The 72,089-nt window shown below is 36.0% G+C and overlaps 2 protein-coding genes and 1 long non-coding RNA gene across 7 annotated transcripts; 2 read left to right on the forward strand and 1 right to left on the reverse strand.

Annotated features, from left to right (window-relative positions):
- The first annotated feature begins 6,170 nt into the window (after positions 1-6,170).
- LOC141666868 (putative protein phosphatase 2C 10) lies at positions 6,171-11,625 on the forward strand. 2 transcript variants are annotated; one of them, XM_074473094.1, is made up of 6 exons: positions 6,171-6,325; positions 6,630-6,733; positions 8,872-9,111; positions 9,573-9,849; positions 10,974-11,128; positions 11,249-11,625. In XM_074473094.1, the coding sequence occupies exons 2-6, from the start codon at positions 6,704-6,706 to the stop codon at positions 11,387-11,389; spliced, it is 843 nt and encodes a 280-aa protein (XP_074329195.1). In that variant the 5' UTR covers positions 6,171-6,325; positions 6,630-6,703; the 3' UTR covers positions 11,390-11,625. The 2 variants fall into 2 exon arrangements, with proteins under 2 accessions (XP_074329195.1, XP_074329206.1); XM_074473105.1 differs by lacking the exon at positions 6,171-6,325 and adding an exon at positions 6,402-6,465.
- Positions 11,626-12,294: 669 nt separating this feature from the next.
- Positions 12,295-15,084, forward strand: LOC141666873 (uncharacterized). Of its 4 annotated transcripts, none has more exons than XR_012552389.1 (4): positions 12,295-12,783; positions 12,941-13,172; positions 14,257-14,380; positions 14,683-15,084. It is a non-coding gene; the product is annotated as an uncharacterized LOC141666873 (long non-coding RNA). The 4 variants fall into 4 exon arrangements; XR_012552392.1 differs by having other exon boundaries at positions 12,941-12,958; positions 13,125-13,172; positions 14,257-15,084; XR_012552384.1 differs by having other exon boundaries at positions 14,257-15,084.
- Positions 15,085-15,590: 506 nt separating this feature from the next.
- Positions 15,591-18,348, reverse strand: LOC141666858 (uncharacterized). The gene is made up of 3 exons (XM_074473080.1): positions 16,465-18,348; positions 16,142-16,296; positions 15,591-15,792 (listed from the first exon to the last, which is right to left on the reverse strand). The coding sequence occupies exons 1-2, from the start codon at positions 18,256-18,258 to the stop codon at positions 16,171-16,173; spliced, it is 1,920 nt and encodes a 639-aa protein (XP_074329181.1). The 5' UTR covers positions 18,259-18,348; the 3' UTR covers positions 15,591-15,792; positions 16,142-16,170.
- Between the last annotated feature and the right edge of the window lie 53,741 nt (positions 18,349-72,089).

Consider the following 72,089-nt stretch of genomic DNA (forward strand, 5'->3'; position numbering starts at 1 on the left):
GATTCTCTGGGATACCACAATCCCATATCAGCTGTTCCCTTAAGATACTTAAAAATTCTTTTCACATCTGTTAAGTGAGGTTCTCTTGGATCTGCTTGAAATCTTGCACAAAGACAGGTAACATACATGATATCAGGTCTACTAGCAGTTAGATAGAGTAGAAAGCCAATCATACCTCTTAATCAGTAATATCTACTGATTTACCAGTATCCTTATCCAGTTTTGTTACAATGACCATGGGAGTGGATGCATTTGAACAATCTTGCATTCCAAATTTCTTCAGCAAATTTCTGGTGTACTTGATTTGACAAATAAAAGTGCCTTCTTCATTTTGCTTGACTTGAAGGCACGGAAAATAGCTAAGTTCCCCCATCATACTCATTTGATATCTTGACTGCATCAGTTTGGCAAACTTCTTACAAAGTATGTCATTTGTAGAACCAAAGATGATATCATCAACATATATCTGAACCAAAAGTAAGTCATTTCCATGGTTGAGGTAGAACAGTGTTTTATCTATAGTTCCTCTGTTGAATCCACTTTCCAGAAGAAACTGAGCTAAAGTCTCATACCATGCTCTTGGAGCTTGCTTAAGGCCATAAAGTGCTTTATCAAGCCTGTAGACATGATTTGGGTATTTGGGATCTACAAAGCCTGGAGGTTGTTCAACATATACTTCCTCTTCCAATTCTCCATTGAGAAAAACACTTTTCACATCCATTTGAAAGACAGTAAACTTTTTGTGAGCAGTATAAGCCAAAAATATCCTTATGGCTTCCAATCTAGCAACTGGTGCAAATGTTTCATCATAATCAATTCCCTCATATTGAGAATATCCTTTTGCAACCAACCTTGCTTTATTCCTTATAATTATGCCATCACTATCAGTTTTATTTCTGAACACCCACTTTGTACCAACAACAGATCTGTTCTTTGGTCTTGGCACAAGGGTCCAGACCTTGTTTCTTTCAAATTCATTTAACTCTTCCTCCATTGCTTGCACCCAATCAGCATCTTGAAGAGCTTCTTCCACTTTCTTTGGTTCAGTCTGAGAAAAAAAAGAATTATAAAGACATTCACTTGAAGTAGTTGTTCTAGTTCTGACACCTGTATCAGAATTTCCAATTATTAAGTCAGGTGTATGTGATTTAGTCCACTTCCTTGCAGATGGAAGGTTTTCTCTAGAACTGGATGATCCCCCATGATCCATGCTATCTTCATCAACATTTTCTTATGCTCCCCCTGAAACTATGCTCTCTAAGTTGGATTCTTCAGAATTTAAGTTTTCAGAACTATCAGAACTTGGCTTATCAGAGCTTGATGAATCAGAACTTGAAGGGCCAGTTGTATGTTCTGATGCTTCTTGAGATGTGGTTGTATCTTCAGTATGCTCCCCCTGCACAGGTGCATCCTCCTTTGACGTAGTCACCATAGTTTCAATGACATCAGAGTTTAATCCTTCAGAGTTTACAGTATCAGGACTTAGACTGTCAGGGTTTGCAGTATCAGAATTTAATTCTTCATTTTCGAATCTCAGCTGATCATGATCATTAAAATCTTCAAGTCCAGTAATCGTCTTATCATCAAAGGAGACATTGATAGATTCCATGACAACCCTTGTTCTTAAATTGTAGAATCTGAAGGCTTTTGTGGAAACTGGATATCCAACAAAAATTCCTTCATCAGCTTTTAAGTCAAATTTGGATAGCTGTTCAGGGTGAGTCTTAAGAACAAAACACTTGCATCCAAATACATGAAAATACTTCAGATTTGGCTTCATTTTCTTCACCATCTCATATGGTGTCTTTCCTTGTTTGTTAATGAGTGTTGCATTCTGAGTAAAACAAGCAGTCTGCACAGCTTCAGCCCAAAAATAGGTTGGAAGCTTTCCTTCATCAAGCATAGTCCGTGCAGCTTCAATAAGAGTTCTATTCTTTCTCTCAACAACTCCATTTTGTTGTGGAGTTCCAGGAGCAGAAAATTCCTACTTGATTCCCTGATCTTTGCAGAACTCTTCCATTGTCAAATTCTTGAACTCAATGCCATTATCACTCCTTATTATCTTCACAGAATCTTTGACCAATTTATCCAGTTGCTTGACATGATCAATCAAGATAGATGCAGTTTCACTTTTTGTGTGCAAGAAATACACCCATGTGTATTTGGTGAACTCATCTACTATGACCATGGCATATTTCTTCTTTGCAATAGACATGACATTTACTGGACCAAATAGATCAACATGTAGTAGGTGTTAAGGCTCAAGAATTGATGATTCAGTCTTGCTTTTGAATGAAGATTTTCTTTGTTTAGCCTTCTGACAAGAATCACAAAGGCCATCAGGAGCAAATACTGACTTTGGCAGTCCTCTCACAAGATCTTTCTTGACTAGTTCATTTATATTGTTGAAATTTAAATGAGAGAGTTTCTTGTGCCAGTTCCAGCTTTCTTCAATTGATGCTCCACTCATCAGACAGATTGCAGAACCATCAGTACTTGTTGAAAGCTTGGCTTCATAAATGTTACCATGCCTGTATACTTTCAGAACAACTTTGCCTGTAGATTTGCTTACAACTTCATAGTGTTCTTCAAAGAAATCCACATAATAACCTCTGTCACAGATTTGACTAACACTCAGCAGATTGTGTTTAAGTCCTGAGACCAGAGCTACTTCTTTAATGATGACATTCCCAAGATTGATATTGCCATATCCTAATGTTTTACCAATGTTGCCATCTCCATAAGAAACACTTGGGCCAGCTTTCTCCACAAAGTCTGATAGCAGGGCTTTATTTCCAATCATATGTCCTGAACATCCACTGTCCAGAACTAAAATGTTTTTCCTGTTGCCCTGCAATCACAAAGACCACTAATGATTAGTTTTAAGGACCCAGACTTGCTTGGATCCTATGGTCTTATTAAGTTTGTTAACATTTGCAGCGGATTTAGCATCAGAGTTTATGTTAACATTTTTCTTATCAGCATTTACACTATCAGACTTTGTATCAGAACTTACACTAGAAGGAACAATGCTAACTTTCTTTAAAGAAGGTTTTATTTGATAATAATTATAGTACAAACTATGATATTCCTTACAAGTATAAATGGAATTCCATAAACTACCACAATGAAAACAAGGATTTTGTGGCCTATATCTAACAGACTGACTCTTAACTCCTGACTTTGAAGGTAAGGAGTTTATGTTCTTATTCTTCCTGCAAAAAGAAGCCAGGTGGTTAGAACTTCCACAGTTATGACATGTTTTTCTAGGAGCATTAGGAACAGGCTTATAATCATTTCTTTTATTCACACCTTCCTTTCCATTCCTATTTTTCCTAGGTGACTTTACCTTGTTTATATTCTTTACATCTTTCAGCTTATGCTTAAGCTGCTTCTTTGTCATTAAGCCTACGTTAACTTCAGTTGTCTTTTCCTGTTTTAGTTTGTCAGAAGTTAATTCCTCTTTAACTTCTGATTTCTCAGTATCAGACTTTACAGCAACAAACTTAACAGGTTTTAACTTTTGCTTTTGTTTAATAACTATAGGCTTAATTTCTACAGTTCCTTTATCATTCCTATCATCTCCATAACCTAAGCCCTCTTTCCAGTTTTCACTACTTAACAAATTTTGAGTTGTTCTGCCAGAGTTAGTCCAAGTCCTGATAATCTCTCTTTCCTTTTCTAACTCAGTTTTTAGAGATTCATTCATTTTAAGTACTTCATCCCTAACATAGAAAGCATCATCTCTATCTTTCTGAGTTTGATGGAACATGACTAACTCTTTTTCTAAATAATCATTCCTCTTTTTACAAGCAAGATTTTCAGAAGTTAATCTTTCACATGTTAAAGTTTGATCTCTATAACTAATGAACATGGTTTTAAGATATCTTCTCAACTCATTAATATCATCAGTATGAAAGGCATAAGTAGTTTGAGGTACCTTTAACTCAGCAGCTTCAGGACTGCTATCAGCATTTGCCATATCAACATTTGCCATCAAGGCATAGTTCTCCTCACTTTCAGAATCTGAAGTGTCTGTCCAGTTTTTCTTCTTTGTGACAAGAGCCTTGCCTTTGTCACTCTTCATTTTCTTGCAATCAGGAGATATGTGGCCTTTCTCACCACAATTGTAGTATTTGACATTTGTGTAATCTCCTCTGTCAGACTTCCCTCCTTTGCCTTCAGATTTTCTGAAATTCTTCTTATCAAAGCTTGCACCTTTCCCGGAAAACCTCTTTCCCTTCCTGTATGCAATCCTTGTGATTTCTTTCACCATAAGAGCACACAGCTTCATCACCTCTTCATCAGCATTCATCTCAGGCAAGCTTTCAGTTTCTGAGTCATCGTCACTATCAGAACTTGATGACTCAGTATCAGACTTTGTGATAAGCGCTTTTCCCTTGCCTTTCCTTGAGATAGCTGCCTTGAGGGATTCTTCTTCAGCTTTGAGAGCAATTGTCCTTGACTTTCCTCCTTTCCTCTTGTTTCTTTGTTCCATCTCAAGTTCATGAGTCTTGAGCATCCCATAAATTTCATCAAGAGTTGTTTCCTCAAGATTATAGTTGTCTCTTATAATAGTTGCCTTCAAATCCCAACTTTCAGGAAGAGCTAACAAGAATTTAAGGTTTGAATCTTCAATATCATACTCCTTATCAACTAGTGACAAATTATTCAAGAATTTGACAAATCTGTCATATAAATCAGTCAATGACTCATTAGGCTTTGAGTCAAAGTGTTCATACTCTTGAGTGAGTATTGTCTTCCTGTTCTTCTTAATCGAATCAGTTCCCTGACACATTGTCTCCAAGGCATCCCATATCTCCTTTGCAGTCTTGCAGTTTATTACCCTATTTGACATTACATTATCAATGGCACTATGCAGCAAGTGTCGTACCTTAGCATCCTTAGCAATTGATGCAATATCTTTAGCAGTGTAATCACTCTTCTCCTTTGGTACGGACTTTGCTGATTCACCTGCAACTGCAACAGCGAGTTTGGTTGGTTTGTGAGGTCCTTCATGGATTCTGCCAAGATATTCTGGATCAGTAGCTTCCAGAAACATAGTCATCCTCACCTTCCATATGGGATATTCAGATGGCTTCAGTATTGGAACTCTAATAGTCTCATATCGACTGTGGATTTGAGTCTTTGGAGGTTCTTCAGTTTTGGTGGGCTTGGTTAGAGTTTCTGCTTCAGACATGATTGTTTTTGGATCTTAACTGTTTGTGTGTTAACAGATCTGCTCTGATACCACTTGTTAGGTCACACACACTGTAGAAGGGGGGTTGAATACAGTGTATAGCACAATCAAATCGAATTCAAATAACACAAGTAACAGAAAATAGACTTTATTCAATGCAATAAACTCTGTTACAATATGGAACTGTCCTCTCTCAGTGATGAACAAATATCACGAGAGCTGCTAGGGTTACAATGAATAATATTCTCGATAATGATAACACTTATAGTGTAAACCCTATGTCTGTGTTTATATACTATACAGTTACAAGATAATCGCTAATTGATATGGAATATAATTATGCTTCCTAAAATATATCAATCAGATATCTTTTCTTCCAAGTATTTCATTCGTCATAGAATTCCTTCTTCATGCATATCTCTTCTTACATTTGTCTCGATCTTCTTTCCTTTCAATCAGCCACCTTCCTTATCTGGAAGTTTCCTTTAAGTTCTGATATTATCTCCTGGTAAATATCTCCTGAACCTTAAGTACTGATCACTTAAGTTCTGACTTCAGTATAAGTGCTGATTTCAGTTAAGTACTGATTTGTCCTGTTTAAGTAAAATCTGAAAACTAAACATAAATCATATTAGACATGATATTATCAAATATATCTAACAGGTTGTAAAGTTAGTATTTATTAATAATTTATATAAAAACTCTATCAGTTAAAATAAGTTAAATTTATGAGATTCCTTATTTAACATCGGCGTACTAGAAAAATGGTTTAATAAAACTCGGATAATTTATTTATCTGAGAAAAGAAACTAAGACAAAAAGTCCAAAAACCCATAAAATGGATAATTAGGTCATCAAATGAGTAATTTGTTGAAAAAAAAAGGTAAGAAGAGCTGACCAACAAGAATAATGAAACAGCCGTCACATGGTCTCTTGACTGGCTGCAGACAATACATACATACATTAAACTCACACAACTCAACTCATTTGCCATTACTAATAAAGAAAAAAAAGAAGACACCAATAAAGACAGACCAATAAAGACAGCAAAGTCAACAACTGAAGCCCAAAGCTTCTGCCCTCTTTTTGCACCCATTTTCTCAGTTAATCCTACAGCTTTACACGGTAACCCTTTTTTTCTTTCTTTTTATATACACACACTGTTTATATCTTTGTCATTTTTATTAAAAGACTAGATTTTTTTAATTGTTCGTAAATTATAAATTTTTGTGGCTTTTCTTGGGGATTAAAGGGGTTGTAGATCGGTATGTGAATAGTTTGAAATACCCATCTGTTGATATGATTTGATAGACTTGAATTTTCTTGATTAAAATTGATTCTTTAGTGAAAAAAGTGTTATTTTTGTAATTTTTGTTTTGGGCGTGTTTGAATTGTTGAAGATTATAAATTTTGCCTTTTTGATGAACAGGTTCTATGATTTTAAAAGTTTGTAGAAAGTGGATGTTGGGTATGGAGTAAGCTGGTGAGCTGAAGCTGAATTTGATGGATAATTTATGTTGCTTTAGTTCTCAGGTGAGATTATTAACTAGGAGCTTTCTTTATGTTTATTTGTTTTAAATTTGAGCTTTTTCCATTAAGTGTTTTGTCTGTTTGTGTTACATTTCTTTTAGGAGGTTCCTTGATGAACTGATAATTTGATATTACTTGCTAGTATGCTGTTGTTGATGATACAAATAATTTTTCGATGAAAAGTATTGTTTTTGAAAACTTTAATGAAGTGTTTATCTATTAGATTGTAAGGATTTGAACCACTCTTATTGGTGCCATGTATAATTCCGACAAATTTGTTTATTAAGTGTGGGATTTGGTGTTTTTGGCTGGATTTCGGCAATTGCCCTTCCTGACAATTTTTTCTTGTGTAAGATTTTGTGTTTTTCTGGCGCGATTCGGCGATTGCGTGCCTTGTTTTATATAGTGGACAAAGATCCGTGATTATTGGATGGGTTTGGGGGATTTTGTTATCAAGTTATAAATGATCCGACAGAAATTAAATGCCTTTCTAAATAATGTAAAATAAAATTTGGTTGCCAAATTAGCAGAATTTACTTCTCTTATCCCTAGAAATAGAATGTTGTGTGGCTTGCGATTGTAATTATAAATTTACTTTAATATTCGTTTTGGCTTCTTAACAATCTCTATTGTATGATCTGGTACTTGATTAACTGTGTTTTGGCTAAAGTTGGTCTAAACATTTACATCTAAGAGCATCTCTTATGAGGGTGCCAAAAAGAGTGCCAAAGTGGCATGATGTGGCATGACACTCTCGTTGGCTACCCGTTGGAGGCTTAGGGATGCCAACCAAAGTAGCCAACTTTTGGCACCCTTTGGCACCCTCTCAAATTGGACAATGTTATATATCCTAGTAAAGACATGTACCTTAATATCTATTTTTAATTATACTTGTATACTTGTATACTTGTATATGAATAGTTTGACAACTTTGAGTGCTAATTGTTGGAGTAAATTTTGGTAAGAAGGGTGCCAAAAGTTCAATTTAAGCAAGAGACAATAGTATATTAGTATTATTGATGAGCTGGAAATATTGGCAACTTTGGTTTGGCACCCCAATTGGAGATGCTCTAGGTTAATGCTTTCTTGAGCTTCAGTACAATAATCGACCTTTTAACCCCCACGAAGTTGACCTAGTTGTTGTCAACTGTATAATAGACAGTTGAAGGTTAGAGCTGAAGGGTTCGAATCCCGTGATTGCCGAAAAAGCTTCTTGGGGCCACCCTTTAGTATGCAACTACTCGATGCTCTCTTCAGTTTCACTTCAAAAATTGACCTTTTAGCCCCCAAGAAGTTTTCCTGGTCATTGTCATGTGTATACTAGAATGTTGTTGAGTTTGAGCTCAAGGGTCCGATTTCTGTTATTGGAAGTAACTCTGTAGGGTTACCCTTCAGTGCACAACCACCACTCAGTTTTCCTTGTGCCTGATCTACTAGAGTGGTTCACTTGTGAAAGTTCCTCATAAAAAAAACAAAAAGTTGACCTTCTGTCACTCACTTGTTGGTAAGGTAATAATGTTTCTTGGTAGTGAACTCTTCTTTTTATAACTCTTATAATAACTGCTATATTATTGAGAAAATGTTAATTAGGTTACCAAAATTATCCGATAGTAAAGTTCAAAAATATTTCTCTCCTGTATAAGGATGGTTGAATATTATTGTTTTACACACCACATATCCCACTAAGTATTTACCTTTTCTAGTATATACTCTCTTCAGGCTCTATGTTCAGAGAACCTATTTTGTGAGATAGTCTGTAGAATAGAGCAGTATATGTTTGGTTTATAAGAGGCAGGTTTTCAGGTGATTAAAGTCACCTTGTTTTGTTGTATTCCGGGATACGAAAGCCACAGTTTGTTCACGCATTGAAGGCAAACTAGGGAAACCCATTTTTAGCGTAATTTTGAAGGGATGTTTTATCTGATTTTAATGTTATATGTTTGGTTTATAAGAGGCAGGTTTTCAGGTGATTAAAGTCACCTTGTTTTGTTGTATTCCGGGATACGAAAGCCACAGTTTGTTCACGCATTGAAGGCAAACTAGGGAAACCCATTTTTAGCGTAATTTTGAAGGGATGTTTTATCTGATTTTAATGTTTACATTTATCTTACTTGAGAATAAAATGTCTTCTTTCACTGAAGGCTTCAGGAGGCAATTCTACACATGGAGCCGGCAAGGGAAGAGGCAGTCAGGGGCCTATTAAGTTCGGGTACCACCTAGTGAAGGGGAAAGCAAGTCATCCTATGGAGGATTACCATGTAGCTAAATTTGTTCAGCACCATGGGCGTGAGCTTGGACTTTTTGCTATTTATGATGGGCATCTCGGACACAGTGTTCCTGCATATCTACAAAAGCATCTGTTTCACAATATTCTGAAGGAGGTGAGTATTTAATTGAATTAAAAATACTTTATATATGGATTTTACAGTACCCTTTTCTTGTGTGTCCATGGGACAAGCCCATTCTACTATCTTTAGGCAGTTAAGGCAAGGGTATCTGGTTTTGTTACACAGTCCATATAGCTAAGTAAGTTGTATATTTTAATGACTGAGTAGATTTTTATACATTACAAAACACGGTAGGTGTGTCACTCATATAGCATAGTTTTAAGATATTTATCAAATCAAATTCATAAACAAATAAATATTTTAAAACTTGTTGGCTTCTGAAATAAACTTTTTAAATGTCTTTTGAGGACCTTTTTGTAGCATGTGCAAAATTGCAATTCTTTTATTTAATCGAGTGACATGATTAATTTGAACTTTACAACATAGTGTACGCCATGGTATGATCTAGCCAGAAGAAATTCTCTCGCTGATCTATGTCTTATTGAATACTTCAGGAAGAGTTTTGGACTGATCCAGGCAGGTCGATTTCTAAGGCTTATGAAAGAACAGATCAGGCTATTCTCACCCACAATCCAGACTTAGGAAGAGGTGGGTCAACTGCGGTGACTGCAATTCTTATAAATGGTCAAGCGCTTTGGGTAGCCAATGTTGGAGATTCACGAGCAGTTCTTTCCAGGAGAGGGCAAGCGATACAGATGAGTGTCGATCATGAGCCTAATACAGAGCGGGGAAGCATTGAAAACAAAGGTGGCTTTGTCTCAAACATGCCAGGTGCTTTGAAAAGAACCATTTGATCCCTTCCCTGTTAATAATGCTTGAAGAGTTAAATAATATATATGATTTATGCAACTTTAGATACTAGCTTTTCACTAGTCATATCTTATGATTAATAATCCCAGTGAGTATTTAGAGTTCTGCAATAGATCGGGTGAGTGTTTTTTGCAGCATATTATCGGGATGTAGACTTCTGATCCTGGTCAACCAGTATTTAGTTTCACCCTTCAGGAGTTGACATAGCCTTTCTATTCTGCTGTTAAATTATGAAGTGCAGTACTTTTGGATGTATAGATACTGTCATATATGACTTGGCAAAAAAATAATTAATGTCATATATGTAGTTCAGACTATGAAACACCTGCAAATTGGAAATAATTAATTTTGCTTGGATTCTGAAAAGATTTTCTGGAGTCTTGAACTGATGATTTTAATTATAGAAGTGCTGGGTTATTTAAATACAAGCCCATGGGCGTGGACCAGGTTTATATCTTAATCAGTTATTTAGTTTTTTGGAATTGTCAGTTACAGACCTTCAAAGTATAGAATATGACTAGCAGTGTCAGTTAATAATTTTTTATCATATCCTGAAAATCCCCCTGTACTTGGAAGAGAAATTACTGATGAAGAGCAGACCTCCTTATTGTTAACATTGAACAAAGATTTGGAGTTGCAGTGACTCGTAGGATACAATGTTCTTGGCAGTGTAAAGTTTATCATTTCTGCATTTCTTTTGCTTTCATGTTATATATCTTCTGTCCATGGAGTAGACTAGTCTTAGAGACAGGGCCATGTCTTTCAAAAATAAAGAGAATATAACTTAGCTGAGATTATATATCATGGATTCCAGGATGAAGATTGTTGAGGAAGAAGATTTATGTCCTTGCAATAATTAAGGGACTGCTTGTGCATTGTTATCCAGCCTACTTGATTATGGGAATGTACCTTTACTTTGGCACTGAGATGAAGCTTTTAAAGTTTGTCGGTTGCCTGAGTTTAACTTGTTCACATCACATTAATGTGGCATATTATATCAACTACACATGCTGGTTGTTAATACTGGGTACTGGTTGGGCTTAATATTTTTTTTGTAACAACTTATGTCATTTGGCAATTAACAGGGGATGTTGCAAGAGTGAATGGCCAATTGGCCGTTTCTCGTGCTTTTGGAGACAAGAATTTAAAAAACCACCTGCGGTCTGATCCAGATGTAACCAATGCTAATATTGATGGAGATACAGACCTTCTAGTCCTCGCAAGTGACGGTGTGTGGAAGGTACCTATACCCTGATTTTACTGAGCTTTTGTTCGGAAAGGATTATAAATATTCGTTTTATCCATTACAAGTTTCCTCTTATTGCAAATCAAACCATCCATTCTTATACTTAAATTGTAGGTCATGTCTAATCAAGAGGCGGTTGACATTGCTATAAAGATTAAGAACCCACAGAAAGCAGCAAAACAGCTATCAATTGAAGCATTGTATAGAGAAAGTAAAGATGATATATCTTGCGTTGTTGTTCGGTTCAAGGGTTGAAACATGAATGTTTCATGTATATGCATTACATGTACATTAGAGGGGGTTTCCGTTGCACGGTGTGCAATGTGTTAGACTATACAAAGTCTTGGAATCACATAAAAATCTGGTGTTCATATCCAAATTATTGTTGAAAGAGTTTGTATAATTCGTTTTTTCTGTCCTCGCTCTGTAATATATATTAGGAGTTATGATGTTCGTTTATTTGTTTGATTTATAGAATCGTACTTCATATCTGTATTTGCATCGGTGACATTCAAGTTGGCTTGTTGAAAATTTTGTTTCTTGTGTAACAACAATGATCTGGGTGCTATTTCCCCTTTCTTTGTGTGGGGGTCAAGTAAAATTTATATATTGGGCGTCTAATAGTCTAATATAACTCGAGGTGCCTTTAAAATAAGCAAGAGGACATTCAGAAACTTGCATTTAATTTCAAATGAGAGATTTCAAATGTCGTTATTTTAAATTCTCATATTTATATTAATATTTGAATGGCCTGGATTTCAAATGAAATCCAAATCCAGATTTACAAACAGCTTATTTGATCAAATCCAGAATTTCAAATGAAATTCAGTTTTTCAAACGGGCCATAATGTTGTTTGAGATAGCATGGCAAAAAATATAACTTGTCATTAATATACAAACATTTAACATTTTGTGATAGAATATAGAATATTGTTGTATAAAATCGGGGACTTCTGTGGCAAAGAACAAACTACAGCTTGTTTGTTTCTAGGCAAAGGCCCCTGAATTAGAATGAACCCCTATCACGCTAATAAGGAGTAGCGTAACACTGTTATGGAAGAAAGTACATTATAATGCTACTAATGGAAGATTTATAATTCAGAGGATGAAAATTCTGCTATGTTACAGTTTCTAGAGGATAGTACGAAGAAGGTAAAAAATATACAAAATACAAGATGTCTTCAGAACTCAGAAGGTGTGGCTAGTTGATAAGTAGCTTGTCTCGTATATGGCTAGTTGATAGGTAGTTTGTCTCGAGTGGTATATCTTGGCGAGACCTAGAATCATCATGTTCTTCCGCATCTTGGTTTATTTAAGCAAGGACAGTAGGTTCCCTGTATATTTTTTTCCTAATTTTTGTTTCATTTTCCTCAACAAGAACTTTAAATGAAAAATGCTGACGACATCTCAGCATCTGAAGAAGAAAAGAATACTTATCTATGGAGTTATATGAAAACAACCCATGTTCACAACTATTTCAGATAATAATGAACACTACGTGTGTTCTGAAGATAGCAGAGGAACATCATGCTAAAAACATGGATCTGAATTTAAATTTCCCAGAGACACCATACTCTTGCTTAAAAATTGGATTGGATTTCCCCTGCTCTTCATATTTTCATATCTGATCTTACAAAAAATTAAGCAAGGTATCAAATGTCATCTCTCTTTTACTCTCCGTGTTTAATTGTTCTTGTTGGGCATTTTAAAACTAGTTATGATGGTAATTATTTCTGCAATGATTGTAGATGCTTACTAAGACAACTAATTTTTAATTATGATCCTCTTCAATTTAAATTTCCACAGTGTTTGTGCTCGATGAAGGTACTACAACTTGAAGAAATTTGTGACTGAAAAAACCTCGTCTATCAGAATTTTTTTACATTGTAGTTGTTAAGATTCACATGTTATAGCTTTAATTCTCTCCTGCATAGAGGGAGTGTTTTATGCGAGAGTAGTTATGTGAATTTATTATCTCCTTTGATAATAGGCTATATCTTCAACTCTCTCTCCCGCTACTTCAACTTTTGCTGCAGAGGTACAATTTCATTCTATTTGTTTCTCTTAAAATCTTCTGTTGTGTGTGTGTATAAAAGGGTTTTAGTTCTTAGAAATTTGGGAATTCTTTTACCAATTTGTCAATTCTTCAAGATCTTGTACTTTTAGTTGGAATTGTTGAATTTAGTTTGTGTTACGTTACCGGTTTCAAGTTGCATATGCTATATAGTTTAAGGGTCAATGTTCTTCATCTAGTATTGCTGCTCATAATTTCATTACTTGACTTTTATAGCGACTATCAGATTGTTTATATGGAGCACTCTTAGCACAAAATTCAGATTTTAAGTAGCTATTAGAGTTGCAACAACCGTCTTGGGTTAAGCAAGCTAATTCTGGCATCTTGTCTGGTTTGCTGTTGAACATAGAGTAGTGTTGCATTTGATACAGGAAATAAAAAAATAGGTTTTAGTACTGTAGTAGAATAACATGACTTATATTTTCTTTATATTTGATAAGGAAATTGATCAAATTGGAATTTATATAGTGGACGGTCTGTGAAACTGTGAGTGAGTTGCAGAGCTTGAAGCACTTGTAGCGTGTAAAAGTGTAGCAGAGAACTATCTGTTTCTCAAGGCTCACTTGATGGCATCAGTGTTATTCTAATTCCATTTAGAAAATTTTGTTGATAATTCTCGATTCTGTGACTGAAAAAGAAGAGACTTAAGCATATCAGCAAGTTTTGGGAAAAAATATGAATGATTTCGTCTGGAATGTAGTTACCTATCAGATTTCTGGAATTTTCGGTTGTTGGCATATTTACCGGAATTTCTTATCTTAATTTATGTTGTAAATGTATTTGTATGTTAGACTATACATGCTAAGAACCTAATACTGATTTGTGCTAAGAGTTTGCAGTTCTGGAACCTGTAACAGAACCATCAGTAACTGCTCTAATGGTCAAAACTCCAGGCCATACATATTAGTTGTTATGGTCCTCTTATGTTTTCATTTTTTAGACTTTATCTCACCTTCCACCTTTTTATCCAAATATTAAAAAATAATTATGTATACTTTTTTGAAAGAATTATTTATATACTTGACTGGCAGTAGGTTATTTTCTGTAGAAATTCTTTTACTGGTTTCTTCTGAAGAGGGAATCTTTCAAGATCGAAAATGGAATCAATGAAATCGAAGAAAATTCCAGCATTTTTCAAGCCTTTTATTGCAGAAGATAGAGAGCAACGACTGGTGAGTTCTTTGATCAACAGTGGTTGTTTTCTCCAGTTGTTTATGGTGAAAAATTATTTGAAAGTTGTTATGCTTATGTCTCTAAGCTCTTATTCAAGCACAGTGGTTTAAATATGACTGCCTAAATATCGTATGAGGTATGATGGGTTTGTTCCAGTAATCATAGAAGTAAATTCTGCTAAAAAGAGCTTAATTACGATGGGTTAGTTAATTTTTTAAAACCATATCAAGGTATGTCCATATTACTTTCTTGTCTTTGTGTAAAGAAGTTGCTTGCAAAATACTAATCGATGATATTGCAGCGTGTACTTACAGATGTGATCCGGGACTTGAAACTGAAACTTCCAAAACATATAGACATTTGTGACGAAGGTGGGAGGACATGGTCTGCAGCTGTCTTACTGAAGGGTGGAGAGCTTTTTGGAAGTGGAATGGAGTCAAGCCAAACGATAAGTTCCTCTGCCAATTCGTCCCAGGAAAAGACCGAAGTAAAATGCAACTAAGAATTCGCATTTTCAAGCATCATTATTATTGTTACAGTACTAATTAGTTAAATATATACTGGCCTATATATGCTGGTTTTGTAATTTTTCTAGCAAAAACTTGATCACTTGAGCTTACTAGCTTAGTGCTTTAAAGAGTAGATATTTGGTACTGTTTCTAAACGCTACTGTTTTATATAGATTATGTCCTTTTTTATTGTATTACCTGGAGTTGTTTTATAGATTGTTTGACGGACAATGATTTTATAATTTGATATGATATTTTACTTTGAAGATTTTTCCACAGGATGACCTCTCTTCATTTTATCTACAAGTCTTTGGTTGCTTTGAACTTAGAATTACGATCACAAATCTCTGTCCTTCGTCACTGCTTCCTTTTGGTTTTCGATTGTAATGAGCTGGATATGTTGCTGAGGTGGGTATCTTTAATTTTGTAAGGAAAAAAGCTTGGAAATATTCTTGCATAAGGTTGCTTCCTTATGTTTGGTAGTATGTGCTTTGTGAATATATCCTCTTTCTCTAAGGAGGTACTTCAAAACTTCAGCTCCTCTTTTGTTTCTTATTTGTGGTTTACATCTGTTTGATTTATCAAGTTACTCACAAGCATGACTTTATAAGCATCGGCTTTGCTCTTCTTACAAAACATTCAACATAAGAGGATTTACTTATTTTTAGATGTTAATTTAACTAATCTTACAGCATTAACATGCAGTAATTATTTTTTATTTATTATCTTAACCAAACATGCAACATAAGTTTGTGCTCAATACATGACTACATGGCACTTCTTTTACAACAACCCGATTGCAATACATAAGCGCAAGTGATTAATATAGCTAAGAACATAAAAGAGCTCTATATAGGGTTTGAGTTAACATCAAAGTTCTCCAGCAAACAAACTTGAAGGTCCTACAAAAGATGATTGTAGTTTTATGTTAGCATAGTACTTGGAATATAATCGTTGGGTTGAACTCAAACAAAAGGTTTAGAAGAATTATGAATGTCAACAAAAAAAAAAACAGATGCGGAAATAGGTTTGCTAAAATTTAAAATTTTTGGGTAAGTTCTATGAGCCATTCCATATTCTTACCAAGTTATATTAGAGTGTGTCAGTATAAGTATTCTCTTACAATCGAATTCGTTAACAGAACTTGGTAATGAGCAAGTAAAGATATATAGCAGTTCCAGTCACATATACACAGTATGATTTTACCGATGAAGTGAATTTTTTTCCTATGTGAAAAGAATATTGGCTTACCTTCGATTCAGGGTCTAATTCTTCGTGCTTCATATTTTTAGTTGCTCACGGAATTCCTTTAAGCGCCTTTTTGTACAGTGAGGATCATCATCCTCATCCGCCACTGATTTGTTGATATAGTTAGTTGGTGCACCAGTCAAATTACCTCTGAAAGCCTGCAATTTTTTATTTAGTGGCTGTAATAATTCAACATTATTTATAATGACCTCATAAGCAAATCCCTTGGATTTTCCAGGTATCTCTTTCAGAATATAAATATGCTAAAAGGTTAATATGCAATAATATAGTTATTCAGGAGAGAGTTAAGACTTGGAAGTACTAACTTCTGTGTTCCTGGAATTTTGATTATCAGCAGATTGGCTGTTTTCTGTTGCAAATTTCCCACTTGTACCTTGGTTTGTCCCGTATCGGATGTGCTGCGCACCTGTTAGAGGTGGTGTCGAAGCAATTGATGAGGAAACTGGCCTTGTATCTGGTACAGATTTTTGGTAATTTTGATCACTACTATTGACCGAGAGTCGTGGTCCCTGCAGCAGTGGTTGCACCTTTGAAGCCGACACTTGGGGTGAAGCTAGTAAAGGTTTTTGGCTGTAACCATTATTAACCTCCCTGGAAGGTGGAGTTGAGATTTGGTTGTGACCATTATTATCCTCCCTGGAAGGTGGAGTTGAGATTTGGCTCAATGGTTGTGATACTTTTTGGTCATCACTGTGAGCTAGAGGAGATGGGGCCTGTGGTGGAGTTTGTGCTGAACGTGGTTTTAAAAAACTGCTGAATCTAGATGGACGAGGTGATGATCCTTGTGGCGACAACGTCTGTGGTTGATGAGGTGATTCCTGTGGTGATGATTGTACCGGCTGCTGATTAGAAGTGTTACTGTATGATGGATTAGGTGACCCTTTTGGTGATGATGTTTGATGTGGTGGCTCAGATGAACTATTAATTTTTTCGTGAATTGGTGGCTGTGATGATTGTAGTGGTGGCTGGTAAGAAGCGTTATTATTTACTAGACGAGGTGACCCTTGTGGTGATGGTGTTTGGGGTGCAAGCTGAGAGAAATTCTCCACTTTCTCCGGAATCAATGGCTGCGATGTTTGTAATGTTTCCTCGTAAGAAGTATTACCATATGCTGGACGAGATTGCCACTGAAGAGATGATGTTCGTTGTGGTGGCTGGGAGAAATTGTTTGGTTTCTCTGGAATCAGTGGCGAAACTGTTTGTAATGGTTGGTGGTATATAGAATTGGTATATGCTGGACGAGGTGACCCTTGCGGTGATGATGTTTCTTGTGGGTTCTCAAAGGAATTTTTATTTTTTTCTGCAGTTCGTGGTGATGAAATCAGTGGTTGCTGGTAAGGAGTATTAGTATATGTGGGAGGCGACCCTTGTGGTGTTGCTGCTTTTTGTGTTTGCCACGAGTAAACGTTAACTTCATCTTGATCGGGTGGTGATGATGTCTGAAAAGGCTGCTGGTACGACATGTTATTATATGATGGACGAGGTGACCCTTGTGGTGACGATGTTTGTTGTGGTTGCTGAAAGAAATTGCCGATAGTTCTTTCAGGAATGGGTGGTGATGATGTTTGTGATGGTAACTGAAATGTGGTTTTAGTTTTCACAGGAGGAAGTGAACTTTGCAACGATAATGAATTTTGTGATGGCTGTTGAAAACTAGTGTAGTTTGTTTTCAACATACGAATGGAAACTTGTGATGATGATGACACTTGAGGTGGTGGTTGCGAGAAACTGTTAGTCCTTGCCAGAGGGGGTGAATATTCCGTTGATGCTTGTGGAGATTGTTGAAACAGAGTATTAGTATCCACAAAATGAAGTGACCCTGGTTGTTTTTTACCTCCTAGTAACACAAGCAGTTGTGCTTGTCCCTGAACCGGGGCTGCAGGTAATGGTTGACGATGCTGATAATTTTGGCTGTTAGGCATGACCCCAGCTTTCTTGTTACTAGGAGAACCTTTAGTAAACTTATTATCAGTTTGGTTGGAATGGATGGAGCCATAGCCGTTGATGCAGCCACATGCTGCACATTCAACAACTTGTCCCTCATCGGACACTCTCAATTCTGCGTGGCAGAAATTACATTTCTTTGTTGTGGTTGGCATCGTATATTTCAGTAGCTAAAAGGGTTCAAAAAGAGGGAGAAGTTGGTAAGAGCTAGAGAGTAGAATGGTTTGGTGAGGCTTAAGGTTGTTAGTGATGAACATTTATAGAGAAACTACTGCTGGTGGTTCCCCTATGGTGTACACTACTTGAGGCAAGAAAATTTTCCAATATACTATACTCCATTATATAAAATCTATAACTTTATTCTGTTACTGGATAAGATTTTGGATGCTGCAAGTTAGAATCAGATGCATATTTGAATTCAAGTACTTTCGGTGACATTAATTCAATCAAATTTCTATTGAGTTGATATAGCTTTTTGACTCATTTTCGTGTATTTTTCATGCAGCTTCTGTTTATTTCAGATTCTTTGTTATCTCACTTATCAGTATATTGTGGATGGTTGCTAAAAAATCAGAAAGCTGTCTTCTGGATACTGGATAGTGTTGTGGAATATACCCTTGTAGTTTGTAAGTTAGAAGCAATGAATATTCACTTCTTAACAAGGTGCTTGTGATATTAAAATAGAGATGAGACTGTTTAATTCTGACTGCCTCTATTATTATTGCAACATTTCAGTCGGTAAATTTCTTCTTGTACATCACGCAATTGCAATCTCGTGTTGTGGCCAAATGTTTACAAGCAAAACCCAGATAATTTGGGTTGGGCCCATTTAATATTACTGTTACAGATAATTGTTAAAAAACTTCCAAGACTATTATCTATATTCATTAGGTAAAATAGTATAAAATAGACAATATATTCCTAAACTTTGCTAGCAAACAAAAAAGCAAATTACACTAAATACCCTCCAATCCAATAAAAATTATACTATTCTATGTCCATTTTGGTAAATATACTTTCAGTTATGGATAGTCCAATTTTAAATAGGTTACCCACGACACATTTTGCATATAAAACTATAGACCCGTGTATGACAATGTTTAAAAAGATTTGCATGATTTTCTCACATCTGGTTAAATCTCTATGTCAATAATAATCTTTAGTTTTCTTATTGGATATGTTTTGAATTTCAAATTTCTCATCAAAATAATCACTAATTAATATCTTCCTCATTTTTTGCTTTTATTTGAAGTAGATAGATATACATAGATATAAACATGTGCCTAATTTTGATGAGATGAATGAATCAATTTTTTTTATTTACATAAATTTCTAATCTCTGAATCTCATTCTTCTCTCTCTTTTTGCAGGTTATACGTGCTCTACAGGTTAGTAATTATGTCTATCTTTTCAATATCTGTTTTTCGTGATTTTAGTATTGTTATTTATATTGATTTTATATATTCATATACTTATTGTTTACTTATATTTATATTGGTTTTGATAGGAGATGATGATGTGTTGATAAAACTTAGAGGATATGTGTGCCTAACCTGTTTTTTGATTATTGATGCATGATTTTTTAACATATGCCTGTATACATAGCACATATTTTTTGATCGTGGTGAATTAAGTGTATGTGTTTCTAATCTCTGATTAGTATTGTTATTTGTGTAGATTTTATATGTTTATATATTTAATTTTTACTTATATTTGTTTTTGTTTTGGCAGGAGATGATGGTGTGCTGATAATGTTTACAACAGTGTTTACAAAATCATGATAAATTATGTGTATGTGTGTCTAACCTGTTTTTGATCAATGATGCATGAATATCAAAAAATTGTTACAAGCACTCAATGACGCGGATGAAGAACCACTTGAGCATATGCCTGACTACGAGCAATTTATTTCTCGTGCTGTTTTCTGTACTTGACTTAACTTTGTAAAGATTTTTGCAATGTCCAATTTATTAATATATATAGTTTCGTGTTCTATTCAGATGACAATGAAGATGCATCAGATCCTCATTGTGTGTTGTAATATAAGTTGCTCATTTGTATAAATGTTTAATTTGTCTAACAATTCCATATTAATTTAATTTTATAAATGTTACAATAAACATTCATCGAGGCGAATATTTTGTTAGATATATTTGATAATGTCATGACTAATGTGATTTATGTTTAGTTTTCAGATCTTACTTAAACAGGATAAATCAGTACTTACTGAAAGTCAGGACTTAAGGATATCAGTACTTAATATTATCAGGAGATAATCATCAGAAGATGGATATCAGAACTTAAGTACTGAAGGACGTTCAGATAAGGACATCAGCTGATTAAAGGAAAGAAGATCGAGATAAACATAAGTAGAGATATGCATGAAGAAGGAATTCTATGTAGAATAGAATACTTGGAAGAAAAGATATCTGATTGATATATTTTAGGAAGCAAAATTATATTCCATATCAATTAGCGATTATCTTGTAACTGTGTAATATATAAACACAGACATAGGGTTTACACTATAAGTGTTATCATATTCGAGAAGATTATTCATTGTAACCCTAACAGCTCTCGTGATATTTGTTCATCACTGAGAGGTAACAGTTCCATGCTGTAACAGAGTTTATTGTTTAAATAAAGTTTGTTTTCTGTTACTTGAGTTATTAAAGTTCGATTTGATTGTACTATACACTGTATTCACCCCCTCTACAGTGTGTGTGTGACCTAACAAGTGGTATCAGAGTCTATCTGTTAACGCACAAACAGTTTAAGATCCAAACACAATCATGTCTGAAACAGAAACTCCAACTAAGCCCACCAAAACTGAAGAACCTCCTAAGACACAAATTCAAAGCCGATATGAGACCATCAGAGTTCCCATATTGAGACCATCTGAATATCCCATATGAAAGGTGAGGATGATCATGTTTCTGGAAGCAACAGATCCAGAATATCTTGATAGAATCAAGGAAGGACCTCACAAATCAACCAAGCTCGCGGTTGCAGTTGCAGGTGAAGCAGCAAAGACTGTACCAAAGGAGAAGAGTGATTACACAGCTGAAGATATCGCATCAATTGCTAAGGATGCTAAGGTACGACACTAACGGCATAGTGCCATTGATAATGTAATGTCAAATAGGGTAATAAACTGCAAGACTGCAAAGGAGATATGGGATGCCCTGGAAACAAGGTGTCAGGGAACTGATACGATTAAAAAGAACAGGAAGACAATACTCACTCAAGAGTATGAACACTTTGACTCAAAGGCTAATAAGTCATTGACTGATTTATATGATAGATTTGTCAAACTCTTGAATGATCTGTCACTGGTTGATAAGGAGTATGATCTTCAAGATTCAAACTTAAATTCATGTTAGCTCTTCCTGAATGCTGGGATTTGAAGGCAACAACAATAAGAGACAACTACAATTTTGATGAAACAACTCTTGATGAAATTTACGGAATGCTCAAGACTCATGAACTTGAGATGGAACAAAGAAGCAAGAGGACAGGTGGAAAGTCAAGGACAGTTGCTCTTAAGGCTGAAGAAGAATCCCCCAAGGCAGCTACCTCAAGGAAAGATAAGAGTAAAGCTCTCTTCACAAAGTCTGATACTGAGTCATCAAGTTCTGAAAGTGATGATAACTCAGAATCTGAAAGCCTGCCTGAGACGGATGCTGATGAAGAGAGGATGAAGATGTGTGCTCTTATGGTGAAAGGGATCACAAAGATTGCATACAGGAAGTTCAGGAAGGGAAAGAAGTTTTCCAAGAAAGGCACAAGTTCTGATAAGAAGAATTTCAGAAAATCTGAGAGCAGAGGAGGAAAGTCTGACAGAGGAGATTATACAAATGTCAAATGCTACAACTGTGGTGAGAAAAGCCACATATCTCCTGATTGCAAGAAAGTGAAGAGTAACAAAGGCAAGGCTCTTGTCACAAAGAAGAAAAGCTGGACAGACACCTCAGATTCTGAAAGTGAGGAGAATTATGCCTTGATGACAAATACTGATAAGGCAAGTGCTGAAAGCAGTTCTGAAGCTGCTGAATCAAAGGTACCTCAAACTACTTATGCCTTTCATACTGATGATATAAATGAGTTGAGAAGATATCTTAAAACCATGTTTGTTAGTTATAGAGATCAAACTTTAACATGTGAAAGATTAACTTCTGAAAATCTTGCTTTTAAGAAAAGAAATGATTTCTTAGAAAATGAGTTAGTTATGTTCCATCAAACTCAGAAAGATAGAGATTATGCTTTTTATGTTAGGGATGAAGTGCTAAAAATGAATGAATCTCTAAAAACTGAGTTAAAAAAGGAAAGAGAGGTTATCAGGACTTGGACTAACTCTGGCAGAACAACTCAGAATTTATTAAGTAGTGAAAACTGGAAAGAGGGCTTAGGTTATGGAGAGGATAAGAATGATAAAGGAACTGAAGGTATTAAGCCTGTGGTTGTTAAACAAAAGCCAAAGTTAAAACCTGTCAAGTTTGTAGCTGTAAAGTCTGATAATGAGAAATCAGAAGTTAAAAAGGAATTAACTTCTGACAAACTAAAACAGGAAAAGAAAGCTGAAGTAAACATAGGCTTAATGACTAAGAAGCAGCTTAAGCATAAGCTGAAAGATGTTAAGAATGCAAACAAGGTAAAATCACCTAGGAAAAATAGGAATGAAAAGGAAGGAGTGAATAAAAGCAATGATTATAAGCCTGTTCCTGAAGCTCCTAGGAAAACGTGTCATAACTGTGGAAGTTCTAACCATCTGGCTTCTTTTTGCAGGAAGAATAAGAACATAAACTCCTTACCTTCAAAGTCAGGAGTTAAGAGTCAGTCTGTTAGATATAAGCCACAAAATCCTTATTTTCATTGTGATAGTTTATGGCATTCCATTTATACTTGTAAGGAATATCATAGTTTGTACTATGATTATTATCAAATAAAACCTTCTTTAAAGAAAGTTTTCATTGTTCCTTCTAGTGTAAGTTCTGATTTAAAGTCTGATAGTGTAAATTCTGATAAGAAAAATGTTAACATAAACTCTGATGCTAAATCCGCTGCATATGTTAACAAACTTAATAAGGCCAAAGGATCCAAGCAAGTCTAGGTCCTTAAAACTAATCATTAGTGGTCTTTGTGATTGCAGGGCAATAGGGAAAACATCCTAGTTCTGGACAGTGGATGTTCAGGATATATGACTGGAAATAATGCCCTGCTATCAGACTTTGTGGAGAAAGCTGGCCCAAGTGTTTCTTATGGAGATGGCAACATTGGAAAAACATTGGGATATGGCAATATCAATCTTGGGAATGTCATCATTAAAGAAGTAGTTCTGGTCTCAGGACTTAAACACAATATGCTGAGTATAAGTCAAATATGTGACAGAGGTTATCATGTTGATTTCTTTGAAGAACACTGTGAAGTTGTAAGTAAATCTAAAGGCAAAGTTGTTCTGAAAGGATACAGGCGTGGTAACATTTATGAAGCGAAGCTTTCAACAAGTACTGATAGTTCTGCAATCTGTCTGATAAGTAGAGCATCAATTGAAGAAAGCTGGAATTGGCACAAGAAACTCTCTCATTTAAATTTCAACAATATAAATGAGTTGGTCAAGAAAGATCTTGTGAGAGGACTTCCAAAGTCAGTATTTGCTCCTGATGGCCTTTGTGATTCTTGTCAGAAGGCCAAACAAAGGAAATCTTCATTCAAGAGCAAGACTGAATCATCAATTCTTGAGCCTTATCACCTACTACATGTTGATCTATTTGGTCCAGTAAATGTCATGTCTATTGCAAAGAAGAAATATGCGTTGGTCATAGTGGATGAGTTCACCAGATACACATGGTGTATTTCTTGCACACAAAAAGTGAAACTGCATCTATCTTGATTGATCATGTCAGGCAACTGGATAAATTGGTCAAAGACTCAGTAAAGATAATAAGGAGTGATAATGGTACTGAGTTCAAGAATTTGATAATGGAAGAGTTCTGCAAAAACCATGGAATCAAGCAGGAATTTTCTGCTCCTGGAACTCCACAGCAAAATGGAGTTGTTGAAAGGAAGAATAGAACTCTCATTGAAGCTGCACGTACAATGCTTGATGAAGCAAAGCTTCCAACCTATTTCTGGGTTGAAGCTGTGCAGACTGCTTGTTTTACTCAAAATGCAACACTCATTAACAAGCAAGGAAAGACACCATATGAGATGGTGAAGAAAAAGAAGCCAAATCTGAAGTATTTTCATGTATTTGGATGCAAGTGTTTTGTTCTTAAGACTCATCCTGAACAACTATCTAAATTTGATTTAAAAGCTGATGAAGGAATCTTTGTTGGATATCCACTTTCCACAAAAGCCTTTAGAGTCTATAACTTGAGAACAAGAGTGGTCATGGAATCTATCAGTGTCTGTTTTGATGACAAGAAGATTACTGGACTTGAAGATTTTATTGATCATGATCAGCTGAGATTTGAAAATGAAGACTCAAATTCTGATACTGATAATCCTGACAATCTAAGTCCTGATACTGCAATCTCTGATGGATTAAACTCTGATGTTATTGAAACTATGGTGACTACGCCAAAGGTGAAAGGAATATGTCCTAAGTCCAATCATGTATGAGGATTTAGGAATAACTTTTATGTAATCTGTTTTGATTTCATTGGTATTAATAAAAGACTTGTTTTGTTTTTATTACGGGCTCTATCTATTTAAGTGTTTAAATAAGATATACCATAGTTTAGAGTAAAGCTTTTTATGGATTATGATGAGATCATAATAGTGAGACCTAAAAGATGATAACTCTAAACTTAAATAGTTCCTGGTCATAGGATTACTAACTGGTAATTAATAATCCGCAAAGATCGGTACATACTATGCTTGCTTCATTATGAAGGATGTCTGTTCTCATAGATATTTGTGTGGTGACACTATAGCTAGTATGTAGGTGCTTATTATAGAGTAAGTTCACTGAACATGACTCGCACAGCTGAACAACTGATGGAGTTCACTCACGTGTCAGCAGTTGTTCACATAGTGATAGTTGTACAAGTATCCTTAGACTTGAGGTCATCATAGTCATCTTGTGTACACTGAACTATGCTTTGGTTTAGTTCTTAGTCTCCAGGGACAATTATTAGGGCTCTACTGGGTATAGGAATTTGTACACGAAGATAGTGTATGATCAATATAGGATCTACCCCTTCCAGTGAAGGAAGCAAATGTTCAAGGCTAATCTACTTATGCTAGTTCAGGAATCTCTGGCCAGAGTGAATGAAATTAGAAAGGAGTTTCTAATTTGCATAGAACTAAGCATAGTAAATGGTAAGCAAGTGATTGAATTAGAAAGGCTTGACACGAGATCCATGCCTTGTATTTAATCGGGACATTGTAGGGTAGAAGGAGTTTATTGTACGGTAACTATTCACTAAATAGGTTCTTGGTATTCTAAGCAGTGAATTCATATTATCCGGATAGTCGCGATATGCTGAGAAGTATCCCTCACGATATAGAATAAATGTGATTAATTAATTAAATCATATTTAATAAATTAGAGAATTTATATAAATAATGATAAAATAGTTTTATTATTATTTATTTCTACTACCGGCTTAATATTGAACCTACAGGGTCACAACATAAAAAGAGAATGATTTAATGGTGGAGGTTTTAATTAATAATGGCTAATAATTATTTATTTGTGAAATAAATAATTAATTGGCAAATTTAATAATTGATTAAATGAGATTTAATTGATTATAAATTAATTAATAAAAGTTCTTAATATTATTAATTAAGGATTTTAATTTTTGGAAATTAAATCAAGAGAGAGAATTATTTCTAAAGTGTTTAGAAAAAGGATTAATAATTAAAAGGTGTTTTAATTATTAATGAGAATAATAAATGGGATAATAATAATAATATTTATGGGAAAATTTCAGCTGAAAATTTTGCCTATAAATACACTATTATAAACCCTATTTTTATTAGAACCCCAAAACCCAAAAAGTTTGGAAAACCCAATTCTCTCCACCTCCTTCCTCCTCCTTCCTCCTCCTTAACGTCGTTTTCTTGGTGGATACCGGTGGAGTGCTTCACGTTTGAGGAGCAGCTGCTAAGGATCTCCGATAGTTGATTTTGGATCGCATATTAAAGGTTAGTAATCGATCCCTACGTTTTTACCACGATTTATATGCTTTTATTTGGATTTTATTTGTGTAAAAGTGTTTTATCATGCCTCCGCTGCGATTAAAATCCAACAATGGTATCAAAGCATAGGTTGTATGCATATAGATCTGTGGTAAAAATTTCAGAATTTTATATGCTTGTATGAATTAATTATGATTTTTACAAGTTATATCATGGATTAATTTTGTCTAATGAGAAATCGTTTCTCAGAATAATTTTGAATGTTGATCTGGATTCTACAAGTGTTGTAGATCGTCTGGGTATTTTTTTCATAATTTTATGATGTATAGATTATTTATTATGAATTTTTGAAGTTCTTGCAATTAAATTCGTAATTAAATATGTATATATATATATATATATAAATTGATTGTAAGTATGTTTATATATTTGTATATCTGCTGCTGTATATTTGTCTGTTGAATGCTGCTGCACGGAGAAAAAGCAAAGCAAGGTACAGAACTGACAGGCGCGGCAACCGAGTAATAAAAAGGCGGCGGTTGCTGCAGGAAAGAAAAAAAAAGGGGTGTCGCGCATTCCGGGAATGCGTTACACCCTGTGGCACATGCACGGAATGCGTTACACCTTTTAATTGGTTAAAAGGGTTGTAACGCATCACCGGTATGCGTTACAGGGCTTGTAACGCGTTCCTGTAATGCGTTACAGCCCGACTGTCCACATTAAAATTGATTTTCTGGGAGTTTCGTAACTCCGTTTTAGGCGTGCAATATACCGTTGGATTCGTTTTTCCGAGACGGATCTAATGGAGTGATCAATTTTAGTTTATATAAAAGTTTTGAACTATTTATATTTCTGAAAGTGTTTTAAAGCTGTTTTTAACTGTTTTAACTGCTTTTAAATGCTTCATGTGATACATAGAGATGTATAATGCTTAGACCAATATGCTAGATGATGTAACATGCCTACCTTGATGTTTATTCATGTTGATATATGTGATATATACTTAGTTTATCATGCGATGATAGATTTAGGTGAACTTAAATGAACATAAGGCGTTTGTTAGACAACCTAGTATAGTGAAATTGTTTTATAACCTTAATAACAATATTATGAATACAATCATGAGATTCTTGTGTTTGTGAAACACGTAATTGAATATGAATTTTCGATATGAGAGAAAGGATGATTCTGTCAACAACAGATTTCTATCTGTAAGAAAGGGTTATTAAGTGACGCCTCTTGACAATGCTCCACCCGATCTGGGAATCATCTGATTATCTATTATTGATTTGAAATATTTAATTTAAAAGGAAGAATCTCTTTATATTGTGATTATGATTGTAACGTAATATAATCCCTCTAAAATTAGAGAATATCAAGTAGTAATTGGCCAATGACACAACGGGCTTGTGTCGGTCATAGCCTTCCAACATGATAGAAAGTAGTTCTTATTTTTAAATCATTGTCGTTTCGTGCCACAGCCGAGGGCTTTGATTTCGAAATAAGAAATACTTGTCTATTACATAGAGATGTGTACATTGAATAAGAATCTAAAGCTCGTTACGTGCCACAGCCGTGGGCCTTTGGGGACTGATTTAATTGTACGGAATGTTGGGTTAGACTTGACTTAGAATATTGAGTTTGTCGTGCCACAGCCGTGACTCAATTATTCAAGAGGCTAAAGTTTGATTAGGGAATAACATTAGATGTAATTGACAAGAGTTGTCTGCCTATTGAACATTACATGGCGTTTCGTGCCACAGCCGGGGTTGTGTAATGGAATGTAGGATCCCTATTCCCACTAGCATTATGAATGCTTAATTTTTCACGTAGGGGGTTGAATAAATTAGGTAAACTAGTGGGAGCCACTTATGAATAAAGACCCAATTCATATAGTGTTTTGAAATGAAATCGATTATTTGCTAAGTGTTGTTATGTGTTTATCATTTACAGATTTACTTTGTACGTTATGTCTTCTGCACTATCGCTCAGGAGCATACTAGATGCTCACAAATTGACTGGTCCTAATTATGCTGACTGGCTTCGAAACTTGAGAATTGTTCTCAGGATTGAGAAGCTGGAATACGTGATTGACTCACCTAAGCCTACTGAACCTGCTAGTGATGCACATAATGATGAACATGTTGTGTATCGTAAGTGGATAGATTATGCAAATGTTGCTCAATGCATCATGCTAGCTTCCATGAACATTGAGCTACAGAAGCAACATGAGCATATGGATGCTCACACCATCCTCATGCATCTACAAGAGTTGTATGATGTGGCAGGGAGGACAGCTCGATATGAGATATCGAAGGAGCTGTTCGGTTGTAGGATGTCTGAGGGATCATCTGTGAATGACCATGTACTTAAGATGATCAATTTGATTAAACATCTTGGACAACTTGGTTTTGCCATGGATGGGGAGCTGAACCAAGACTTGGTCTTGCAATCACTTCCGAGTTCGTTCTCGCAGTTTGTTGTGAACTTTCACATGAATAAGTTGGATGTCAGCCTGCCTGAACTCCACAACATGTTGAAGACTGCGGAATCGAATTTTCCCCCTAAGAAGAGTTCTGTTCTTCTAATTGGTGAAGGTTCCAATCCTAAGAAAAGGAAGAGGAACTCTTCCAAGAAGAAGAAAGTAGGTGAAAAAACGCCGGTTCCACCAAAAGCTGAAGACCCCAAGAGCAAAGTTGTTTGCTTTCACTGTAACAAGGCGGGGCACTGGAAGAGGAACTGCAAGGTTTACCTTGCAGAATTGAAGAAGAAGAAGGGTAGTGAGACTGCCGCTTCTGATTCAGGTATGTTTATGATAGAAGTGAATATGTCATTAAATCAAATTTCTACTTGGGTATTGGATACCGCCTGTGGTTCTCAAATCTGCAATTTGTTGCAGGGACCAAGGAGAATTAGGACTCTTGAGGAAGAGGAGGTGATTCTACTGATGGGAAATGGAGCAAGAGTTGCTGCTGTAGATGTAGAATCATTTCATTTACATATGCCTACGGGCAAGACTATTGTTTTAAATAATTATTATTTTGTTCCCTCGATTGTGAGGAATATTATTCCCATGTTAGACTTGGCTGGATTTTCATTTATTATTGAGAATAATGAATATTCTATTCTTAGAGATAATATTCTTTATGGACGTGGTGCTTTAAATAATGGTCTGTATAAATGTGACATAATTTACTTCAGATTGAACAAACTAATAAAAGAAAAGGGATGATGAAAATCTCACTTCATTGTGGCACTGCAGTCTCCATTTAGTAGACATGGAGAGAGGGCTGCAAATTTGCTAGGAATGGTACACACAGATGTATGTGGACCAATGTCTACGCAAGCCATGGGAGGATTTTCATACTTCATTACTTTCATAGATGATAGATCTGGATTCGGATATGTGTTTAATGAAACACAAGTCTGAGGCCTTTGAAAAGTTCAAAGAATATAAGTATGAAGTGGAGAAACAACCAAACATAGTATTATAACTCTTCGACCAGATCGAGGTGGTGAATACTTTAATGGAGTGTTTCTAGATTATCTCAAGGTAAATGGTATAGTCTCCCAGTGGACTCCTCCAGATTGGTATCTGAAAGGAGAAATCGAACTTTGTTAGACATAGTTCGGTCCATGATGAGCTATGCAAATCTTTCAGTATTCCTATGGGGTTATGCATTGGAAACCTCAGCATATTTACTGAATATGGTGCCTTCCAAAATCTGTTCCTCAAACTTCGTATGAGATATGGAAAGAAAGGAAACTGAGTCTTAAACACGTTAAGATTTGGGGATGTCCAGCTTATGTCAAGAAAGTTGACCCAGATAAGCTGGAATATCGATCCGTAAAATATAGTTTTGTGGGATATCCTAAAGAGACTTTAGGGTATTACTTTTACACCGATCATCGGGTGTTTGTCTTCAGACATGCTACCTTCTTGGAAAAGGAGTTTATCCTTGAAGGAAACAGTGGGAGCAAAATTGAACTTGATGAAGTTCAAGAAGCACAAACTACTACGGATCGAGTGGAAACACCTGTTCTGACTGAACAACCTTTTGTGGAACAGCCCATTCATAGATCAGGGAGAGTGTCTCGCCAACCTGAGCGGTATTATGGCCTTGTCATTGAGAATGACAATGAGTTGTCGATCATTGATGATGACGAAGATGGGTATTATGACCCACTCACAAAGCTACTTTATGAAAGTCACTTTGATCGTCATAAAGACAAGATGGGTATTAGATACCAGAGTGATTGGCTTTAGTACAAGTGGGAGATTGAAAGGAATATGTCCTAAGTCCAATCATGTATGAGGATTTAGGAATAACTTTTATGTAATCTGTTTTGATTTCATTGATATTAATAAAAGACTTGTTTTTTTTTATTACGGGCTCTATCTATTTAAGTGTTTAAATAAGATATACCATAGTTTAGAGTAAAGTTTTTTTATGGATTATGATGAGATCATAATAGTGAGACCTAAAAGATGATAACTCTAAACTTAAATAGTTCCTGGTCATAGGATTACTAACTGGTAATTAATAATCCGCAAAGATCGGTACATACTATGCTTGCTTCATTATGAAGGATGTCTGTTCTCATAGACATTTGTGTGGTGACACTATAGCTAGTATGTAGGTGCTTATTATAGAGTAAGTTCACTGAACATGACTCGCACAGCTGAACAACTGATGGAGTTCACTTACGTGTCAGCAGTTGTTCACATAGTGATAGTTGTACAAGTATCCTAAGACTTGAGGTCATCATAGTCATCTTGTGTACACTGAACTATGCTTTGGTTTAGTTCTTAGTCTCCAGGGACAATTATTAGGGCTCTACTGGGTATAGGAATTTGTACACGAAGATAGTGTATGATCAATATAGGATCTACCCCTTCCAGTGAAGGAAGCGAATGTTCAAGGCTGATCCACTTATGCTAGTTCAGGAATCTCTGGCCAGAGTGAATGAAATTAGAAAGGAGTTTCTAATTTGCATAGAACTAAGCATTGTAAATGGTAAGCAAGTGATTGAATTAGATAGGCTTGACACGAGATCCATGCCTTGTATTTAATCGGGACATTGTAGGGTAGAAGGAGTTTATTGTACAGTAACTATTCACTGAATAGGTTCTTGGTATTCTAAGCAGTGAATTTATATTATCCGGATAGTCGTGATATGCTGTGAAGTATCCCTCACGATATAGAATAAATGTGATTAATTAATTAAATCATATTTAATAAATTAGAGAATTTATATAAATAATGATAAAATAGATTTATTATTATTTATTTCTACTACCGGCTTAATATTGAACCTACAGGGTCACAGCATAAAAAGAGAATAATTTAATGGTGGAGGAATTAATTAATAATGGCTAATAATTATTTATTTGTGAAATAAATAATTAATTGGCAAATTTAATAATTGATTAAATGAGATTTAATTGATTATAAATTAATTAAGAAAAGTTCTTAATATTATTAATTAAGGATTTAATTTTTGGAAATTAAATCAAGAGAGAGAATTATTTCTAAAGTGTTTAGAAAAAGGATTAATAATTAAAAGGTGTTTTAATTATTAATGAGAATAATAAATGGGATAATAATAATAATATTTATGGGAAAATTTCAGCTGAAAATTTTGCCTATAAATACACTATTATAAACCCTATTTTTATTAGAACCCCAAAACCCAAAAAGTTTGGAAAACCCAATTCTCTCCACCTCCTTCCTCCTCCTTAACGTCGTTTTCTTGGTGGATACCGGTGGAGTGTTTCACATTTGAGGAGCAGCTGCTAAGAATCTCCGATAGTTGCTTTTGGATCGCATATTAAAGGTTAGTAATCGATCCCTACGTTTTTACCAAGATTTATATGCTTTTATTTGGATTTTATGTGTGTAAAAGTGTTTTACCATGCCTCCGCTGCGATTAAAATCCAACAAAAGGAAGATGCACCTATGCAGGGGGAGCATACTCAAGATCTTACCACATCTCAAGAAGTATCAGAACATACATCTGGCTCTTCAAGTTCTGATTTGTCATGTTCTGATAAGCCAAGTCCTAATAGGTCTGAAAATCTAAATTCTGAAGAATCCAACTCAGAGAGCATAGTTTCAGGGGGAGCATCAGAAAATGAAAATGAAGACAACATGGATCATGGGGGAGCATCCAGTTCTAGAGAAAACCTTCCATCTGCAAGGAAGTGGACTAAATCACATACACCTGATTTGATAATTGGAAATCCTGATGCAGGTGTCAGAACTAGAACAGGTACTTCAAATGAATGTCTTTACAATTCTTTTCTTTCTCAGACTGAGCCAAAAAAAGTGGAAGAAGCTCTTCAAGATGCCGATTGGGTGCAAGCAACGCAGGAAGAGTTAAATGAATTTGAAAGAAATAAAGTCTGGACCCTAGTACCAAGACCAAAGAACAGATCTGTTGTTGGTACAAAATGGGTATTCAGAAACAAAACTGATAGTGATGGCATAATTACAAGGAATAAGGCAAGGCTGGTTGCAAAAGGATATTCTCAACAGGAGGAAATTGATTATGATGAAACATTTGCACCAGTTGCTAAATTGGAAGCCATAAGGATATTTTTGGCTTATGCTGCTCACAAAAAGTTTACTGTTTTTCAAATGGATGTGAAAAGTGTTTTTCTCAATGGAGAATTGGAGGAAGAAGTATATGTTGAATAACCTCCAGGCTTTGTAGATTCCAAATATCCAGATTATGTCTACAGGATTGATAAAGCACTTTATGCACTTAAGCAAGCTCCAAGAGCATGGTATGAGACTTTAGCTCAGTTTCTTCTGGAAAATGGATTTAACAGAGGAACTATAGACAAAACACTGTTCTACCTCAACCATGGAAAGGACTTACTTCTGGTCCAGATTTATGTTGATGATATCATTTTTGGTTCTACAAATGACAGACTTTGCAAGAAGTTTGCCAAACTGATGCAGTCAAGATATCAAATGAGTATGATGGGGGAACTTAGCTATTTTCTGGGCCTTCAAGTCAAGCAGAATGAAGAAGGCACTTTTATTTGTCAAACTAAGTACACCAGAAACTTGCTGAAGAAATTTGGAATGCAAGATTGTTCAAGTGCATCCACTCCCATGGCCACTGCAACAAAACTGGACAAGGATACTGGTAAATCAGTAGATATTACTGATTAGCTCTCTCCTCTATCTAACTGCTAGTAGACCTGATATCATGTATGCTACCTGTCTTTGTGCAAGATTTCAAGCAGATCCAAGAGAACCTCACTTAACAGCTGTGAAAAGAATATTCAAGTATCTTAAAGGAACAGCTGATCTGGGATTGTGGTATCCCAGAGAATCAGATTTTAAACTAATAGGTTACTCAGATGCATATTTTGCAGGTTGCAAAATTGACAGGAAAAGCACAAGTGGAAGCTGCCAATTTCTCGGAGGCAGATTGGTTTCTTGGTTTAGCAAGAAACAAAAGTCAATTTCCACATCAACTACAGAAGCAGAGTACATTGCTGCAGGAAGCTGTTGTGCACAGATTCTTTGGATGAAGAATCAGTTACTGGATTATGGGTTAACATATTTCAAAATCCCTATTTATTGTGATAATCAAAGTGCTATTGCTATGACAGGTAATCCAGTTCAACACTCAATGACAAAGCACATCAGCATCAGGTACCACTTCATAAGGGAACATGTGGATGAAGGTACAGTGGAATTGCACTTTGTTCCAACAGATCAACAACTAGCAGATATCTTCACAAAACCACTGTGTAAAGCTACTTTTACAAGATTGGTAAATGAACTTGGAATGGTATCAGGTTCTTTTTCTAAATCTGCTTAGTTTTGTTCTGATGCATTACAGAAATTACTCTCTTTGTGTATTCTGTGCTTAATTGAAAATTGCTTAAGTACTGAATGTTGTCTGATGTGACCTTCTAAACTCTGACAGTGATATGTCTGTTTGTGTAACTATTATATCCTATGAGGATACCTGTGCTAGATGCTGACCTAGTAATCTTCAATATACTAAAGAACCCATGTTAGAAGTAATTATTTATATGGAAAATCTATTGACACAAGCGAATTCTGATATTGAGCTTAGTTGAGTTTACTTTGTCTATCTTATTACTAAGTCACAAACTAGAATACTGCTTCTCATCTGTTAAGTTCTGATGCTAGTAAATCTGTTGAATGTACTAAGTGTTGATAAACCTCACTTATCAAAAGGAAAAGAAAAAGAATCAAGGATTAAAATCAGGTACTCCTTTGAGATCTAGAGTAAAAATGTGGAAGGGACGACCCAAGTGCATTGCTGGTATTAAGTAAATATGCATCAGAAAAGTAAAATATTTTCTTGGTGACTTTTCACACTCTATGATTACTGGAGAAATACTCTGATAATAGCATAAATTCTGATAAGCAGTCGTGACTCACTTATACTGAGAAGCCACTGTACAATGGAATTTAAAAAGATGCACAAAATTAGCACAAAACAGTTGAGGTGGACTCAAGTATGAACTCATTCAATAGTAGGCTTCAGAATAATGACAGGTTTTTAGTAAAGTTTTAGTTATGCCTTATTTCTAAGATGTACTGAAGTGAATCAGACTTTACTCTTTGTCTGATATTTAGCTTAATGCACACACTAAACACTCCATATAAATGATGAAAATTACTGTGGTGATCTATGTTATTTTAGATGAACAGTTTATGTGTCAGATTGCATAATTTCTGAGGACAAGTTCTGATTGAACGTTCTGATGATTAAGTTCTGAAGAATCTATATCAGAATTTGTGTGAGGACTTACAAAGATAGGCATTCATTTTTCGAGTTAAGAAATCATGTTCTGATCACTGTTAAGTTCTGATATAAGTCTAAGTTCTGATATTAAACTCTGATCCTTTACTTGACTTATTTGTGGATAAAATCTAAAAACAGTCTCATTTTAAATCAGAATATGTTTGGGTAGAATATTAACAGTCAATCTAATTAGGGTTAGTAAAATATGTACATGCACGATAATTTTTTACTTGTTACTTGTGCGCATTAAACCCTGACCTCTACTTCCAATGACTATTTTTCGTCTTCCCAGTCTAGGGAGACGAGGTAGAATTAATTCTACCTGTCAGCATTAAATTTCTTTGCGTCTCCTGGCATTCTCTTGCCTATATAAACGAACACTTCACATCAGCCTATACATCAATTCTTTCCTCAAACACTTACTCTCTTTTCCCTCATATACACAACATCATGGTTAACTACAATATGTTTTTAAACTATGAGACCTTCAACATGGAGTTAAGCTGTGAAGCCTGGCAGCAGGAATGACACGTCACTGCCATTCCTGATGAGATATGGGACTCAGTTCCCCAGGAGGTACTCACCCACCTCCTGTTCTTCTACATGGACTACCATCGCCATCTGGAGCGATTGGAGGAAGAAAGGCTGGAAGCTCTCCGCCAGCAAGAGCGAATCATCAGACTCGCTATTCTGTTCGTCGAGAGTAGGAAGAAGAAATAACTTATTTTCTTCTTCCTATTTTTCTTCATAGTCAGCCTTGCCCTGCTTCTTGAGCTAGGACAAAGGCTGTTGATGTTAGGTTTAGCAGCTTAGGACAATCTTGTAAACTTCTGATGAAATTTAAATTTCATGAATGTATTCTCTTAATATATTAATGGAATTTCTACTTTTTGCAAGTTTTTGTCTCTGAGATGTTTGTAATTTAAATGCACTGAGAAATCCTGATATATCCATATTCTGATGACCATTTCAATTTTAATTTAAATTAAGTTCTGATCTTACAATATCGGTACTTGTTTACTTGATTTATTTTGGTCATTCTCACTCGATTTTTTTTTCAAAATATTGGTGTTGCAGTGAAAAATAATTGAATAAGTGGGAACAATTTAAATTTTGAATTAAAACTGATTTACCTCGATTAATGGAATTACTGGGTAAGTGGAACGGTTTTTCCTTGAAAAACTGCAAGTTGGTAAGTCATGATTACTGTTTTCCCGTGCCCATTAACTATTCATTATTGCTGCATGTCTGACAGGTGTCCAACGGTTATATTTGTTTTACCAAGTATTAGTAAGAGAGAGAAGATTATAGAATCTTTTATTTACTTTTACACTTTATCTCTCTTTCTTTGCTTTTACTCTCTCTCATCTCCTGACGTTGGTTTTTCATACAGACATTTTCTCAAACACCTAACAGGAAAATCTTAATTTTCGATTTTTCTCATGGCACCTAAGGATTTGATTATTGATGGAGCTAAGTTCGTTCCAAATAACTATGGTGCAATTCTCGTTCATGCTGAAGCTCCGTCTGAGTTGCATTTTGTGCAAGATCTTCTTGCACACAATGAAATTGGGTATGCATTGACCCAGCCTTCAGTCTTTTCAGGCCAACAAGTTCTGACGTTTTGGCGGACTGGGCACTTTGATAATGGTGGTACAAATGGTACTCCTAGTATTGTTTTCGAAGTGGATGATTCTACACATGTGGTAACTCCTGGTACAATTCGAAAGGCCCTACATTTACCAGAAGGATGTATTTTTTTAACCCCGGAGGAATCAGCTCTTCAGGAGTTAATGGACAGTTTGGGGTATGAGCAGAGTTTGGCTAAGCTTGGGCAGTTGAAACGGACTCATATCAGAAAGGAATGGAGCTTCTTCTTCGACTGCATCACTAAAGCTTTTGGGAATAAGTGTTCCAACTTTGATGTCATCCCTATAATGAGTCAGCACATTGGGTATGCTATCATTAACCAAACTTATTTTGATTTTGCAACTGCTGTGATAGGTTTTATTGGGGATAGGATGACAGAGGATAGGAATGTTGTCTACTTTGCTAGATTATGTCAGCTTATATATACTTTTTGTTGTACTGATGAACCTCAATTAGCCAGTACCTTAACTCCACCTTTCAATATTGCAAAACGAGCCTTTAATGACCTGGTAAATGCTGATGTTAAGAAAAAGGTGGTTAGACCTTTACAGATTCCTCAGTCTGTAAAACAGATCTTGGTAAATATTGATCCTCAAACCTATAGTTCTATTTATCCTGATGTCCAACCTACCACCACATCCCAAACACCACATCAACCATCAGAACATACCACTCATCCATCTATACCTCAACCATCCCTCAGAACATATCTCAGAGAAGGAGGATTGTTTTGAGAGATGAGTCTGATAGTGAGAAACAGGTTTTTATTTCAGAACATGTTATCAAAGAAGCTGAGAAAGTTCCTTCTCAAAAGGATTCTGGAATTGGGGGATCTAAGCTTCTCAAAAGGCTTAGAAGAATGACTTTTGCTGAACCTCCCAAGGAATCCCCATCTTCAAAGAGATACAAGAAACAAAGAGCAAAAAGGCCAGTTTCAGATGATGAGGAAGCAGCACCTAAGGAAGGAGATCAGGAATCTTTAATCTCACCAGAAAAGGAATATGCTCAAGCCCCTGCTTCTCCATTAACTCCAACTAATGAAGCAGCTACTGAAATGGCTAACACACCATCTGTGTCTCCTGTTCACAAGACTGTATCTCCTGTTGATCCAGGCACAAGTGCTGAAACTGATATCCAGAAGTTGGTTGTGCCTGAAGTGCTTTACTTAGAAGCTCCAACAGCAACTAATCCATCAATAACACCTGTTACTGATGCTGCTCAAACTCCAGAACTATCTACTACACCTTCTCTGCATCTAGATGCTGATGATCAGAATATAGGTGAGCATCAGGATATGGGTGTTGATCAGAACTTGGGACCAGATCATCAATTAGAGGATGATGCTGAAGCCTCAATTGTTTCTCATACTGTTATTTTATCAGAAGATGCTGATTCTGAAAGTTCTGATGCTGCAAATGTTGGATATACTGGTGATGCTGCTCCAAATGCAGATGCTGATGAAGCAGGTCCTTCAGGACATGTCCCTCAATAAACTGTTCTTAAATCTGAACTAGTTAAGAAGTTTATCATCAGAAAAGCACCAGTGCCTTGGAGTGAAACTCCTGCAGGACAGGAGTGGACTAAGGAATGGAACTTAGTTACCTGTGTTCCATCTACAAAGAATCTTGCTGAGCACTTGACAAAAGCTGATGAGATGTTAATTACTGATGATTTCAAAACACAGCTTAGAGTCACTGCATTGAGTACTAAACATCTACAAGGTCTCCATTCAACTACTCATGCAGAGTTACATAAGATTTAGGAAGAATTAATGAAGCAAGAACAAGTTCAGAAGATTGACAAGAAAAAATTCTTCCAACCTACCTTTGACAGAGTTGCTTATATTGAGAAGACTCAAGAGAAACAACAAGCTCAGATTGATGATATTCTGAAAAATCAAGCTTCTCAGCAATCTCAACTTAATGAAATCCAAGCTTCAGTGGAATTGTTTGTCTCTCTTCTCTTACCTGCTGATGCCAAAAAGGGGGAGAAAGTAATTATGTCCAAATGCAAAACTGATAAGACACTGAAGGGGAAGGATGATGAAAAAGATGACCATGGAAACTCTGGAATGGGTAGAGGTCATAGTCAAGGTAGAGGTTTCTCATCAAGAAAAGCTAAAATCACAAGTCACGGGACAAGTTCTGATACTGGAAAAAGAATTACTTTTGCTACTGGTAAAAGGATAAGTTCTGATGAACTTTTAGATCTTGATGAAGAAATGTCAAGACAGTTATTTCTTCAGGAAAATCCAGGAATGGACTTGGAGAGTTTAGTGGAAGAAGAATCCAGACTTAAATCAGGAAAAGTTAAATCTAAATCTGAAGCTTCTGGTAAAAAGACACTTCCAAAACTCAAAGGCATTGTGATAAAAGAAAGAATAAATCCTGAAGCAACCATGGCTAAATCACAACTGCAGATAGATCTAAAGTCCAAGTGCAAAGAAAAAGTTGGTGAACCTATCAAGGTTTATGTGCCTCCTGTGAATGAAAAAATTACTGATGAAGATGATGATCTTGCTCTGACTTCAAGAAAAGTTTTTAAGACAACCTCTGACATGGCTCAAGTTGTTCAGAGTCAAGAGATAGTAAGATCTGATATTTCAAAGAAGCAAGTAACCTCTGACATAGCTCAAGTTAACTTGATATCAGAAGATAAATCAAAGACACTCCTACCAGGATTCACTAAAGCAAAACAGACTCAACCTTTGAAGACTGCTGTAAGTGGTTTTGAAGCAAGAGTGGTTACTGGAAAGGAAGCAAGAGATAAAACTGGATTGGGAAGTGCTGATGAAAGAAAAATACAGAACACTACCAATGATCCAACTTCCTTACGTGAACCAGGTATTGGAGCAACTCCTGAGAGATTGAATCAACTGGAATCTGTACAAATGGTTTACCATACCTACTTGAAAGAACACATCTTGTTGTACTTCATGACAGATGGTAGGGTTGATCATATAAGGGAAAATGCCATTCCATTGAAGTATTTTGAAGAACTGGAGCATGTATTATTCTTACTTTAAGTGAATGACAAAATAACAGAAAGTGCTGCAAACTATTTGAAGAATCATTCAGAGACAGAAAAGGCTTTATTATGTTAAGTCTGACAGCACATATCTTCCAAAGTACAGAGATCACAAGGGTGATATAGTTGAAATGAAGCCCAACACTGCTAAGATTATAACTACCTTTCTGGGTTACAGGGCTGTGGAATTCAATCTTGAGTCTGACAAGGCATATTTGATCAGACTGGATCAGGATATAAGAAAAGCTAGAATTAATGATCTCAGGGCTGAAATCTTTCAAATTGGTGAAGATACTGCAGAACTTAAAGATGCTAAAAGGAGGATGATTGATGAACTCAAATATGCTGACAGATGTTTGTTGAAGAACTATCTCAGAACAACTCCTGACATCAGAGAGATCAGAAGATGAAGCCAAGTCAAGATCTACAACTGCTTAAATTCTGATATAAATACAGACTGAAGTTGTTATCAGAAATTAAAGATTGGTAAAGCTTTAAGGACTGTAAGTTGTAGTTATCTAGTCAAATTCTCATGCATTTGTACCTAATGTTTTTGACATCATCAAATATCTGTTAAACTTGTATATTATGCTAATTTACAAGTTTGGGGAGATTGTTAGATATATTTGATAATGTCATGGCTAATGTGATTTATGTTTAGTTTTCAGATCTTACTTAAACAGGATAAATCAGTACTTACTGGAAGTCAGGACTTAAGGATATCAGTACTTATATTATCAGGAGATAATCATCAGAAGATGGATATCAGAACTTAAGTACTGAAGGACGTTCAGATATGGACAACGGCTGATTAAAGGAAAGAAGATCGAGATAAACATAAGTAGAGATATGCATGAAGAAGGAATTCTATGTAGAATAGAATACTTGGAAGAAAAGATATCTGATTGATATATTTTAGGAAGTAGAATTATATTCCATATCAATTAGCGATTATCTTGTAACTGTGTAATATATAAACACAGACATAGGGTTTACACTATAAGTGTTATCATATTCGAGAAGATTATTCATTGTAACCCTAGCAGCTCTCGTGATATTTGTTCATCACTGAGAGGTAACAGTTCCATACTGTAACAGAGTTTATTGTTTCAATAAAGTTTGTTTTCTGTTACTTGAGTTATTAAAGTTTGATTTGATTGTACTATACACTGTATTCACCCCCTCTACAGTGTGTGTGTGTGACCTAACATATTTATCTGATGAAGAAAGTGATGAACCAAATCCAGGTATAAATCTTTTTAATGTTGGTTACTTATTTCTATAAATAATTAAGCAAATCACAAGTTATCATCTTATTGTCATAAAAAATCACAGATTTGTGGAGTGGATACATGAACCTTGGACCACCGTCCAAAATTTGCCAGAAGTGTAATGCTAGATTGTGGAATGAGAAAAGATGGAGATTTTTTAAGAATCTGTTACAAAAGGTGGATTGCTCTGATTCATTGTTCTGGATTATTACAATTTTTTTGCTTCCAATATGATTGTACAATTTTTGCAGTTTAGAAGCCTTCCAAGAACACTATCAGCAAACTTGCAAAAAGATGGAGATTTTTTAAGAATCTGTTGCAAAAGGTGGATTGCTCTGATTCATTGTTCTGGATTATTACAATTTTTTTGCTTCCAATATGATTGTACAATTTTTGCAGTTTAGAAGCCTTCCAAGAACACTATCAGCAAACTTGCAAAAAGATGGAGATTTTTTAAGAATCTGTTGCAAAAGGTGGATTGCTCTGATTAATTGTTCTGGATTATTACAATTTTTTTGCTTCCAATATGATTGTACAATTTTTGCAGTTTAGAAGCCTTCCAAGAACACTATCAGCAAACTTGCAAAAAGATGGAGATTTTTTAAGAATCTGTTGCAAAAGGTGGATTGCTCTGATTCATTGTTCTGGATTATTACAATTTTTTTGCTTCCAATATGATTGTACAATTTTTGCAGTTTAGAAGCCTTCCAAGAACACTATCAGCAAACTTGCAAAAAGATGGAGATTTTTTAAGAATCTGTTGCAAAAGGTGGATTGCTCTGATTAATTGTTCTGGATTATTACAATTTTTTTGCTTCTAATATGATTGTACAATTTTTGCAGTTTAGTAGCATTTTTCCTGCAAAATTCTGCTGCAATTTTTGAGCAGATTTTAGCAGTAGATTTTGCATTTATCTGCACCAAACCTGTACCATTTTTCTGCAATTTTTTTAGTAGATTTCTGTTACAGTTTCCTGCATATTCAAGCAACAATTTTGGTATGTTTTTTCAGCATATTATAATAGAATTTATCTACAGATTGTTGTACCAAATAATTTAATTTTCTGCAGCGATTTTTCCACCATATTTTGTACTTTTCTGCATCAATTTTCTGCACTATTATGTACCAAATTATTTAGTATTTTACTGCAAATTTTATGCAATTTGTATTTGAGATCCCACTTGCAGATTTCTGTAACTGTTTCGTGCATGTTCAAGCAGCAAATTTGGTATTTTTTTACAGCGTATTATAATAGAATTTATTTGCAGATTGTTGCACCAAATAATTCAATTTTCTACAACAATTTTTCCACCAGATTTTGTACTTTTCTGCATCCATTTTCTGCACTATTCTACTGCATTTTATATTTGAGATCCCGCTCTTTCTGCATAGCATCACGGGTTTTTTGTCTATCTTAATAAATTAATCTATTTGTGGTTATTGACAAGTTCTGATCAGCTAATGATCAATGTATTTGGTGTATTTGTTAATAAATTTCTTTGATTAAGACGTATTTAGTGCACAAGGGTACGCTGTTTATCACTAATATTTTTGCTATGTATATATGGATGTAGCTAAATATGTTGTTTCCCTGTAGATTAAAAGCTACGCTCTCGGGACCTGACTTGCAATCCTATAACACCAGTTCATACCTCACACTCTATAAGGACTAAATTTGAAAAATATAAATCCCACTATTTCTTCTAATGGTACATTGCAGTTCTTCTAAATATCTATGTATTTCTTTTTATCGATGATTGCCCTTTAGTCCTTGACCAAGCTGTCGTTGTTCAACCTATGTTCTTGACTTCTATCAAGTAATTCAATCTTACGTATAGTAGTGCATTCGTACTTAACCTATAAGGCTAACAAGCTTGGTTTTTCTGAATGTGATTTTTTTATGTACTACTAATGGAAGCCAAGTTCGATATTATATAGACTACTACTGCACTTGCAAACCTAGCTGTTGCAGCTGTACTAGAACTACTTGCAAGTAGTTGAAACTGGTAACTATGATTTATTTTGATTTTTTATTCATTTCATTGCATATCATTATTCTTTGCAGAATTGTATTGAACTAGATATATATTTTTAGCTAACATAGTTATGAATTGTGTTATTAATATCTTTCTTAATCCAAAAGATTATATAAGAATATGTACAAAGTTCTCTCTTACCATATTTGATTTCCTTTCAAAGTACATTTTTTAGTTATTAGCATTTTAGTGCATTTGTTCATTATTAAGAGTTATTGTTTAATATGCTTTAGATATAAACTAAAATATCACTGATCAATGATATAATTTTTTTGGAGATTTCATGTCCAGCAAAGCAGCAAAACAGAAGCAGCACACTCAGTCAGATCAATGATCCCCGTACATCCCATTGTCCTTCCTTGACCTCCAGCTCTGATCTTATGTCAGCAAGTCACAAAAAGTTCCTTATACAATTTATACATTTCTCTAAGACTGAAATTCGTGCTAGGAGATAATGTGCAGCAGTGTAGGTGAAGAAATTTTAATTGAGTTGGTACAGAATGGCATGATCCAGATTGCAAACGGGAGGCCAAATGAAAAGTTAAAACATCTAACTCGATTAAGGTGAATATTTAGTAATATGAGGTGAATATTCATATAACATCATAAATAGATAATTAAATCTCTTCTAGAAATTGTTTTTAAAAATAATTATACACAATAACATGCTTATTATATAAATTACATATGTTTAAACTAAAAATGTTATATAATGATGTCATTTAATATAATAATTCATAAATGTTAATTTTGTATTATAAGAATTGTAATTATTTTTTCAATTAATATATATGATAAATAAATTTTTTGTGACGCTAAAGTGGATTAAATATGGGTCATAATACTTTTTATCACAATTTATAATTTAGAGTAAAATTTCAGATGGATATAATGACTCATGGGAGTAAACTAAAACTATAATTAATATTTATTAACTCAAAATTTTAAAATAATCAATAATTTCTAAAATTTTAAAAGAAATTAATCAATAAATTGTAACTATTTTATATAGTGAATTTCATATTTTTAAAAAAATATTATTTCAATTATTTTTAACCGTCATGCTATTCTGATTTACATAACATATCAATATAAATATATTCTTAAATATATAAATATATTTAAGTATCTGTTGCACTGTTGAATTTTTATTAATCTATTTTTCAGTTTATTAAAAAAAAATAACTTCGGTAAAGTTAAATAAAATAAAAATCTATTTAGAACAAAAAATAAGGATGTCATACCCAGAATAGATAAAAAAAATATTTTGAATAGCAGCATTTTTTGGATAAATAAAATTTACTATGTCATGTAAACAAAATTACTGATAATATTGGCTTTATTGAAATTAAGTGAATCATACAAAATGTGATGAAAATAATAAAGTTGAATCATACCAAATTTTAAATTTTTAAAAGGACCAGTAAAATTAAATTTTAATATTTTTTGGAGAAAACATTGATTTTACTTAAAGTTACATACCAATTACAGTAGAACCTCGATAAATGAATATTCGATAAACGAATAATCTCGTCAAATGAATAATTTTCTCCAGTCCCCACATAATAGACACAATATATTTTTAACCTCGATAAATGAATAATCTCGTTAATAAATAAAATTTTCCGGTCCCAAGCGGATTCATTTATCGAGGTTTAACTGTACATATTTTTTTAAAAGAAAAGTAAATAATATGCATATGCTAATTTCATTTATTCCACCACTTTAAAAAAATATAAAGTACATAAAACTATAAGTAAAATCAATGTTGGTTATTTAAGTATATGTTGCACTGTTGAACTGTTATTAATCTATTTTTCAGTTTATTAAAAAAGATCACTTTGTTAAAGTTAAACAAAATAAAAATCTATTTAGAACAAAAAATAATGATGCCAAAGATAAAAATAAATCATATCTTGAAGAGGAGCATTTTTTTGGGTAAACAAAATTTACTATATATATATTCATCATTAATGACTTTTTTATATAATTACTTTCTTTTATCTTTAGTTTATTTTCTTATATGATTATATTTAATTTATTTTCTTATATGATTTACATGAACTTTTATAAGAAAATATGGTTTTAGAAATAAGTACATACAAATTATTATATTTATAGTTTTTTTCTCCGGATAGAAAAACTATATTACACATAAAAGGAAACGTTCATAACCTTTTGTCCAAAACAACCGCACGTGTCCATTAAGTCTTTACGCATTCCTTTTCTTTAAATCTCAAAAGAGTAACAAGTTAACTACATCTTTCACCAAAGGTTTCTCAAATGGTTGATAAAACTATTTTCACTGTTTCACTAGAGTTGATCACTCTTTTTTTTCTCACCTTATTTTCCAGACAAAAAGCTTCAGTTTGTTTGTGAAGCTTTTGTTAGTATGGGAGCGTAAACAATCAAAGAAACATATCAAGTATGTCCTTGAAGCTCTTGACTATGATAAGCTATATGACTTTCATCAGCATCAAATGGAAGTTACATGTGATCAGTTATATGGCTTCGTTTATTATTGTGTTACACAATGATCATCACGCAAGCTTTTTTAACTCATCTCTCAGAATGTTGCAGAGGCATAATGTTCAAATGCATCTTGAGGTTTTATTAAATCTATCTTCTACATATTTCCCATCCAGATTTGCTTACATTTTCTTTAAGGCATTATATAGACCAACTGAATTAGATAGTGTTGCTACTAAAATGTATATGATAGTCACCAATACTGATATGAGAGGAAGAGTGAAAGAGATTATTACTCTGCTCTCAGACATGTACGGTAACATTGCTGGAAATGATCTCCTGCTACCAGCAAACAAAATATGTCCAAGTGCACGAAGTAATAAACCATTAGACCTGCTAGATGGACCTCCGCTTGAGGTAGACTTGTGGAATTCACTTTGCACTAGAGCAATACAAGGAAACTATTAGGAAGAAGGTGAATTATGGCCAGTGGATTTGAAGATGGCGCATCTTTGGAACTCAAAATGTCACAAATGCACTCTTCAACTGATGCTTTTCAAGATTTTATTTTATGCTATGAATTATTAAATTTACGCAATGGATTTGTATAATCTTCAATTGAACTTATGTATCTTGAATTTATGTCTATCAATCTATATGACATGTTTCTATAACCTTATTTTGATTACAAGATTCTTGACGTCTATGTTGTGCATTCTTAGCTTATAGTTGAAGTTTAAAGTTAATACATCTTTCACAAATGTGTCAATGTGTAACAAATCTATCAATGTCTGCATTTTTAAAATTATATTACTTGCATCATCCTCAAATGCAAGTTGTGATTCACCAGTACTATTGTTTCGACTCTTACTGTGTTACACACATTATTCATCAGGACAGTTTTACTAACTAATATATGTGACTGTTGATCAAGTATAATGTGCAATGCTCGCTGACATCATTCTGGTGTCCTTTAGATTATTAAATTTGACATAATGGTTGTATTGGATCCAAACCTTAAGTTAGGTTGTAAAAGGCGAAGAGAAATGCAGATGTGTATATATCTCTCATGAACTTAGAATTATGTTATACAATCTATCCAATGGCATGTTCAGATAATCCGATTTTAGAGTTTCATTTGATTTTATTTTTTTGAACTTAAATTCTTTCTGTTGCTTACATGTTTGTTTGTCATGCATCTCAAACCTTATATCTTTCTGGTGAATTTGATGAACTTGCCTAATATGGAGAAGGCTAACTAACTTCTTTGATGAACTGTATTAAACTGAAAATTTGAAGCAGGGTGCTATTGAGGCAAGTTCTTATGGACTGCAAGATTAGGTATGATTACAACTTAAATTTTCAGTTGCACTAGCTACTCCAACAGCACAAAGGTTATGCCTCCACGAACACGATCTACGACAATGCTTGATATAGGTGATCCTGAAAGATCACTTAAGAATGTGCTTGATATAGGTGATCCTGAAAACTCATTTAAGAAGGTACTTTCACTTAAGAAGCTCACTTAACTTAGGTTGTAAAAGGTGAAAAAAATGCAGATGTGTATTTATTTTTCATGAACTTAGAACTATGCTATACACTATGTCCAACACATGGTCAGATGATCCGAATTTAAGAGTTTCATTTTGTTGTAAATTTTTTTAATAAATTTGGTCAGTTGCTTGCCTGTTTGTTTGTTTTCCGTGAATCTATAACTTGGTGTCTTACAGGTGAATGCGTTTGACTCATAAAGAGGTTTACTAACTACTTCTGATGAACTTGCCTAAATTGAAAAATTGAAGCAGTAGGCTGTTGATAAGAAAGGTCCTTAGGAGTGCAGGGCATGGTTACCACTGAAACTGTTGGTGCACTGGCTAATCTAATAGCACTAGAGAGTGGGTGTAATATGTTTCATAATGACAGATATGAACTATGAGGCACATATCAATTATAATGTAATTTTGGTTTAAAACTTACCATTGTTTGGGGGGAATTCATTACTTTGAGATTTATATATAGTTGTATTAATTTACATATATTGCGATCACAATTTCCAAGCACATATACCATTGCCGGTTTGAAATTTGGATAAATGAAGTTTGTTCTAAATAATTAATAAATTGGTACTAAAAAACTTATTTAATTTCTAATAAAGAAATAAAATCACAATAACTAATTCATAAACTATTATAATAGATATTATATCAGTTCTAATAAAGACAACTAATCCATAAGCTATTATTATTAATAATAATAGATATTATTTTATTAAATTTTTAATATAAAAGTTTCAATATTGTTGTATATGTATTTAAATCTTAGCTTAGTTTTCATCATATGTAGTTTAATTTTACATAATATAATCTTCTACAATATATAATTTATCTTCGATAACATAGCCTATGAACCATACATTTTAAAATTGTGTGTCTAATGTAATACTATACGTATCAATTGCTTAAATCATGTGCGAAAATTTAAAAATTATTTATGTAATTTTTTTCACATATTAATTCTCTTTTGGACACATTTTTAAACAATATTGCAGTCTAAATTGTTCCAATAGTTTTAGTTATTTAAAATTCCACAACTATTTGGAATAGACACATCTTCTCAACTCTTCTATTTATTTTTTTAGTTATTTAAAACTCTACAACTATTTGGAGCAGACACATTTCTTGAATTTTTTTCTTTATATATTAACATGAATCATTTTATAATATCTCATATAATCAAGTTATACCCATAAACAAATAATTGTTGTGTTTTACATTTAAGGAGAATGGAACATGTTGAGTGTGTATGGCAATTTCCTCCTAATGGTTGGGTGAAGATCAATGTGCATAGTGAGTTTATTCAGAATGTTCCTGAAGGCGATAATAAAAACGGTATTGGTGTTGTTGTAAGAGACGCATGAGGTCATCTTCTCAGACTGACTTATGGCACAATTCCAGGACTTACAAATTTGAATAGTGCATTATGGGCTATTCTATTAGGCATGCGCCGTGCATTCCAGGATTCTTACGAACGGGTTATCATTGAAATCGACAATATACAAGCATATCGTGAATGCAAATATTACAAAGAAGAAGGAATTACACCACATACTAGAGCAAGCAAGATTTCAAGACTTTGAAATTAATGATCCCGAACCAGCAAACGATGGTCAGGTTGTGCAAGTATAAAAATCTTTCAATTTATACGAATGTGATATATGTAGATCATGTAAGGAAACATGTTTGTAAATAGAATAAACTGCATAAATTGTTGTTCAATATATATATATATATATCTTTTTAATCATCTAGAGTAAACATAACATGATAGTAATCCAACATAAACAATCATTCTTATTTAGATTTTTTGCATAAAAGCATTTATTACTGTCCTCCAAATTGAACAATTACAATACATAATCACAGCATATCGACTGGAACATAATTTATATATTTCGAGTATAATCATCTAATAATATGTGAAGCTTTCCACTTTCTTCAATCAATATATCAGCACGGGCATTCAAATTATTAAGATGTTCTTTCCACCCATCTCCAAACTTTTGAAATGCACTTATCATTTCTTCTGTGTTCTGTTTGAAGTTTTTCTCATGACCACGTAGAGATGTGGACGTATTACCTAGGAATCTGAGTGAATTCCCTGTATAAGAATGTGGAATTTCAGTACTACTTTGTGATGACTCCCCACATTTTTTTCTTGATCCATTCTTCAGAGTATTTTCTATTTCGCTGTGAAATATTGAAACTAATTCCATTCAATTTGTAATATAAAATAATATAAATCATAAAATCATATACACATTTAAATATAACTTGAATTTTTCCTCAAGGCCAACGGAATGAGCAAACAATTCAGATTGCCTGTTTTCCATTGTAGCATACATCTCTGAGTTGAAAATCTTTGCTTCTTCCATGTCATTATTGAAGTATGTGCATGTTATAGCCAAATTTTGCAACTCTTGCTCCGCTACATTCTTTATGCCTGACCATCTCTTCCTCTTTTCACTTCGTGAAGTCATTTTATAATCTGTAGTATACATCTAAATATAAAAAAACAACCAAAGGTATATATACGTGTGAGTATGTCCAGTAATTTTGGGGCAGTTCTTTTCTAATCACTTAAACAGTTACCACAATTTAAAATAACTGAATGGTAGTTATCAATTTTATTTAGTTTTTCTGATTTCAACAGTCATGTTACTCGAATGTTGTGATGCGTCTTTAAAGAATATGCTGATTATCTCCTCATTCTGAGAAGATGTTTTAAAGAATGTTTATCAAAAACCATGTTAAAAACTTTCGGATGTTCTTTATATTTTTATAAAATTTTAAATTAATGGACCAATAATTTTTAATGGCAGGTAGTTTATCCTGTAATTTGATTATTACCCTTTCCGTTTTGTGGTTAATATTTAAACTATAAACGTGCTTAAACTATATACAAAAAATAGAATACTTCATACTATTTGACTACAATATTATACCATTTCTTTATCAAGGACAGAAAAAGTGAAGAGACGTTATCGAATGATTCGTTATTAGTGTTTACACATGATGATATTGGTATAAAAATGTTGGTACACATTATCGCAACTTCATGAATATATATCTTTAAAATTTAAAAAAGATCGTATATAACTAAACTCCGTGTGCATAGCACGGACAATATAACTTGTTATGTAAAATTTGTTGAACATGTAAGCAATTGTACTTCAATAATATTAGTTAAAATGATTAGCTATATTTGAAAAGAGATTTTTTTGTTATTTCCAAATTTCAACAATTATATTAAATGATTTTTTAACATATATAGTTGTGAAGAAATTATTAATAAAAAACTAATTATTTTTTTGGTGAATAAAAGTGAAACTAAAATATAAATTAATTAAAACATATTTAAGGATATTATTCTTATAATATAAACATCAGAAGAATTAGTTAAAAACATTATGTATATATATTATAAAATATTTAACTAATTTTATTATTATATTAGTTTATTAATAATTTTAAAAATATTAAATTTATATTAAATTTTTTATATAACTATTTAATAAATTTGGTTAACAATGGAAAAAAACATAGTTTTTCATAAAATAATTTCACACTTCACATTAAATAAAATTAAAATAATATATATATATATATATATGTGTGTGTGTGTGTGTGTGATAAACAAGTATATATACATCAATATGTGCCCTAGGTTAAAGCAGAAGAATTCTTCATTTTAGAGGTAAATAAAGCTGATGGTAGATATTTTTGAGAGGGAAATGACGTGGAATGAATATAGATGATGACTGTTCAATCAACAAATTTGGCGTGCTTATTTATCGACATCTAAAAATATACCTAATAGGTGTGTCCGTTGGAGTTGTGATTTTTTTTACATATCATCTATATTTTTGAAATTATTATGCCATGTAGGTTTTATTGCTAATAGGTGCATCCCCTAGGAGATGCTCTTATAAAGGTATTTGTTAAATTCTAAAAGGCTGAGAAACACTTTTGGTCTAAAAGTTACTGTTATAAGACTTATGTTCCCATACTTTTAGAAAAAATTATTTTCAGTTTGTAGTATATAACTATCAGTTTCACCATCAAACTTTCTCATAAACATTATTTTTGTATATTATATCTTAAAATATGCATAAATTAATGAAAATTACCCAACAGACATCTAATTTTTCTCTAATTTTCCTCATAATACATTTTTCACCAACATTTTTTATTACAGCATAATAATTTTCAACAGCACTTTCAAACGGAATCTTAGTAGCACGTGATAAAAAAAGTGGTTGCACCAAAGTGTTTTAACTTTGTAAAGAAAAGCAAACTAACCAATGATCATATTTTCATACTTCATTGATTTAGTTGTACCTTTAGATTTTACAATTAACTCTTCCAAAGTTTAATGATTATATAACTCTCTTTACATCTTGATTTCCGAAAGATTTCTTCCGGGTGAAGAACATATATAACTTATTTTTCAATTATTTTAACAAAAATAATTTGTTTTTAAAAAATACACAAAACTAACCGACATATTACATATTTGAGAATAAGGTAATATTAGTAATTGTATATTTTTAATAGAGTTACGCAAATAGGGGTGAGGTATCATTAATTGAATACCTTATTCTAGACCTGCCAATTCGTTCGTATCGTGTATTTTCGTATTTCGTGTACTTCAATGTCAAACACAAAACTAACATGTTTAGCATTCGTATATATTCGTGTTCGTGTATTTTCGTTTCGTGTCGTTTCGTGTCGTGTTAATTAAATATTAATATATTTAATTAAATATTAATATAAATTAAAATATAATATTTCAAGGTAAAAAAATTATAAAATATATGAATTAGATCTCAATTCTATACAATATAATGAAATTAAATAATATTTTAAAAATAAATATGCATATATTTATTATAATTCTATATATATTTATAAAAAATATTAAAATTTAATTATAATATTTATTTATATTGTATACTTCGTGTCGTGTCGTGTACTCGAAGGTTAAACACAAAACCGACACTAAATCTCGACCGTATACTTTCGTGTTCGTATACTTTCGTGTCGTGTACTAAAAATACAAACACAAACACTAAATTTTCGTATCGTTTCATGTCGTGTAAGTCGTTTCGTGTCCAAAATTGTCGAGTCTTACCTTATTCCCGTACACTTGTTATTAATGTACCCTGATAACTCGGTTTCTTCCCAGGTCTTCTCCTTTCTCACACGCGCTGGGACCCGACTTCCGTAGCGGTTGGAGTGTGGTTAACCTGCTAAGTAGGGGTCTCTGCAAAACAGAACCGGAGGGGGGTTGTATCCCGCGGCAACTCCGGTTTGAGAGTAAGAAATGGGCTTTCTTGAAAAAGAAGAAGAAGAAGAGGGAAGAATGAGCTATTCAAATTATATGTGAGGATGTGTGTATAGGTGTGTCGTAGTGAAATGTTTTTTAACCCCTAAAACCCTCTTTTTGGGGCCTTTTATAGGTCCCAAAATTTAGGGTTTTTGGGGTTTGTACCTCTTCATCCTGGCCTTTGATCATTCTTAGTTGGTGATTGGTTGGACGGTTCAGATGGACTATGTGGTCAGGTGTCCTTTCTCCATCAGAGTTTTCTTGGGATATTTACCAATGGACGGTTGGGATGCAATTGTTCCATTTTGGGTAACATGAGACAGTTGACTCTTTTGTCCTGTGCCACGTGGCACCGTGGACCACCCCGGCTTGGGCCTGGGGTGTTATCTCTTTTGGCCTCTGTTCTTTTATCTGGGCCTGGTTACTTCTGGCCTATCATTTTCCTCCCACTCCCTTATGCGGGTTTTCCCGGATTGGGGAGTAGTTGTCTTGGAAAAATTTTCACTCCTTTGATTTGTGGCCCCTGACCCCAAGATGTTGTTGGGTACAAGTCCCCGGGGTTGTGTTTGGGTAGGCCCTTTGGTTCTTGGCACTTGGAAAATTTTTGTCATTTTTTCTTTGATTTGTGGCCCCTAACCCCGGGGTGTTGTTGGGTACAAGTCCCCGGGGTTGTGTTTGGGTAGGCCTTTTAGTTCCTGGCACTTGGAAAATTTTTGTCATTTTTCCTTTGATTTGTGGCCCCCAACCCCGGGGTGTTGTTGGGTACAAGTCCCCAGGGTTGTGTTTGGGCAGGCCTTTTAGTTCTTGGCACTTGGAAAAATTTTGTCATTTTTCCTTTAATTTGTGGCCCCTAACCCCGGGGTGTTGTTGGGTACAAGTCCCCGGGGTTGTGTTTGGGTAGGCCTTTTAGTTCTTGGCACTTGGAAAAATTTTGTCATTTTTCCTTTGATTTGTGGCCCCTAACCCCGGGGTGTTGTTGGGTACAAGTCCCCGGGGTTGTGTTTGGGTAGGCCTTTTAGTTCTTGGCACTTGGAAAAATTTTATCATTTTTCCTTTGATTTGTGGCCCCTAACCCCGGGGTGTTGTTGGGTACAAGTCCCCGGGGTTGTGTTTGGGTAGGCCTTTTGGTTCTTGGTCCTTTGGAAAAATTTTGTCATTTTTCCTTTGATTTGTGGCCCCTAACCCCGGGGTGTTGTTGGGTACAAGTCCCCGGGGTTGCGTTTGGGTAGGCCTTTTGGTTCTTGGTCCTTTGGAAAAATTGTCATTTTTCCTTTGATTTGTGGCCCCTAACCCCGGGGTGTTGTTGGGTACGAGTCTCCGGGGTTGTGTTTGTGTAGGCCTGGGTGCAGATGTGACAGGTGGGTAGTGCTTTAGCGCTTTTCCCGGAGTATCAGGCGGCGGTTGAGCTTCTTGTACGAATATATGTGTAAGTATATGTACATGCACGAAACGTTGCAGTTTTTTCCCCTTTTTCTCCTCAAAAGCCGCGCCTGTTAAATAATTACAGCAATGTAATCATTAACTGCAGCGGTTATTTTCTGGACGCTCAGGATTGTGCCACGTGTCCTTCGATCAATAGACCGGATTGTGAGGCAGTTGAGTGGGTTAACTCTCCCTCTGCGCCTATAAATACTCCGCCTTTCTCATTTATTTTTTCTTTACACAACTGTAAACACAAAAACTTTCTGCCATTTTTCTCCAAGTCGAATTTGGGAGCTCTTTTTCTTTTTGAAGCCGGTTTATTCTCCTGCTTTCTTGTAAGTTTTCGAACTTGTTTTCGTTCTACTCTTTGTTTCTTCGTGATTGTTTAGCGAATACTTGTAGTCTGAGCTTTTAGAATGCATGTGTGCCCAAGTATCTGAATTAGTTTATTTTCGTTGTGTGGAGTTTTGGTGAGTCAAACAGGTTGTTTATTGTTTAGATTTATAGCTTTTGTTTGCGAAGAAACAGTTGATGTTTGTAGTGAATCTGGGCTTGTGTTTTGGTATGCACATGTGTGCGAATAAGGGTATTAATCTGTGCAAAACTGGATTTGTTCTTTGCTTTTATGATTGTTCATAACATGTGTTATAGGCGTATATATGTATGTATAGGTTGTATGATGTAATTTGGTGTTTTAATTTTGAGGTTAACTGTTTCTGAGTAGCTTTTGTGTTTCTTTCTTTTCTTTTTTCTTCCCAAAATGGCATAGACTCCGGGGTTATATGGTTAGGAGGGGTAGAAGGAAACAATTAGCTAACCTGAAACGTAGACCTGACCGTCCCCACTTTGGATTTCCCGAACATTCTTCGAGTGACTCTTCCCCGAAACCAGAAAATATGCCTCCCCGTCGCCAAGCCATAGTTGAGGAGTTGCCTACCTTCCTGTTAAACCCCGGGCAGACTTTAGGTAGGAGAGACGGGTCCTGGATTGACATAGACCATTATTTTGTTTAGACCCATGAGAATAGTCCTCCCCACGATTACTACTTCAGGGACCTTACTACTGCTTATAGGCCCGGGGGCATAGAACCTTATGATGGGGCCCGTATGGATCAACTTTTCTATAATGCCCCCGGGACTAGGTATGTTCCAGCTCCCCATCATCCCGACCTCTCTGAGTATACCTTTGAGCATATAGATGACCTGGTGAAGGCCGTTTTTCACTTCGGGGATGATATGGAGTGGAGGTGGCCCAAGCCTCACGAGAGGGTTTATCACCGCCCTGTCGGCGGTTGGGTAGGAATTTCTTTAGAGCATCTGTGTACCATGAGGCCCAACCTTCATCAGTTTACCAAGTCTCTGTGCCGTGATGTGTACGGGATACCCTTCACCCAGTTGGCTCTGAATTCTGTTAAGTGGGTTTCCTGGTTCTTGGCCTGCTGCCATGTAAAGAAGTATCTTCCCACGTTTAAGCTTTTCCACTACCTATTTAAGATCAAAAAGTCCACCTTGCCTCCCCTCTTTGAGTTTACCTTAAATATAGATGGTTGTGGGCTCCCTTCTGATGCCAAAAAGGCTCCCGTCTTTATGTTAAACTCGCTCCGGGGTTGGCACCAGGAGTTCATCTTCGTCCGGGGCTAGGACCTGGAGTTTATGCCTTTGTACAAAACTGCTTTGAAAAATAACAGGTTCCCATCCGAGAGGCTCAGTGGAGATGCCCTGGTGAAGATGTATGACTTTGTGGTTGCTCTTGGTGCCCAGTGGACCCGGGATACCTTTTTAGATAATCAAACATTGTTTAATGTTGGTTGTAAGTGTTTTTCATTAGTAGTTTTTCCCTTGTACTTTTCTTGATGTATATCTTTGCCCTGTTCCTCTTTATAACTATTGTTCCTTGTGCAGGCCTTCCCTTCCATAATCCTTTCCATTACGCTATGTCGTAACAATTCAAAGATTTGGTCGGGAGGTTTAAGAAGATTAGTGGCGCCGTTCAATTGGACTCGGGGAAGAAAGTAGCTGGTGGAGGTAGTGGTTCACAGACCCGGGATGCTGGTTCCTCGGGAAATAGTGTAAGGCGAAGTGCTCTGGTGGTTACTGCACCTGCTGTCCCGGTGCCTGAGGAGGTTGAGGTAGTTGAGCTGGAAGAGGTGGAGGTTGGATCGTTGAACCCTCGTAAGAGGAAGGCTGCAGCGGAGGATGCTGGTGGTTTCGGAACTCCCCAGTGTAGGAGGGTTTCTGGGTCGGGTCCCTCTGAGGAGGAGAGCCAGAAGTTGGTGGAGGAGGATGCGCTGAAGAATCTCTTAGCCCGGATGACTTTGGATGATCGCCGGAATGAGATGTTTGACAATTATGCCACCCCTGCTGACTTCGACTGCTATACCACGGAGGATCTGGATACCTTCCTTGATCATCTTGTCCGGGATGTTTCGGAGGTAAGACCGTGCCCTTATCATTTTCTTTCATGCCCTTGTGTTAGTACTTAGTCATTTTATTTTTAGGCCAATGCTCGGATCAGCGGCTGTTCCACCATTCTCCACAACTTCCGCATAAGGGAGGCCAAGAATAAGGATGCGCTGAAGGAGCTGACTAAAGAGAAGGAAAACTTCACCAAGTACCGGGAGGTGAAGGAAAAGGAGTCTCGAGAACATAAGAAAGCTGTTGCTGAGGCGGTGAAGTCTCGAGAGGCTGCGGAGCAGTTGGTTGGATCCCTCCGGCGGAGGTGGATAACTTGAAAAGGGAGCTTGCTGCTAGGCCCCAGGAAGAGGAGGTGCTGGAGTCCTTCCGGGGGACCCCTGCTTACTACGAGGAGCTTAACAACAAGATCTTTGAGAAGGTCAACATCTGCTAGGACATTGCTTCTGCTTATCTGGCTGAGAATCCGGGTGGTGATATGGACGGATTCATAGAGCTGTACCTCGCCCAAGAGCTCCGCCGTGAAGAAGCCAGAGCCACTGAGGTGGGTACTTTCGGGACACAGTCGCCGCCGCCTCCCGAAGAGGGCCGCGAGAAGACTCATCCTCCTCCCGAGAACTGAAGAATGAAGACCCAGGCCTTGTGCCTTGTAATTTGTTTTTCATAACTTGCAATTATTTCAGACTTAGCCCTCGTGGCTTTTAGACTTTGTTATTTGGTTTCCGTATGACTTTGATTTGGATTTGCCCCGGGGCTTGGTTTGCCTCGGGAATGCATGTTAATATATTTTCCTTTCGTATTTGGTTTTGCTTTCTTTTATCGAAATTTTTCTAAGTACACGTGGTTCGTGTTGCGGTCCCCGGGATAGGGGTCAAAATTTTAATTTTAATAGAAAATCTTCTAAGTACACATGGGTTGTGTAATGGTCCCCGGGAAGGGGTTTAAAATTTTAACTGAATAAAATTTTCCAAGTACACATGGGTTGTGTAATGGTTCCCGGGAAGGGGTTTAAAATTTTAACTGAATAAAATTTTTTAAGTACACATGGGTTGTGTAATCGTCCCCGAGAAGGGGTTTAAAATTTTAACTGAATAAAATTTTCTAAGTACACATGGGTTGTGTAATGGTCCCCCATAAGGGGTTTAAAATTTTAATGGAATAAAATTTTCTAAGTAATATAGCGACAATGATCGAATGATAGTAGCATAAACTTGAGCTATGAGGTGCTCAATGTGGAGTTTCCATTTAAATTATACTAAAAAGAAAAAATACATTCCGGGGAAAATGTTAAAAATTACATCAAGCAGCTAAAGCCTAAGAGTAGAGGAGATCCCGGAATGTGCGCCCTACCTTTATTGGTAGAATTTCCTTAGGCGGGCTCCGTGCCAAGTGTTTGGGACTTCGGTTCCCCCGAGGTAGCTTAGATTGTAAGTTCCTGGTCGGAGCACTTCTTTAACCCTGTAGGGGCCCTCCCAGTTGGGTTGGAGTTTCCCTTGATTGGTTGGGTCCGAGGCCTCGGTGTGCCGGAGTACCAAGTCTCCCGCTTCGTACTCTCTGATTTTTGCCTTCTTTCCAAAGTAGAGTTTTGTCTTTTCTTTGTAGCCTTCCATCCTTTTGACCTCCTTGTCTCTTACCTCATCTAGGAGCTCCACGTTGCTCTTAAGTCCCTCAATGTTTGAGATCTCGTCAAAGTTGATGACCTTGTGGGAAGGGGACCCGGTTTCGATTGGTATGCGGGCTTTGGTACCGTATGCAAGCTTGAAGGGGGTCTCATTCGTTCCCGTTCTAGGGGTGGTTCTGTAGGACCACAGGACTTTTGGAAGTTCATCAGGCCAGGTTTTCTTGGACTCCTCTAGCCTTTTTTCCAGGCCCCGAAGTATGGTTCTGTTAGTTACTTCGACCTGCCCATTCCCCTGAGGGTGTGCAACCGATGCTCTTTTATGCATGATTCCGAGCTCTTTCAGATATGCCTCGAATTCGGACCCGATGAACTGCGGGCCATTGTCGGATACGAGAACTACCGGGATCCCGAATCTCATGACGATCGCATCCATAAACTTGATACAATCTTGTTGATTGATTGTCCTCATGGCCTTGGCTTTTGCCCACTTTGTCATGTAATCAATGGCTACCAGGACGTAGCGGAGGTCACCTTTTGCTCGGGGAAAGGGGCCCATGATGTCTATGCCCCAAATAGCAAATGGGATTGGAGATAATACCGATACTGGCAGGCTGGGGCTTTTCCTGGGAACATTGCTGAATTTCTGGCACTGGGGGCATTTCTTAACATAAGTGATGGAGTCGAAGTGGACTGTGGGCCAGTAATATCCTTGTCTGATGACTTTGTAAGCTAGAGCTTTGGCCGCCGGGTGGTCTCCACAGATGCCTTCATGAACTTCTCGAAGACAATAATCGGTCTCATCTGGGTCCACACATTTCAAGGTGGGTGCTGAAAAGGTTCTTCTGTATAACTGACCATCTTCCAGGAAGAAACGAGCAGCTTTGTGCTTTAAGTACCTGGCCTTGTTCTGGTCTTCCGGGAGCGTCCCATTTCTTAAATAAGCTATGTAGGGAGTCATCTAATTGTCTGGGCTCCCGATGCACAGGACCTCAGCTCGCTCTGTGCTGGGTACTTTGAGTTCTTCGAATTATACTGAACTGGCGAGGTTCGAAGTATTCTGCATGAGCTTGGACAGCTCATCTTCTTTGGAGTTTTCTTCTCTGTTGATCTGAAGTATGGTGATGTCGGGAGTGGCTTCCAGGATATTCCGGACCATAGCCTATTACTGTGCCAATGTTGGATATTTCGTGATATATTCTCCACTGGTTTGCTTGACTACGATCCAAGAATCACTGTAAACAGTCATCTTTGAAATACCAAGAGATTTTGCCAATTTGAGCCCAGAGATGACTACCTCATATTCAGCCTGATTATTCATTGCCTTGAAAGCAAAAGTTATTGCCTGTTGAATGGTAAAGCCCTCGGGGCTGATAAGGATGAGGCCCGCTCCGGATCTTTCAGTCGTGGATGATCCATCGACATAGAGCTTCCAGAATTCCGTTTCCGGGTTGGTTTCTTCCGGAACTATCTCTTGGGAGGAGGGTTGATGCCGTTCCGGGAAGGTGCATTCCATGACGAATTCGGCTAAGGCCTGGGCCTTTATCGCCGTGCATGGCACGAACTTGAAGTTAAACTGACTTAATTCAATGGCCCAGTTAACCAATCTTTCGGAGGCATCTGGCTTGTGGATGATCTTCCTGAGCTGCTGGTCTATGACCACCCTGATCTCTCGGCCTTGGAAGTATTGCCTCGACTTCCTGCTGGAGTGTACGAGGGCCAAGGCGAATTTTTCCAAGTTTGGGTACCGAGTCTCAACGTCTTTGAGGACTTGGCTGACATAGTAGATGGGGTTCTGCATTCCTCCTTCCTCCCGGACCAGTGCCGAAGAGACAACCTTGGGGCCAGCGGTGATGTAGAGAGATAAAGGCTCTCCGGGCTTGGCTTTGGAAAGCACCGGGGGGTTCATCAGGTGCCTCTTGATTTCTTCGAAAGCTGTGTGACATTCTGGGGTCCAATCCACTAACTTCTTGTTCCGGGCGCCTTTTAGCAACTCGAAGAACGGGAGACATTTTTCCGCCAGCTTCGGGATGAACCTGTGCAGGGCCGCTAGACATCCTGCCAACTTCTGGATGTCCTTCTGGGTGTGAGGTATCTTCATTTCTATTATGGCGTTGATTTTCTCCGGGTTTGCTTCTATTCCTCTCTCGCTGACTAAGAATCCCAGGAATTTTCCTGAAGGTACCCCGAATGCATATTTCTCCGGATTCAGCTTCATGTTGTATCTCCTCAGGTTGTCAAAACACTCCATGAGGTCTTTTATGTGATCTGGGATTGTGAGTGACTTGTAGATCATGTCGTCTACATAAGATTCCATGTTCCTCCCCAACTGGCTTTTAAAAATTGTGTTCATCATTTTCTGGTAGGTGGCTCCGACGTTGATGAGCCCGAAAGGCATCATGATGAAGGCATAGACTGCCCTATGAGTGATGAAGGCTGTTTTGGTGATGTCTTCGGGATTCATGCATACCTGGTTATATCCCGAAAAGGCGTCCATGAAGCTGAGCATGGTGTGGCCCGAAGTTGCGTCGATTAGCTGATCAATATTTGGGAGGGGATAGGAATCTTTGGGACATGCAGCGTTGAGGCTCGTGTAGTCGACACACATTCTCTACTTTCCATTCAGTTTCTTGACTAGTACTACATTGGCGAGCCAGTCGGGATACTTGATTTTGCAGATGATATCGGCCTTGAGTAGCTTCTCTATTTCTTCGTCTATTGCTTGCTATCTTTCAGGGGCAAAGTTTCTCCTTTTCTGTTTGATCGGTCTTTTCTTCGGGTCTACGTTCAGACTGTGCATTGCCACGGACTGATCGATCCCCGGCATATCTTCCGGTGCCCATGCGAATACATCCGCATATTCCCTTAACAGCGAGATGAGCTCTTCCTGGAAGGATGTCTTTAGGTCTTTTCCAATTTTCAACTTCCGGATGGGGTTCCCGGGGTCCAATTTTATTTCCACCGTCTGGGCAGCAGGTTCTACCTTGGTTTTCTCTCTTATTTCCACAAATTTTTGGATCTAGGTGTCGGCGTTGGTTGCGCTGTATTCCGAATCCTCTATCATGTTGACGTCCAACTTTAGCCTTTTGCTGAAACGTTCACGATGCTTCTTGCGGCTTTGGCCTTTGGGTAAGGCCATTGCCTTCTTTCTATTTTCTGGATCAGTTTCGTCCATGACCAACGCCTGTCCGTAGCATTTTTCCAAAGTGGCCCGGTCCCCCCTAAGTTCTCCGATGCCTCCCGGGGTGGGAAACTTCAGCTTCAAGTGAATTGTAGACGGGATGGTCCAAAGTTTGGTGATGGTGGGTCTTCCCAGAATCATGTTATAAGAGGATGCGGCACTTATCACGTAGAACTTCATGATATGAGATACATGCCGGGGCGCGGAACCAAAGACCATGGGGAGGTATATTACCCCGCGGATCGGGAACATATTATTCCCGAATCCGTAGAGAGGGTCTTCGAGGCATGGATCCATGCGGAGGTGTCCCAACTTCATCCTGTTAAGGGTATGCTCGAAAACAATGTTAGCTGAGGAACCATTATCAACCAAAATTCTTTGTACCTCATTGTCGGCGATGTCGAGAGTCACGACCAGGGCTTGGTTGTGCTCAGGGTCCAGGCCTTCATAATCGGCATTGGAGAAATATATGCACTCATCCTCAGCAGGCTAGATCATCAGGACATCATTTCCCTCATCTGGACTCCGGGGTGGGGAGGAGGTTCCTCCGAAAATCATGTTGACCACGTGTTTCCCGCCACCAGAGGGCTTATCTCTTTCATCAAGTCTTCTTTGTAGGTACTGGATCATGTTGCCCTTTTTGATCTGATCTTCAATGAACATTTTGAAAGAGAAGCAGTTCTCCGTGGTGTGGCCATGATCTTCGTGGTACCCGCAATGTTTGTCTCGGGCCCTGTTCTCGGGAGGTACCAACATCGGCTTGGGGGGTAATAAAAGGGCTTTCCCTTGACTTCTCTCTAGATGTCGGCCCTAGGCCGGTTGAGTGGAGTCCATTCGAGCTCTGGTTTTGACTCCCTTTTGGTCTTGGGCTTCCTTTCAATCTTCTGTGGTCTGGAGTAGTCGTCTCGGGGTGGGGTCCCCCGGGATTGCTGCACATAATTGGTCTGTCTGCATGTCCTGTGTCTCTTTCCTTTTCCATAGGCGCGGCGGTGTTCCAGGGACTCATCATCATCCCGGATCCGCCTGTTCATCTTCATTGAGGTGAGGAAGTCATTTTTTTTGATAAACTTGGACGCCATCGCATAGGCTGAAGCAAGACTTTGGGGCTCCCTATGGATTAGGTCCTTCACGTAGCCTTCACATGAATCGGGTGGAGATTATGTCGGAAAATATTCACGGCTTCCTTCTCTTTAAGGTTGGAGAGCTGGTTGACTGATTCTTGATATCTTTTGATGAATTCTGGCAGAGTTTCTTTGCTTCTTTGTTGAATGGTTTCCATGTGGCACATCTAGAGCTCGTTCATACGGTTCGCCCTGAACCTCTTAAGAAATATCTCCCGGAAGTCCTTCCAAGAGTCGATGCTCCGGGAGGAGATTCGACTGAACCATTTCTGTGCCCCACCCTTTAGTGTTGAGGCGAAGAAACGACATTTGGTGAGGTCATTGTAGTCGTATATGTTCGAGATCTGTTCAAAGTAGTTGAGATGTTCTTCAGGGTCGGCAAGCCCGTCAAAAGAGTCAAAGTTGAAGTGCTTGAGCATTGGTTCCCTGGGGGTGGATTTCAGCTTTCTGGTGAAGGGGGTGGGACCGCCCCGACTTCCACAGCTCATTCCACCTTTCTTTTGAGATCTCGGAGAACCCGGGCCATTTGCTCCTACTTAGATTCCTTTTCAGGTTCAGAATGCGAGGAGACATGGATCCGTCGTACCTTCTTCTTTAGTTTGGCTTCCTCCTCTTGGACTCTATTTTCAATGTTGGCTTTGGCCTTGGCCTCTTCCTCCTTTTGGATGCGGTCCCGGAGCGTGGCCCTCTTGATCTCGTCTCGGGCGTCCTCCGACGGCCTATTAGTTTTTCCAATTCGATCCAAGACTGAGCCCCGGGATTCCTCTGAGTGCTCTTCCTGGTCCCAAAGACGGGTTTCAGGAGCCTTGTTCTTTTCTTTCCACAGGTCCATAGCCGCTTGAATCTGCTCCGGGGTCATACTTAAAAGAGATGTGTCCTAAGTCCAATCATGTATGAGGATTTAGGAATAACTTTTATGTAATATGTTTTGATTTCATTGATATTAATAAAAGACTTGTTATGGTTTTATTGTGGGCTTTATCTATTTAAGTGTTTAAATAAGATATACCATAGTTTAGAGTAAAGCTTTTATGGATTATGATGAGATCATAATAATGAGACCTAAAAAATAATAACTCTGAACTTAAATATTTCCTGGTCGTAGGATTACTAACTGGTAATTGGTAATCCGCAAAGATCGATACATACTATACTTGCTTCATTATGAAGGATGTCTGTTCTCATAGACATTTGTGTGGTGACACTATAGCTAGTATGTAGGTGCTTATTATAGAATAAGTTCACTGAATATGACTCACACAGCTGAACAACTGATGGAGTTCACTCACGTGTCAGCAGTTGTTCACATAGTGATAGTTGTACAAGTATCCTTAGACTTGAGGTCATCATAGTCATCTTGTGTACACTGAACTATGCTTTGGTTTAGTTCTTAGTCTCCAAGGACAATTATAAGGGCTCTACTGGGTATAGAAATTTGTACATGAAGATAGTGAATGATCAATAAAGGATCTACCCTTCCAGTGAAGGAAGAGAATATTCAATACTGATCCACTTATGCTAGTTCAGGAATCTCTGGCCAGAGTGAATGAAATTAGAAAGGAGTTTCTAATTTACATTAAATAGAACTAAGCATAGTGAATGGGAAAGCAAATGATTAAATAAGATAGGCTTGACACAAGTTCCATGCCTTGTATTTAATCGTGACATTGCAGGGTGGAAGGAATTGATTGTACGGTAACTACTCACTGAATGGGTTCTTGGTATTCTAAGCAGTGAATTCGTATTATCCGGATAGTCGCGATATGTTGAGAAGTATCCCTCACGATGTAGAATAAATATGATTAATTAATTAATCATATTTAATGAATTAAAGAATTTATATAAATAATGATAAAATAGTTTTATTATTATTTATTTCTACTACCGGCTTAATATTGAACCTACAGGGTCACACCATAAAAGAGAATGATTTAATGGTGGAGGAATTAATTAATAATGGTTGGTAATTATTTATTTGTGAAATAAATAATTAATTAGAAAACTTAATAATTGATTAAATGAGATTTAATTAATTATAAATTAATTAAGAAAAGTTCTTAATATTATTAATTAAGAATTTAATTTTGAAAATTAAATCAAGTGAGAGAATTATTTCTAAAGTGTTTAGAAAAAGGATTAATAATTAAAAGGTGTTTTAATTATTAGGTAATAGGTTAATAAGAATAAAGGGTTAATAATAATAATATTTTATTGGAAAATTTTCAACTGAAAATTTTGCCTATAAATATACTATTATAAACCCTTATTTTGCCTCAACCTAAAAAGTTATGAAAACCCTAATTCTCCCACCCCTTCCTCCTCCATTACATTGATCTCTTGGTGGATACCGGTGGAGTGCTTCACACTTGAGGAGCAGCTGCTAGGGATCTCCGCTCGTCGTTCTTGGATCGCTATTAAAGACCTCCATCTTTCCATTAACGTAAAGCTTCTTAAGGTAAACATACTGAACTACGAATTAAATATTATTTTTCGCATGGATCTTGCGGAGGGTTTCAGTTTTTTTTTTTAAGATTTAAATTTACGTTTTCGTTGCGTTTATGTGCTAAAAACCCTTCAATGGCATCAGAGTTACTTGCGAAAAGTTTTTAATTCGTTTATGTGTTTAACTGTTTTTGATATATGAGCATGTACGTGATTCGCCATGATTTGATGTTGATATAATATGCTTATATATGTATGGTTTTGTGTATATGATATTCATGTGAGTTGTATAATCATAAGATGATTATGTAATCTGTATATATACTGATATATACATGATTTATGTTTGTTCTAATTATGGGAATCATATTAGATACGGATTCTGAATTTGCTGCTGCAGATTTGCTGAAATCTGGGTCTGGTGTCCGATTTACGTAAACGAATACCCTATTCCATAGGTAAATGAGCGCCGAAAAAAACTGATAGCTCAAGCTATCAGCGACTCGTCTGTAAGGCGTTTGACATCGTTTACTGCCCGTAAACAGTGATTCTTGTTTTTCTGATTTTCTGATTTTTGTCATATTTTTTTTATGATTAGATCATGGATAATATGATAGGTTAAGATCAGATTATGTGTTTTAACATGCTTTTATGTGTTGTATGAGCATGGTGGATGGTTATGGCATTTCGACCTTAGTGTAATGGTTTTGGTTTTGGTTTTAAATACGACTTGCATGTCATCAATCTTTGTAATCATAAATCTCGAATGTAAATCGAGTTATTCTTGTAAGTTCATTAGATTAGTTTTACTTTCAATCATGTAATGTAATTGAAGACTCAAGAAGGCTATCCAATGGAGGTGATACAAAGAAGAAGACGAGGCGTACAAGAAGTCTAAACACAGAAGAAGACTTATGTAATAAGTAGTTGTATTTATTTCCATCACCATATTAGATTGACCTTGATCTTTATCATGAGCTTGATAAAGATCACATAGGATGGGGCCATAACCAAACACATTTACTTTATTGCACTTTACATTTACTTGTTTATTTAATTTTATATATGAGATATATGCCTATGTTTACCATGCGATGATAGATTTAGGTGAACTTAAATCAATATAAGGCGTATGTTAGACAATCTAGTATAGTGAAATTGTTTCATGACCTTAATATAAATATTATGAATACAATCATGAGATTCTTGTGTTTATGAAACACGTAACTGAATATAAATTTTCAATATTGAGAGAAAGGATGATTCTGTCAATAACATATTTCTATCTGTAAGAAAGGGGTATTAAGTGACGCCTCTTGACAATGCTCCCCCCGATCTGGGAATCATCTGATTATCTATTATTGATTTGAAATATTTAATTTAAAATGAAGAATCTCTTTATAATATGATTATGATTGTAACATAATATAATCCCTCTAAAATTAAATAATATCAAGTAGTAATTGGCCAATGACACAACGGGCTTGTGTCGGTCAAAGCCTTCCAACATGGTAGAAAGTAGTTCTTATTTTTGAATCATTGTCATTTCGTGCTACAGCCGAGGTCTTTGATTTCGAAATAAGAGATACTTGTCTATTACATAGAGATGTGTACATTGAATTAGAATCTAAAGGTCGTTACGTGCTGCAGCCGTGGACCGTTGGAGACTGATTCAATTGTACGAAATGTTGGGTTAGACTTGACTTAAAATATTGAGTCTGTCGTGCTACAGCCGTGACTCAATTATTCAAGAGGCTAAAGTTTTATTAGGGAATAACATAAGATGTAATTGACAAGAGTTGTCTGCCTATTGAACATCACATGACGTTTCCTGCTACAGCCGAGGTTGTGTGATGGAATGTAGGATCCATATTCCCACTAGCATTATGAATGCTTAATTTTCACTTAGGGGTTGTATAAATTAGATAAACTAGTGAGAGCCACTTATGAATAAAGACCCGATTCATATAGTGTTTTGAAATGAAATTGAATATTTGTTAAGTGTTGTTATGTGTTCATCATTTACAGATTTACTATATACGTTATGTCTTCTGCACTATCACTCCGGAGTATACTAGATGCTCACAAGTTGACTGGTCCTAATTTTGCTGATTGGCTTCGAAACTTGAGAATTGTTCTCAGGATTGAGAAGCTGGAATATGTGCTTGACTCACCTATGCCTACTGAACCTGCTAGCGATGCACATAATGATGAACATGTTGTGTATCGTAAGTGGATAGATGATGCAAATGTTTCTCAATGCATCATGCTAGCTTCCATGAACATTGAGCTACAGAAGCAACATGAGCATATGGATGCTCACAGTATCCTTATGCATCTCCAAGAGTTGTATGATGTGGCAGGGAGGACAGCTCGATATGAGATATCGAAGGAGCTGTTCGGTTGTAGGATGTCTGAGGGATCATCTGTGAATGACCATGTACTTAAGATGATCAATTTGATTGAACGTCTTGGACAACCTGGTTTTGCCATGGATGGGGAGCTGAGCCAAGACTTGGTCTTGCAATCAGTTCCGAGTTCGTTCTCACAGTTTATTGTGAACTTTCACATGAATAAGCTGGATGTCAGCCTGCCTGAACTCCACAACATGTTGAAGACTGCGGAATCGAATTTTCTCCTAAGAAGAGTTTTGTTCTTCTAATTGGTGAAGGTTCCAATCCTAAGAAAAGGAAGAAGAACCCTTCCAAGAAGAAGAAAGTAGGTGAAAAAAAAGCCGGTTCCACCAAAAGCTGAAGACCCCAAGAGCAAAGCTGTTTGCTTTCACTGTAACAAGGTGGGGCACTGGAAGAGGAACTGTAAGGTTTACCTTGCAGAATTGAAGAAGAAGAAGGGTAGTGAGACTACCGCTTCTGATTCAGGTATGTTCATGATCGAAGTTAATATGTCACTAAGTCAAATTTCTACTTGGGTATTAGATACCGCCTGTGGTTCTCATATTTGCAATTCGTTGCAGGGACTAAAGGGAAGTAGGACTCTTGAAGAAGATGAGGCTACGTATGGGCAATAGAGCAAGTGTAACACCCCCAGATCCGGGGTCGGGGATCCGGGTCGTCACGGTCTTTCATTCCACAATACCACTTCACTTACTTAATAAAAATAACCTTATGCTGTGACCCCACACTAACACACACCACAACCCGTTATAGTCTCAGAGATGAACATAAAAAAAAATAACCACAAGTAATTATATTCCACAATTATCTGCCAATACACCTTAAAAGGTTTTCTGAATAGATTTACATTTTATTTGCCATTACTACAATTCATATTATACATAAGTCTGGTACATCAAAAGTTGAAGGCCTAGCCTATTGGTAGTTCCTACCTCAGCTACAGCAGCATCAACGCTTCCAGAAGACTGCCGAACGATTTCTAACCTCTTGCGAATCGGGAGCTTGGTCCGGTTCATCTTGTCTATCTGATGTTGTGTGATGAAAGAAGAAAGCAAGGGTGAGCAGCAAGCCCACCAAAATAATATGTATAATGATTAACAATATATGAGTCTACTCATAATACTCATGAAAGTCTTGGTCAAAAGAAGTGAACCAAGTTGATAACTTAATGCGATGAAGTCGCAAAATATTCAGTATATATATATACATATATACTTTTCAAAATATTGGAAGTCCTCTTCCATGCATAATATACACAAAATCCCAGTGTATAACTGTATAAAAATATCGTTGCAAGGTGATCTCATATATCTAACCTTGTCTCAACGTTTTTCTGAAAATCTTTGTCATTCATAAGACAATTATTAATTAGATATAAGTTTAAAAGATGAGGTTACCAAATACCCCAATATACTTATATCTTACCCAATACTACTTGAACTACCACCATTCAAGTTATAATCAGTTTCAAAAGTTCATCCCACTGATGAGACCACAAGATAAGACTTGAATAGATTCAATCTTTGAAATATTATTGAATGAAAAAGTTATGAGATACTTTATTTAGTCCCGATATATATATATCCACATATATATATCCCTTTAAACATTTCCTGGAATCTCTGTTATGCAAAGTATGAACAGAGTTTGAAACATCCAATGAATTTTGGAAAGGAAAAGAATTTTGGCATAAACCCGATATCTTGCTGATCAGGCACAGATACCAATAAGTAACCTTTTCTACTGTAGATGGATGAATTCCTCACCGGTCATCACCCTGGTCATAATTAAGACCTCGCGCTCGACCGTACCCCGGCCCCTCACGCGTTGATGGACTGCCACCCAGCCACTTACACAATATTAGACCGTACCCCGGCCTGTCGCTTATGCCGACTCAATTAGATGGGCTTACTTCCCGAACATTGGGCAAGTAATCAATTCATTTACCAAATCTGCAACTTCGTTGCGAATATAAAATACACCACAGAGTCGGATTCCCCAGGTTTTGAGCGAGTATTTAAATCCCCTTTAAAAAGGAAGATCTTAAATATAAAAATGAGTTTTGGGATCCGCTCTGACTTTAAAAATCATTTTGAAGACTCGAAAACACTTTAAAGAGTGTTTGGAGTAAAGCTGATTTAATGAAGTAAATCAGTCCCCAGAATATTTAGAAAATGACTGAATATTATTATTTAAATAATATTCCCATAAAGAATAATCTTTATCAAAATAATTGAAGTAGAAGTATTAAAATTTACACTTGAAACGAGTATTAAATAACCAAAGATATACTTATATGAAAGTATTATCTTTATTTGAATAATCGAAAATAAGTTTGATTATTAACACCTTATTCTTTAATAAAATAAAGAATATATTTCAGCAAATAATCGGAGTCATAGATCCTCAAATGAATATTCAAAAATATTCATTAAATAATATAAACTGAGTCATAAGCCTTCGAATGAATATTCAAGATAATATTCAATAATAAAATAAAGTTTAAAGTTATCGAATAAACCTTATTCGATTAATAGTTTTGAAAACTATGACCATATATATGTATATATATATAAATATATATATATATATATATCCATATCCATATATATACAAAATCTACTCGGGATCCTCGACTCCCGGTTTTAGAAAATATTTTCACCTTTGGGTCCCTATACTAAGGGTATATGCAAGTTACCGCTATCCTCTAGCATAGGTATTATCAACTGAACCAACAGATATATTTCAAGAATATGAAACAGGCATGCATATATACCATATCACATGCTACAATATATCGCAAGAATTTGCTAAATAACCAATATGCATTTATCGCAAGATCATGCATATACAAATGTATACATCACAACAACAGTATAACAGATAGAATACTTGCCTGAGCGACTGGGGGTTACGAATGGCTCGGGACGAGTCTGGTAACCTATAAACAACAAGTAAGTTGGAATTAAACCAAAATCACTTGTAAATCTATGCTTTAGCTAACTTAGACTCTAATGCTAGTTTTACGCTCACCGATTCGCTTAAGTCACTCGGGTACTCTCGGCTCCATCATTTTTAATAACTTAACCTTTACGAGTCTTAAAGCGATTCCTTCGTGAATGACTTACCAACTGCCTAACACACTTACCATAAATGTTTCATACATTAATTCACCCTTTTTGGTCTTTAACCTACATTTCAAAGTAAGGCGAGGGAAAAAGTTTCGTTCGCGAAACACCGTTACTTGAAACGGTCGTTTCTCCTAAACCGTAAATCGGAATCGAACGAACTACATATCAAAACGAAGCTCGTAACATGAACTATCTAAACATGACAATGGTCAAAACCTAGCAGTGAGTTCAAGGGTTCTGATGCTATGCACAAAAACAGTCCAAAGAAAATCGGCCGTTACGACGGCTATGTTTACGCGATTTCCCAAATTTAAACCACTCGATACCAACCACAAATCAACCCCAAATCAATCATACAACAATCATCCATCCTTATCACATCATAACAACCCCAACAAATCCATATTAACCATTTATACTTATTCCTCACATGAACTAAAAGCTTTACTTAGGTTCTTTAACTAATTACCAAGATTTACAACTCCAACAATACAACAAAACCAACTAATCTCTACAAACTCAACCAAACTTCAACCAATCAAGCATCATGCCTCACATATGCTATATCAAACACATTCAATCCTAATTACTCAAAACTAAAGCTAGGGTTTGTAGTTTATACCTTCCTTGGAGAGTGGAGAATCAAGAGGATGGCTTGGAATCACCTTTAAAGCCCTTAACCAAGCTTAATCTAAACAAAACTTCAAGAACACAAATTTTAGTTCTTGAAAACACTATTCACCATCTTCTTTGATGATTTATAGAAAAAGATTGGCTTGGAATTAGAAGCTTAAACTTATAGGAAGTATGTAACTTAACTAGGAGGAGCTAGGATAATTACCTTGGAAAATAACAAGTGGAGGAGCTTGGACTTCCCATTTCTTAAGAAACCAACCGAGAGCTTCATGAACAAGCCTTGGTTGCTTTTGATTTTTGATGAAAATGGTTTTTTTTTTCTTGGCTTGGTTGCTTGGTTTTTGTGCTTGCTTTAGCAAATTACTACCTTGCCCTTGAATTTGTGTGGTTCTTATTCAACCACACCTCCTTCCTTCCTATGTCATGCTTACCTCATCCTCATGATGTCATCCTTCCTTCCTTGTCTTCTTTCTATTGGTTGGATGACATCATTCCCATTAATCCCTTTGATTAACTTCCTAATCGTTTGCCTAATGACCGCTGATCTGCTATACGGTTCGCTTAACTTTCGTTCTCGTTTTATCGTTTGAAGGATCATACCCGGGATCTTATTACTTAGGTTCCCTTAACCTTTCTCAATATATTAAATTCCTTCTATGATCCTCTTTTATAATCCTTTAATTTAAATCCTTTTTATCCTGTTACCTTATACTCAATTCTCTCCGTATATTGTGGATTTCCGGGAAAAACCAAAGTGTTCGGAATTGGATTCTGACGATCTTTACATACACTTATATACTCCATAGAGTACTAATAATATCCCATAAGATCAATAACAGAACCCCTACATAGCTTGGCATGAAAAGTTTTCTCATTCAGCAAAAACACTATTCATAAGGGTTTCAAAATTTTCCAAAAATTGGGGTTATTACAGTCTCCCCTCCTTAAAAGGATTCCGTCCCGGAATCAGATAGAAAACAAATGGGGATACTTTCTTAGCATTACACTTTCTAACTCCCGAGTCAATTTTCCCACATTGTGGTCCTACCACCAGACTCTGCCTAGTTTAATAATCCTTCTCCTAAGCACTTGTTCTTTTTCACTCTATAACCCTTCCTGGTTGCTCCATACAGGTTACGTCGGGTTGCATATCTATGCGCTCATATGCCTCTATTTATCTGGCATCTAAATTACACTTCCTTAACATTGATACGTGAAACACGTTACGACCTGCTACATGTTCGGGGTTAGGGCTAGCTTCTATGCTAACTTCCCAAACGTCTTAATATATCCAAGGGTCCAACAAATTGTAGACTTAGCT

Source organism: Apium graveolens, chromosome 1 (assembly GCF_009905375.1).
Source record: "Apium graveolens cultivar Ventura chromosome 1, ASM990537v1, whole genome shotgun sequence".
In the NCBI taxonomy this organism is placed as follows: domain Eukaryota; kingdom Viridiplantae; phylum Streptophyta; class Magnoliopsida; order Apiales; family Apiaceae; genus Apium; species Apium graveolens.

Coding starts and splice junctions, on each gene's coding strand:
- LOC141666858 (XM_074473080.1), bottom strand. CDS start 18,258: ATGCCAACCACAACAAAGAAATGTAATTTCTGCCACGCAGAATTGAGA. Junction 16,297..16,464: donor AAAATTCCAGGAACACAGAA/GTTAGTACTTCC, acceptor AAAAAATTGCAG/GCTTTCAGAGGTAATTTGAC.
- LOC141666868 (XM_074473094.1), top strand. CDS start 6,704: ATGGATAATTTATGTTGCTTTAGTTCTCAG. Junction 6,734..8,871: donor TATGTTGCTTTAGTTCTCAG/GTGAGATTATTA, acceptor CTTTCACTGAAG/GCTTCAGGAGGCAATTCTAC. Junction 9,112..9,572: donor TTCACAATATTCTGAAGGAG/GTGAGTATTTAA, acceptor TGAATACTTCAG/GAAGAGTTTTGGACTGATCC.